This window comes from Lissotriton helveticus, chromosome 5_1 (genome assembly GCF_964261635.1).
Source record: "Lissotriton helveticus chromosome 5_1, aLisHel1.1, whole genome shotgun sequence".
Taxonomy (NCBI): Eukaryota; Metazoa; Chordata; class Amphibia; order Caudata; family Salamandridae; genus Lissotriton; species Lissotriton helveticus.
Genome location: NC_136065.1, coordinates 1,188,451,698 through 1,188,523,786, shown reverse-complemented (window position 1 = coordinate 1,188,523,786; position 72,089 = coordinate 1,188,451,698). Strand labels below are relative to the sequence as shown.

At 45.2% G+C, this 72,089-nt stretch overlaps 1 protein-coding gene across 1 annotated transcript; it reads right to left on the bottom strand.

The window, feature by feature from the left end:
- Window positions 1–19,858: 19,858 nt before the first annotated feature.
- On the bottom strand, window positions 19,859–71,252 carry LOC144753534 (sulfotransferase 1 family member D1-like). The gene is made up of 7 exons (XM_078641189.1): window positions 71,105–71,252; window positions 70,680–70,805; window positions 69,635–69,732; window positions 42,210–42,336; window positions 38,633–38,727; window positions 21,621–21,801; window positions 19,859–20,087 (listed from the first exon to the last, which is right to left on the bottom strand). Exons 1-7 carry the CDS (start codon window positions 71,250–71,252, stop codon window positions 19,975–19,977), a joined length of 888 nt encoding a protein of 295 aa, XP_078497315.1. The 3' UTR covers window positions 19,859–19,974.
- Window positions 71,253–72,089: the final 837 nt, after the last annotated feature.

The following is a 72,089-nucleotide window of genomic DNA, read 5'->3' as shown; positions in this document are numbered from 1 at the left end:
CCATCAGCTCCTCGCTCCTGCAGAAGCCGGCATTGCTTTTGGGCAAGGGGTGCTGCTAACATGCACCTCCACTTCCCCAAAAGCATCCTGCTTTGCTTTTTGGAAACAAGAGCAGGTTTCCTGATCTCGCTTCCAAAAAGCATAGCAGGGTTTGCTGTGACAGGTCAGGAGCCTTGCTCCTGCCCCGCCATATCAAATAGCAATGTCCCGGTGGTGGGCACCCCGGGACATTGCAGGAGCCTGTCCTGGGGGGTGGCGGTCCACAGGGCCATCAAGGGCTCCAGTAGAGGGCTATGTTGCCCCCCTCCCTTCATTTGAATAGCCCCAGGGAGGTGGTGATCCCCGTGACTGGGACAGACCCCCATATTAGCATATTTAAAGGCCCAAGCAGGTTGTGGTTCCTGGGGCAGAAGCCCCTCCCCACACTTTTTTTAATTGAATTGTAACCCCAGAGAGGTGGCGTTCCCGGGGGCTGCGGGGGGCCCACTTAAAACAAAGCCCTGGGGAGTTAGTGGTTGGAAATAAACCCCGGGAAGGTGACGGTCCCCAGGGCTGTAGGGGGCTGCGTGCCCCCGCACATTATGAGGAAAGCCTCGGGGAGGTGGCAGTCCCTGGGGCTTGGGGTGGCCATGAGGCCCCCCGCCTGCATTGAAACAAAGCCCCTTGGAGGTTGTGGTGCCTGGGGCAGTGGGGGGCTGACAGCCTCCGCACATTATGAAGAAAGCCCCGGGGAAGTGGCGGTCCCCAGGTTGTGGGGGCCCCCATGGTCCCCCATGGATCCCACACCATAATATTAAATTGTCCCCGGGACCTGGCCCACCCGGGGGCTTAAAATAAATGAAACATGTGAACCCGCGCTTAGTTTTTAAATTTTTTTCATTCGGATTTGCAAACCCATTGAGAATTTGTCCGTTTAAAAAAAAAAATGTTTTGGCCCTGTGGCTCCTTGTGGGACCCCCTTTGCAGGCCTAGGGGGTCAGGGTATTTGTACCCTGCCCCCTTTTCTTATTTTTCATCTTTTTTTTCTGATTTCTTGTGACTGAGTCACAAGGTGGCTGCCAACATTTAGTTGCTTCCCTGTGAAATTGATCCACAAAAAAAAAACACTCTTGCGGGAAATGCCTTGGGATGGAGAGAACTAAAAATGTTAAATATGAAAAATAAATGCATAACGCAAGACAGAGTGGTTGCAAAGGGGCCAGATTGGTTTTATTCACATCTAGACACACCAGCCTCACTTTACAGACTTTGCAGAGAAGCGCTACTTTTGTTTTCTCATCTTTCTTTGAACAGCATTGTTGTTCCCAGGTGGGGACGTGCACCATTCCTGGATGTATTGCAATGCCTGGTTGATGGGTGGATTGGAAAACAAAATGTGTACCATGGCTCTGTGTTTATGGATGTGGTCTTTTTAAACCATACTGCTTACGTTTTGTAAGGATATAAAGCAATGGACATTGAAACGGTTCCCTTCAGGGCACTGTAGTCATGTCCTTAACTTTTCAGGTAAAACCACTTGCTGATTTCTGAATAGTGACTGAGAGATCGTTAAGGTAACCATGTTGTTTCTGCTTACATTTTACATGCTTTACTTAATCTTGCATTCCCTATGAGTGTTTGCTTTTACTTTTTTTTTAAGGCAGCATATTACTCTTATCAAGTGCATAATATGAATTGAGCCACATTCAAGTGACTATAGTGGGCACAATTAGGTTGTGGCTGAAGACAGTGCGAGGTTCTCTCAATGGGGCAGTATGGTGTTCAGTGGGGGAGCACTATGGCCAGAGCTGTCAAATTTGGAAATGGGGAACCGGGTTCAGGCTTCACGACTAGTCCACCAGACCACTCTACTGAGGGAGCATATTCCCATGCTAGACCTTAGAAGGCCCCACTAGACCTTAGAAGGCCTGCAGTCTTAGCACAAGAAGGTGTACCCTAGTGGTGTCAAATTTGGGTTAACCTTGAAGGCCTGTCCACCACAAACCATACTGAAGTTCATCCCCAGTCTTGTGGACAGACATACGAAGTAGCACACCCTAGAGCAACAGTGATCCAGTCACTGTGACTTTGTCACTGAGTTCACATGAACCTTTAGCAGGTTAGAGTGGTGCGAACTGTGTGACTGCACTGGGTACCTATTTCGGGTGGGTGTGTAGTGTTTGCAAGTATATTATTGTTTTTAAAAAAACTTGCTGCCTCCTTCCTGGCCTCCAGCAATTTTCAGCAACAATATATATGTCATGATAACTTCTGTGATTAATGTTCTTCCTAGAGAGAGATCAGAGTTTTGTCTAGTGGAATGGTTAAGTCCTGGAAAGGTAGCACAGAGGGTTAATGTGCCTGTTGCAAAGAACATGTACCATTTAGATCACAAAGTGCACATAATGTTAACTAGGTTAGTAGGTTACTGCTTTTGTCAGAGAGATCCTTTTGTTACTTGCAGTTCATAAGTTAAATTCCTAACATAGAACAGTGAGCTACTAAACTATACTGCATACTAGTATGGTTGTCATGTGGCTTCTACACCTTGTTGTCCTTTGTCTTATGTAATATTCCCTGTACAGTGTTTTCCACACATATAAATGATTGTCTCTGTGTAGTGTGTGTGATGAAAAGTGCTCTGACACCATACAATAGTATGAGTGGGGCTGTAATTCATATTAAATGCATCTGAGAAAGAGTGTGGTTATGGAGACGTGAGGGGGACTGTTAGAGGGAGGGAACCAACAAACATTGTTGCACAAGCCGCCACCAGCACCAAAGCCGGTCCTGCCATAGAGGCCAGTCCGCCTCACCCATTGGTACCTCCATTGGCCTTGTTTCAGCAGCGGTAGCTGCAACTTAACAAGGACCGGCAATGCAGGATTGGCAAGCACAGCAAACTAAGCTTGCAAACTTCACAGTCTCTCTGCTTCATGCAAAAGCACATTTAACATGTGCTACCTGCTCTGGAGCCACTGGAATTATGCAGCAATGGGGGACAAAATGATGCCGCAGTGTTGACTAAATTATGTAACAAAAAAAAGGCTGCCGCTAACGCAATATATTTTCTTATACTTTATTATTTAGACATTTCTACACATGTTAAGTCTCTGCAAAGATTCTGCCTCATTAGAATCAGTATAACATACAAATGCAGCAGTGAGAAAGGTGATCAGTCAACCTCTGCAAAGGGCCGTCCACTTTGCATCAAATCAAGCCACGTTTTTTAGTAACGTTTTATCCGTTTGAGCTACAAAAATGCTTAGTTAAAACTGTAAGATTTTATGCAGTGGATGATGTATTTTGTGGCAAATATGGCAGAGCCATAATTATATAGGAAACATTTGCAAACTAGGATATTTTGCCATTCATGTTTGAACTGCTCTTGTGGAAGAAGGGAGGAGAAGTGCTAATGAGAGAACCTGCATGGCTTGGAGACAAATGGCTTGTGATTCCACTTTTAAGCATATTTGGGACATTGTGTGATTGGAAATATATCCCACTTTGTAAAAGTATTTAAATAACAATAACTCCTATTAAACCTCAAATAATCAAGTGCATCCATTGGTTGAATTAAATAACTCAATAAGCTGTAACTGGTCGGTAAATTGCCAAACAAATACTAAAAATTAGGATGTTTGGCACATTCGGGTCACACCTCTGACTCTGCCCACTGATCCAATCCTTGGGTTATCCTGGCCCTCTGAGTCTCCGCCCATAGTTCCCCTACTTTTTCCCCCCACTTCGACCACTGGTCGCAGCAGATCTAGTGCTCAATGCAAACAGCATTGTAGTGAATTCGAATGAGGCTTCGCAAAAAGGGTGACGAGAATACAATTTTTTATTGTGCTGTACGCCAACCATGGCTATTCACTATCATCGACTTCCTATTGATGGTCAGGATCCTGTGGCTGCTGGAGGAGTGGGACGGGAGGCTCTCCGGTGCTGCTCCGTGTAATCCAGGTCTGGGAAAGATATGGCTGTTGTAGTTCGGACTGGACTGTTCCCATGGGGCAACAGGGTCAGAGCTGATTTGCATAAAGCCATTATCTGACCCAGGGTGGTGTGGAGTGCAAAAAAACGATGGATTTGGGCCCAGATCTTTTGACTGGGGGAGTGTGTGACATTGATCCACATTCAGTCCATCACTTGTTGTTTTTTGCAATTGCCGCTCCGTGTAATCCAAGCAGCGCTGCAGCTCACAATACCAAAAGGGGGGCACAGTGTGAAACTCGACTTATGCACAGAAGCAGCCTCCACTGGAACAAACCTAAATTATGGCTAAAATGTGTTTTTTGCAAGGATGAACAATGACAATGGTACATAGCCCATACAAAACCGTTTTGCCAAAGTTATTTTTTTTATTTTTATTTTTTACAAACAACTTTAGAAAGGAATGCTTTGCAATAGCGAAGAAACAGAAGGGGTCGGAGGGGTTCAAGAGAAAAGCACTGCTACCGATAAGAGAGAGGGCCTGAAAAACAATACATTTAAGCTGCCACAAGGAATCCAAAACATGAGCAACACGCTTTCGGAGAGAAGTTCTGAGGATAGGACCAGCAAACCTTCTGCCTCTGTCCGTGATGTGTGCAGGGGCTCCAGGGATGTCGGCGCTACCTACATCAAGGCAACCCAACAGCCATGGACACATGGGCAAAGTGGGCAACGGCGAACTGCTGACAATAGGTGCAGGGTGTCGATGTTAAATAAAGTTAAAGCATACTTAAACAAAAAAACATGCCCGTTCCCTCCATAGCAGCACTCTTGAGCTGATATACATGAAGCATGGGGTGCAGAGATATAAAAGTAAAAGCAAGACGTCCATGAATTGGGCGCCGTGCTCAGCTACGAAAACACTGCACAGTGAAACCAAACAAGGAGCGATGGGCAGGTGGCACTGGGAGGGGGGGAGACACTCAGAGGGCTGGTGGTGATGTGGGGGGGACAACGACGGAGGGGAGGACGACACAGACGTGCATCGAGCACTGCCACAAGCATGAAGCAATGCAAAAAACACAAAAAAGAGTTCCCTCAAATAGCAGTTACGCTGTCTAAGCGTAACAAACATGTACTTGGTCAGTGCTGCACGGGAGAAAGATGAAAGTGATGTTGGCTGCCTAAACCAATTACACGCAGCAGCAAAGAAGACCAACACTGCCCGGAACAAATGGAAAGCAGCAGGCGGGAGCTACCTCAGTTTACTGAATACTTCAGGTCTTGCAACTGCGCATGCGCTTTCTAGGCTCGACCTAAAAACAAATATTTTATTCCACGAGGTCCGCCTTTCTTATTTTTATAAATTGAGGCACTCTGCATTTGGATATTTCCTAGTTATACAAACATGAGAAAAATGTGAAAATTTTGCGTTGCTGCCTTTTCTTGTTGCCGGATTCAAAATCATAATATCAAATTCACTGACAAAACATCGAGAAAGCTTCATCCACACATGCAGCAACCTTGCCATAAAAGGGTTACACGTTTTGTGCATGTGCAATGTTTACATTAGCTTGCATCAAGAAAGCAATATGATACGTTATTTTTTAATTTAATTTAACAATAAATAGACCTGTTTAGGACGAGCCTAGCAGCAGTGTGCCTGCTCCGCTTGCTCTGCGAGGCATCCTGTAGAAGGGTATGCTGTGAAAGCCATGTCCACTCGCCGCCCACATTTCTCATTGGCTTTTTTGTCATTGTCCTTCTTAAATGCTGGCTTCAGATTGGTAAATACGCTTTTTAGTCCCTCCTTGGTACCGCCTTGTCTCCATTTGTTACCGCCCATAAGGACTGGACCTTTTACTGGTCATGCTACACAGTCTGCTTTATCATGGCTAAGAGCACTATTTTGTTTATTTTATTTTTATTTGCAGCGCGGTCCGCTTTCAGTTTAGCAGCCGTGCATGTTTATTTAATTAATTTGCAGCGTGGGTCCTTTCACTTTTGCGGCTGCGCTTGTTTATTTAATTAATTTGCTGCGCTGTCCGCTCACTTTAGCGACCGCGCTTGGTTATTTAATTAATTTGCTGTTTTCTTCTGCGTGAGGGGAACAGGCGGGTCTAGAGCCAGGCACGTCACGCGAGGCTTTGTTCTGTTCTGGTGAAAGGCAGGCACTTTTACCTAAACAAGCATTTGCAATGCAATAGGTTTTGCATTTACCCGAGTTTGAGCTATTGACATTGCAAATGACAATGCCTTTTATTTTTGTATTTAAAACATAATTAAAATGCATTGTCATTTACAATGCCACTAGCTTAAACTTGTGTAAATGCGAGACGTATTGCATTGCAAATGCTTGTTATATAGGCTACTATGGATTTCAAAATCTACCCTAAGTCTTATGTCCTATAAAAATTTGGGCATAGGTTTTCTGGAAGATTTAGTAGGTTTGGCCCCTATTCTGCTGTGGATCAAAATTTGGTCTACACCTGAATTGTGTTTTACACTGAAAATAGTGGAGGACTGTCTGAGTCAAAGTTATATGTTAGTGATCCCATGGATAATATATGTATAAAACATCTTTCAAGACATGGGATTGAACAGCCTCTTTGAAAGCACGGATAATATCAGCTGACTTTCTAAGGAGCTGGGCAAGAAAAGGTTTTATGTACATAAAGAAAAGGGCAAGTTTATGAAAGCAATTGACGTGGTTAAGGTTCCATCTTATGTGCCACTCTCACCCACCCATAGCACATATATAATTTGGTTAAAGGCACCCAAACTCAGAATTTATCCTACACAGCTAAGAGTTAACATCAAACATTGTCTAAGGGCCTTTCCTGTTACAGGCACCTGGTTTCCTTCACTACCGTGTTGCCCATGCAATGGGGTATCTTGCCAGTCAACTAAGCACTGTATGCTATTTTACACACTGTACTCCTCTTTTAGATTATGGTTCCATCACCACATTCTAAGCAGAGGATTATTTAAGACACATAAAGAGGGTTTGGTATTCCTTCAATGCCTTGAGTCCCCAGCGACTTCCACTTTCACTAGTAGTGTGAAATAAAATTTCAGGGTAAAAGAAACAATGTGGTGAAAGGAGACTTACCCAGCTCCCATTATTTCGTCTTGGACAGCAGCATGCCAGATGCCAACCTTTTGGCTGCTCTCAATGTGTTAAATATTAGCCCAGTTCGTCTCTGAGCTCCACGAATCTCAGGGAAATATTTTCCAAAACAAGTTATTTTTTAAAGCTATACCACATTTGCGTTTCTTTAGAAGGGCTGGTGCAAGTATTGTACAGGACCACATGCGTGTGATATAGCTGCTATTTACCTATTGTACTTGGACACAAAATGGCACCGAGTATCCATCCCCAATATGCGTATTTCGACCTCGCTTGTTTGCTGCCGCTTTAGTGTTTTGATGCTGGTTGAATGTGTATTATTAGTGACTATAATTTTGTTTTTAGACTACACTGTTCATTCATGGCAGCTCAAGTCGGCGGGAGGATCCTGTTTCCTGCTCTGGGCTCAAAGCCTGGCCTTAAATAATAGGTGCAATCAGCACACGGATTGTTGTATTCAAGCCTTGCAATTCTAGGTAACCGGTGACTGTCAGGTGCTCTCACTTCGCTGACACACACACATGCACCCCCCACTACAAAACTGAACGATTTGAGGATGTGCTGAACCATGGCTTCCATGAAGGTGTACACAAGCACACACTACCAACGGAGTCGGACAAATGATTTATAAAAACACTTCTAGTTGTGAGGTTTGGGAGAACTTTTTTTTTTCCAGAAAGGTGAAATATTGTGTCATTTAGAACGGTGTGAACACTGACTATCGATTCCAAGAAATCGAGGCATGCTGCTTCGAGGTAAGGAATAGTAAATATATAATTATTTGTATGCACTTAGCTTTCGATATTTTGTCCCTCGATATTCTGGCCACGATATTCTTATATGTCAATATATTCTTGGGCTCGATTTTCAGTATTACAACTATTTAGATCACTGAAGTACCAGTACATTGGCAAAAACAAATTCATTTTAGTTACATTTGTTTGCACTGTTTGATTGGCAGCAGCATTCCCTCCTAACCACCCTTCTACTCTTTCTGATCCCAATTCCCTCCCAGGTTCTGGTTAAAATTGTACGAAACCAACCACAATAAGAAGGCCCTGGGGGAGTCGACCAGGGGAACTATAAACTAACCAACACAAAACACAATTCCGCTCTCCCCGCACTCCTTTTACAAATGTTCATAGACCTCAAAAATAAATATATCCAACTACGTCCATGTTGACCCAAAAACATCACATACTGTCCTGTTACTTATACAAAAACTGATTTTTATTGATTATCATCAACATATTGTCTTTTAACTGGTTTATTTTCTTTAAGATATGATTTTTACATTGTTCTGGACATCATTGTAAAGCATTCACCCATTGATCTGACCCCTCCTTTATTTATTTGCTCGCAACATTCGAGGTACTGAAACCACCAATCCTATCTCTCATTCATACTCATAATCCATAATCAGTCTCCCTCAATCACATATTGAAAACATTGCAAAGATATCTGGCCTAGTGAATCACCCAAAGTAAACTAATTTTAAATACAAATTTCAAAAGATGACCTATTTCGACGTATGAGCACACACTTTGCTATGACAAGTGGACCCCTTCACAATTCATGTAACTAATTAAGTACCATGGTTCTCATTCTTGGCAGGAGACACAGAGCCAGGCTTGGTCTGCACCAGAGGGCACATATGCAGGGGTGTAACAAAGGACCCTGCAGCCCCTGCGGCGTAGGGGGGCCAACCAAGAGGCTCACACAATAACTATCTGCGAGATATAGGATACTGCGGAGGCCCCTCCTCACATTCTGCAGGTGGGCCCCACCATTTTCCGTTATGGCACTGCACATATAGCACACAAGAAAACATTTGGCTTACACTGCGAACACTCTGCACTTCTAACTATGAATGGCTTTTATATACTATGCTTTCCAATGCAAATAATGTTGTCATGCACTGTAGTCTTTGATCAATATTTTCAGGAGTTTTGTTTTAAATAAACAATACTTCGAATTGTACAGGCAGGCAGTAGACATGTAATGATAAAGAATGACAAGCATTAGCAATAGTTCTGGCTTGCATTTTGAGTCCTGACTAATTCATTTTAAAACGCCTACAGCAATGAAAAAAAACATAACAAAACCAAAAATGAATGTTTTCCGTATACAGTACATCTAGGAACTAAACAATGTAATGTGTTATGATTCAGTGTGTTTTGCAGTGAGAATGGTCCCTCACGCATTGCAAAGCAAGAACTCCAACATGATGAGGTAGGAGGGAAATACTCCTGTTGTGGTTCTGAAAATCTGGACCCTATTGTTATCCCAATATCGAGGTCCAATACCCGTGTCACAAAATATCAACGTACCATGACGAATTTAGTGTCCGTGAACCGATAATGATTAGGACATCATTCCTATGTATTTGCGTGACAATCGAGGGTAGCCAACACCCCTAAATCGTAGTTTCCGTCCCAATCCCTTAGACTCCATTTTGTGAACGGCATCCATCTTACGTCTTGCCCTCATGTTAAGTCAATTAAAGGTCGAGCTTGATCCAAAAGGACACGTCCACCTTCCCTGACTTCCCCCTGACCTGTCCAAACTGACTCCATTGCCTTAAGCCAAACCTGTCTGGGCGGCTCCCCGCCCAGTGGCCGAATACGATACTATCGACACATAACATTCCACAAACCATTCACCCCATACAGAACATGCTTTCTACAAACATGCACCTGCCCATACTTCTTCTTTATGGCCAGTTTTATGACTGGGTGGTACCTGCCTTTATTGGTGTTTCATCGATATCTGATGGGAGTCCCTGATCTTGCTGGGTAATCTGTCACGAACTGGACATCTAAAATGTGGGTTTGCTTACGTGACGCCGCACTTTGTATTATTACAGAAATATGTTTACAGCCATATCATAAACTCAAGAATTCTAGTATGAAGCCATTGTTTCTGTATAAAAGGAGAAGACTGGTTCTGTAAAAACGAACACGTACAGTCTCCTGAGAATACATGACCCGTGTTTGTCATGCTTCTAGGACACGTGTTACTTGGTAGCTACCAATAAAACTTGATCTCTGACTGTGACTAGAAGACTCATTGTTTCTGTGGTCCGGAACAAGGGAGAACTCAGAGGTCATCGGGTGTTATCCCCTGGCACCACCGGGTTCCTAAAAACCCGGCACCTCAATTGGCGCCCAACTAGGGGCGATATCAAGCGGCGACGGTCCAAGCCAGATGTTCGTGAGGAGCTTCGTGTGAAAATTCCGGAGGACGGCCAGCCACTTCAACGACCCCTGTATGTCGACGTGGTTCCGAAGGTCTTTGCTGCGAGGTTCCCCGCGTCCCGACGGCTACAAAGGACTGCTGCCCTGACTATCGCCTTGTTTTGGACCCAGTGATCCTTGGTAGAGCGAAACGATAGACGAGTCTTCTAGCGACGTCACCGATCTTCAAATACTTCAGTTAAGTATAAGTGGAGCGTCTCCCAGTCCTTAGTTTGTCCTTAGTTTTTGGTATCCTGGAGATACGACTTGATTTGGCACTTGCAAGCCCCAAAGCCGAAGGACTCGTGTTTTCACGAGAAATATCATAATAGATAAACCTTTGAAGTTTGAAGCTAGACTAGTGAGCGAAGATGCCTGGTTTTAGCAGACTTGGAAACTTGTTTTGTCTTGGTTATAATAGGGGCTCCCGATTAGAGGATTCGTGTCCGGTTCCTCCAATTGGAACTCCAACGTATGAGCTCTATGTAAAACATGGCGTAGGTCCTATCACATATAATGAAGTGTGGATAAAATACACCCGTAAAGATGGTGTTTTAAAATGGCCCCAATATGGTAGTTTCGACTCAGAAATTCTAGATAACCTAGAGGTCAAACTGTTCAAAAAGAAAGCCCGACCGGCGATGTTTGACTCTTTCCGCTTATGGCGTAAAGAGGCCAAACAAAAGGCAATTAAACTAGAAAAGAAGAATAAGAGGGAAAGGGGTATTTCAGAAATACAAGCCGCGATAAAATTTAAAGACAACGAAGAGGATCGAATAAGTGAGCAGTTGCACAGGCAACGTAAAATGGCAATAGATAAATGCTATCCTGTTTTACCATCTCTTCAGCAAGAGACAGTAAAAGAGCGTGAGAAAGATCCATTAATGGCGCATTTGCTGAGTTCGCCACCACCCTATGTGCAAAATGCCACAGCACCTCCGCAAGCTTTAGTTGCACCTCTGGTAGCTGTTATACCAGCTCCTCTACAGCACTCACCAGCTACTCTTCAGCTGGCTTCTATTTCTCTAGTGCAGCCTCCTCAAGGCTCACCAGTCACATCTACTTCTCCTACTGTTCCTTCTACAACTTCGCCTAGCGCACCTTCTATTTCTTCCGATACTAGTTCTGCGAACACTTCTGTTTCTGCTTTGCGTGACTCTGTTCTGACACCAGTTATTCCTCCACTTTCACCTTCCGTCTGGCATAAAACGGCCAGCATTATTACTAACATTCCTTCACCACTTTTTCGGTCGCCTACAACGACCCCTAATACGGGACTAAGACAGTTACGAAGCCAAATGCCTGATTATCGAGAGAGGGAATGCCTGAATAAGTTAGCACGGAATTGGGCTCTGGATACAGCCAGATATGATGTAGAGTCCGTCATGAACGTTTTCCGTCAATGGGATGAACCGACGCAAAGATATGTTTTTGAACAGATGTGTGTTTTTCTGTGTGAGGATTTGGAAGATAATGGTCAAGAGAGCAACTCTCGAGAGTTGTGTAGTATACGATTTAAATTCGGGGAAGGCATGATTGTAGGTCCCGATGTCGACAAAGCAGTTGAGGTATTATTATCATATCGAAGCACAGGTGGTAACTCTGGGTCTTCGTCTGAATGTGGTACGTCTAGTAGGAAAAGAGCGAGACAGTACCCCATGAGAGAGGTTCCTCCTGTTTGGAGGGAAAGTGATGCGAATGCTAATCCACCAATTCTGCCCCATTTCCAGCGTGTATGGGTACATGTCCCATGGAAAGGATCGGAAGTATTAGCACTCAAACAGTCACTACTTGACCCTCGTAAGAACCCAACTGGGTATTATAAGGAGTTATCGCAAACTGCAAGCTCATGTATAATGAATTTAGCAGATGTAGACATGTTATTTGGGAACGTTGTTCCACATCCTTTATGGAGCAAGATACGTCATACGGATCACGATCAGGAACTAGGTGACTCATGGGCGAACATTGCGACTACAGATGCTAGACAAGTCGGTGGTTTTAAACCTGAGCCGTTAAGAGCTGAACTTCCCGGTAGAATTATAGCGTACATGAAGACAATAATGCCTGAAGTACGCGTAAATTGGGACAAGCTATCAGCATGTAAACAAAAGAAAGATGAGAATGTGTCTGACTTTTTCACGAGATTTGAGGAAACATTCACCGACCAGAGTGGCCAAGATATGGCTACCGAGGGTGGCCAAAGATTGTTTGTGGACAAGTTCGTACATAATTTGCTCCCTGAACTATGTAATAAACTAAAAGACTCTGAGAGTGCTTGGGCTGTCTCTACGTCAGCACAGATTTTAGCTACAGCCCAGTTCTATGAGAATAGGCGTAAAGACGAGCTAGACAAGGCAGATAAAAAGACGAAAGATTTGAAAACTAAGGTTCTCCTCCAGCAGGCCTATCCGCCTCGCACGACTAGTCAGCCCGACTATCAACCACAACAGCAGTACTCGAGGAACGCGCAAGGTAACGAGTTTTCCCATCAGCGTCCTACATATGGCCCGAATCAATGTGCGTATTGCAAGGAAGAGGGTCATTTTAAGGATAATTGTCCGGCTCTTGCGCGACGTTTAAACGGTGGTCAAGGTGTAAGGGGGAGAGGTGTTCAACATGCCCCTAGAGGTAGAGGCCGTGGAAATTTCACTCAGAATACAACTTCTTTTCCGCCTCAGAAGTCCATGAATAGCTTTGACCAACAGAATAATTCATCGTCTAAATCAGCTCAGTACTATGCTGACGACTATTACGCTGAACACGAAAATGAGGGTAACAATTGCTAGGACAGCCATGGACAAAGAGAGGGAGTTGTCTCAGTTCCGGTAGATCAGAATGGACCTTATGTCGAGGTAATAGCCTCAGGAGTGTCAGAGCCATTTCTGCTGGATAGTGGTGCCACAAAAAGTTCTATCATGCACTCGAAACTTCCTGGCGCACCTTTGTCTGGCGAAATGAATGTCTCAGTAGGTTTCTCAGGCGCCCCTGTTAGAAACCCGGTCTCTAGTCCTATGTCTCTTTCTGTTGGCCCATGCAAATTAGAAGCACCCCTCATTTTGACAACAGGTTGTGGTGAAAATTTGTTAGGTTTGGATTTACTAAAAAGGTTATATGCGACCTTGTACTGTTCTCCCTCGGGAGTACAACTTACTCTAGGCAAGAAGGTCATTTCTTCGATGTATTTATCAAAGGAAAATATTCCAACTGAATTATTGTCACTTCCTGATATACTCTGGGCTAATGGTTCTAATGATGTAGGTCGTTTGGAGATAACACCATATGTCATAACGTTGAAAGCCGACGTTAGGTTGCCACGTATTCCCCAATACAAAATATCTAGCGAATGCGAAAAAGCGTTGTTGAAAATTGTTCATGATTTGATTGATAAAGACGTCATCGAAGAAACGACAGGAAATGTCTGTAACAGTCCGGTTTTGCCCGTCTTAAAACGTACTGATCCTTCACAACCCCCTGTGTATAGGTTCGTGATCGACCTCAGAGAAGTAAACAAGATAGTTATCCCACAGTTTCCAGTCGTCCCCGACATTACTGCTTTATTGACAATGGTTCCAGCTTCAGCAAATTGGTTCTCGGTGATTGACCTGAAGAACGCTTTCTTCAGTATCCCGATTGCCGAGGAGAGTAGAGATATTTTCGGATTTAATTTAGGAGGACGAAGCTTCCGCTTCAAGTGCGCTCCTCAAGGCTACTGCGAAAGCCCATCCATATTCAGTCAGGCCCTGAAAACACAACTAGACACGATTGTTCTACAAAGTGGTTCAACTCTGATTCAGTACGTAGACGATCTGCTGATCGCTGCAGACACAGAAGAAATTTGCAAGAAAGCTACGTTATCATTATTGCATCACTTATGTGACATGAAGCACAAAGTCTCCCTTTCCAAACTACAATTTTGCCGACAAGAAGTAACCTACTTAGGTCACATCTTGTCGAAGGAGGGAAGGAGACTGACACCAGAAAGAATACAGGCAATTGCAGAACTAAGTGCCCCAAGGACACAGAGAGGAGTTCGAGCTTTTTTGGGCATTACATCGTACTGTAGACAATGGATACCGAATTTCTCACTGCTAGCTAAACCCTTGCTGGCACTACTCCGTAAAGATACGCCCAATCCTATGCCCTGGTCTGAAGATTGTCAGACGAGTTTTCACAAGTTGCGTGATGCATTGTGTTCAGCCCCTGTGTTAGGAAACCCCAACTACAGTAAGCCTTTCACATTATATGTCCATGAGAAGGAAGGCTGTGCATTATCAGTCTTAACACAACATTTTGGGAACAGACAGCGCCCATGCGCGTATTTTTCGGCAACTGTGGATCCTGTGGCTAAGGCACTACCAAGTTGTCTGAGGGCTACCGCCGCAGCAGCTGTCTGCATTCCACAATCCGCTGGATTAGTCATGAATAATACTCTGATCGTTATGGTTCCGCACGCAGTAGACATTTTACTAAACAGGACGAAGACACAACACCTTACTAGCGCTCGACTATCCAGTTACGAACTGACGTTGCTAGCAAGCCACATCCACATAAAGAGGTGTGATACGCTAAATCCCGCAACGTTATTACCCATTCCGACAGGAACAGACAAGAGTGATAAACATGACTGCTGCTTTAGGACAGAAGAAGAGACAAAAGGGAGAGTAGACTTACAGGACACTCCCCTTCCTGAATGCAATGATACTTTATGGGTTGACGGTTCATGTTTCAAGTTAAAGAATGGTGATACGACTGCCGCATATGCTGTAACAACATTACACACCATTATAGAGACCGCACGTATTTCCCACAACTCTGCACAAGCTGCGGAAATTATTGCACTTACCAGAGCATGCGTGCTAGCGAGTGAATGTGTACACAGACAGCCAATACGCCTTTGGCGTGGCTCACAGTTTTGGGAGATTATGGCGTGAACGTGGTTTCCTTACCTCACATGGTGCAAAGATACAACATGGTCAGCTAGTCAATGAGCTCCTTGAGTCACTGACCATGCCACTACAAGTTGCCATTATGAAATGCAGTGCACACAAGAAAATTCAAGACGATATTGGCCGCGGGAATGCATTTGCAGACGAGGTTGCGAAAGAGACCGCAAGGGACACGATGAGTCGAATGTATGTTGCAGGTCCCGCTAGATGTATTGCTGATGTGGGAATGTGTGAGGACACCATTGAAAGCATAAAATGCATACAAGCTGAGGCAACTGAGAATGAGTTGAATGAATGGAGAGAAAGTAAGGGTAGATTGGATGCGAATGGTTGTTGGGTCGCATTATCGGAACACCAGCGATGGCTACTACCTAATGCATACGTACTTGCAGTAGTAACAATGGCTCACGGCATGGCACACATCAGTTCAAAAGGAATATGTAAGCTATTGGCCCCAGTATGGCAGAATAGCAATATCCCAAAATATGCAGAAAATGTGGTCAGAAACTGTATGATATGCCTAAAACACAATCCCGGTAAAGGAACTCCAACTCCAGCTGGTCACTTTGCGCCTCCTACGTATCCGTTCGAGGTTTTGCAGCTCGATTTCATTCACATGGAAAGGTGCAACAATCTAAAGTATGTGCTCGTTGTTGTTTGCGCTTTTTCAAGGTGGGTGGAAGCGTACCCCCTTAAAGACAATACTGCTATGACAACTGCCAAAGCCCTTGTCAAAGAGTTCTTCCCGAGATTCGGTATGCCTAGAATTGTCTGGAGTGATAATGGAAGCGAATTCATAGGACGAGTGATGAAGAGAGTGTGTGAGTGTCTAGGCATACACCAGAAATTCCACGCTGCAAATCATCCCCAATCAGCTGGATTAGTAGAGTGCTACAATGGCACTTTGCAACTCAAGCTAGCCAAGATCCAAGCCAGTACAGGTCTTAAATGGCCTGACGCCTTGCCCCTAGCACTCTTGTCAACTAGGATGACTGTCCATTCCAGATTAGGTCTTAGCCCCCACGAGATAGTGTTTGGCCGCCCAGCCAACGTCTGGGGCGTGTCAAGACCAAAGAAACTCCGTGAAATAGAACACCCCGTACTGCTTGATTATTTGTGCGAATTGACAGCTAAATTGCGTGTTTTACACCAACAGGTTCACAGTTCCTCTCCGCCAGCCTCTGACGATCCAGGTCATACCATCGAACCCGGCTCGTGGGTCCTGGTGCGGAATTTCCAGCGCACCAGCAACGGACAGCCGAGGTGGACCAGACCATACCTGGTACTTCTTTCCACGAGATCAGCGGTTCGGGTGGACGGCAAAAAGAACTGGGTGCATGGGACCCATTGCAAACGGGTCCCTCTGCCCCTTCCATACGACCGGTGGGTCGATAAAGGACTTGCCGACTCTAAGACTGAATCCGTACCTCGTTTCATCCCTTTCAGCGATGCACGTTTAAATGAGACTGGTACCGAAAAGGAGAGTGATCGTATTTTGCAAGGACGTGTGTCACCATCTATGCAATTGGACACTACCGAACCTGAGACATTGTTTAAAGACCACACCTTACCTGAGAAGCGACGATACCACCTGAGATCCAGCCCCAGGGACTAATAAAACCTTGATCTAATGTGATTTCCCTTTTTCCCCCAAGAACTATTTTTTATCTTTCAGCTCTCTCGTCCCAGGGAACTAGCTCATTTTTGATTTTCGAACCGCCATCCGGTTCCGCTGCTAGGGTCGCGGTTGAAGTGTAGGGAGTGCAACCAAGGAAGTTTTAGGTCCACGGTTCTGGTTGGTCCGAGGGAATCACCCCGGACCGAACAGAGCGCGCTCCCTGGCAGAATCAACCTACCACCGCGGGCAGCAAGTAGAGGATGGAGTTTCCAAGGGTAGAGAGACCTGTCAAGCTTACGAACTTTGAAAAACAATTATGTACTATACTGTCCAAGAAAAGATTTTTAATAATATGTGTTCTAATGCTGTGTAGCACTGTGATGCTTTTGATTGGTTATGCTCTATTCGTATTTCAAGTTTCCCTACTCTCAAATGACACTCTGCCGACGCCTTCTCCCACTCTCTCCCCACATTCTTTTCACCCTCTACCTGAACACGAGTCTGCCAGAAGGCTGGAATTTGTAAATAACTCTTTCATCCAACTCCTACACCAACACCAGTCTATAATGAACACATCAAACTGTTGGATATGCGGACTCATGCCGCACACGACGGATAAGGGTATCCCATACTTCATCCTGCCATTTAGTTATTATGGTTCTCTGTGGGCTTTTCAGACCATGTTCCTATTCGCCCTAGAACCATACCCGACCCGTTCCACTGAAAGCGATTCCAGTAACAAGGCACTAATAGCAGGGATAAGAAATATGAGTAGAGAGTTCGACACATATCTGACTATCCCCAAAGATGAACTGACTCCATACACTCGTTGGAACGTAACCAAACATGGCGTTTACCTGATCAAGAGCCAGGCAGCAAAGAAATCCCGCCCAGTTTGGATAGTGCCCCACCGAGGTCACCTATGTTTACAAGGTATTGGTAGAGATCCCACTGCACAGTTAGGAAAGAGCATTTGCACAGAAACATATGTGCTCGCCTCCCGAACTTCCCCTATACTCTTAGCAGCCAAAGGCACGTATTTCGTCTGCCACGACCAAGCCTATACATGGTTACCCCCTGACTTCTCAGGCACGTGCTTCATCTCATTTCTGCTGCCTCCTACCTACACGGCCCGAGCAGATTACCATCGGACAAGGACAGCTAGAGGTGTCGTGAGTAAAGACGACACCGCAGGTCAGGAATTCGCTGACTTCGCAAAAGGTTTTCTGCCATTTTGGGGGCCTATGGTGAACAGCAGGAATATTCGCCAGTTAGCAAGGATAGTTGAATCCGCCGTGACTACAACGGCCGGAGCACTTGGCAATTTGACAACCGAGCTTCAGTCGGATCGACTTATGACCCTTCAGAACCGAATTGCCCTTGATATCATACTCGCCGATCGTGGTGGTGTGTGTAGGGTCATCCAATCCAGTTGTTGCATATTCATCCCTGATAATGCACCAACAGTATACCAGGCCATCTCTAAACTACATGAAATATCTGGTTCCCTTCACATTGAGAAAGGGGATTGGTCCTTGCTAGGGTGGTTCTGGGGACTGATCGCTGCCTGGGGATGGAAAACGCTAATCTTCATTGGGATGATCTTAACACTTCTGTTTATGTTCTGCCTATGTGTCCAGTGCGCTCCTGCACTCTGTGGCCTCTGTGCTACTTAATGTGTACGGAAGCCTGCGTCAAGGGACGAACTAAGCAACAGGATGATGTTACAGCAGCATCTCCACGAATTCCTTCATACAGATTTGGACTCGGATTAACATGAGTTATTGCCTTACATAAGGGCAAAAGGAGGGTCTGTGGTTCTGAAAATCTGGACCCTATTGTTATCCCAATATCGAGGTCCAATACCCGTGTCACAAAATATCAACGTACCATGACGAATTTAGTGTCCGTGAACCGATAATGATTAGGACATCATTCCTATGTATTTGCGTGACAATCGAGGGTAGCCAACACCCCTAAATCGTAGTTTCCGTCCCAATCCCTTAGACTCCATTTTGTGAACGGCATCCATCTTACGTCTTGCCCTCATGTTAAGTCAATTAAAGGTCGAGCTTGATCCAAAAGGACACGTCCACCTTCCCTGACTTCCCCCTGACCTGTCCAAACTGACTCCATTGCCTTAAGCCAAACCTGTCTGGGCGGCTCCCCGCCCAGTGGCCGAATACGATACTATCGACACATAACATTCCACAAACCATTCACCCCATACAGAACATGCTTTCTACAAACATGCACCTGCCCATACTTCTTCTTTATGGCCAGTTTTATGACTGGGTGGTACCTGCCTTTATGGTGTTTCATCGATATCTGATGGGAGTCCCGGATCTTGCTGGGTAATCTGTCACGAACTGGACATCTTAAAATGTGGGTTTGCTTACGTGACGCCGCACTTTGTATTATTACAGAAATATGTTTACAGCCATATCATAAACTCAAGAATTCTTGCTTGAAGCCATTATTTCTGTATAAAAGGAGAAGACTGGTTCTGTAAAAACGAACACGTACAGTCTCCTGAGAATACATGACCCGTGTTTGTCATGGTTCTAGGACACGTGTTACTTGGTAGCTACCAATAAAACTTGATCTCTGACTGCGACTAGAAGACTCATTGTTTCTGTGGTCCGGAACAAGGGAAAACTCAGAGGTCATCGGGTGTTATCCCCTGGCACCACCGGGTTCCTAAAAACCCGGCACCTCACTGTGGCTGGAGCTAAAACCTACTCTATGTATGTTTAAAAAAATGAGAACAGAAAAAAAGGTAGACAACTTCACTGTCAGTGCAGATGTAAAAAGGAAATTAAAATATTACTATTTGGTAATTTTCTACAGCAGTGAATCGGAGACCTAGCATCCTTAACTCAAAAATGAAATGTATCTACGAATGGTTTTCTTATGCGAAAAGAAAATGTAATTTGCCATAATGTTGATAAATACCCGGGGAAAGGTGAAGAGATGTATAAGAGGTAAACAGGAGCAACTAGGAGGGAGATTAGACATTTCGTTTGATAAATGTATTATTCTTCTTTCGGATTTCAACTAAAAATATTACAAGTCACTGAATCAATATCTAGTCAAAAGATGGTTGGGGAGAGCCGCATGTGGCCCTCATATCTCTGTCCGGAATCGCAGCGTGCTCCCTGCCATTTTTCTCTCATAATCTTCATCAAACGTCTCATTCTGGGCAACTGTGAACATGTTCTTCCAGTCTCCGGCAACCCCTGTGTGGAAAGACAGAGTCAATGGACCATACAATGTTACTTAATAAGCCCTGTTCCAAAGGCTTTTGCAGTATTTTTGCAGTGCTCTAAAACAGGGCAGGACTGGGACAGAAAATAGGCTCAGGCACCAAAATAAAAGTGACATCTATTAGAGAATCAGATAGGTAAAAGAATGGCCCACATTTACATTTCAGGGCAGTTCAGGATTTATACAGATGGGTTGCATAGGTCTGTTGCTAGGTATGGGAGAGTGCATGCATTTGACCTTGCAGCAGGCAATGTTTGTGGTAATATCAGGGAAATCAACAGCAAACACCAGTCCACTGGAGCATAAACCAGGCTCACAAACAGCAAAGAAAACTAAACTGTCTGCACTCTAACTCATTAGATCAGCCCTTAAGGCACTGCCGGATCATTTTATAGGCCAGTCCAATCATCCTCTAAGAGTGACTATAAACTCGCAATAAGTGTTGTGGTGGTGTAGATTCACTCCATAAGCAGAAGCAGTTCTCTACCTAAACATGGGATACCTAGAGAACCTTTTATATTATGAAAGTAAATTCCCACAAGCCTTCTGTAACACAGCCCACGCCTACTTTCCCTTTTGTTTGTATGCATTGCATCCATCTTATGCACCAGTACATCACACATATGGTCTTAGTGGTGCATGAATGCCAGGTATGCGTTCAATTAAGTTATTTGACAGAGCTTCCTTATGTACTTAGTGACAGGAGAGGCAATTAAGTCATACTCATAAGTTATTCTAGGACAATGGGGATTCACTAGAATAACCACTTTTTGGCCATTCTTCTGGGTAGGCTACCAGAATTACCTGATGTAAATATTGCATAGTAAATATCTTTTGCAGAAATATAATCATATTGAGTTTAGATTTTCTAATATTATCTATCTCCAATGGGGCTATATTTTTGTAAACGATATTTAGGACACAATTTTACATCATTAAATAATATTGACAATGATATTCTGACATATAACCTCTTTCTGTGTTCCAGATAATTCAAATAAAAGGAGTTATGGGCTGAATTGGGAAATACTAGGTTTCTGAGAAATCACAAATCCCATTTTTGTCATAGACTTATCAACTGCTAGAAACAGGTGGAATGGGCAGGAATGAGCAAAAACAGATTAGAACAAGCTTGGAAACACTTGTTGTTATTCAGCATTTCGGTCAGAATGGCCCGGTATGGCCATATCCCAGGATTACTGATAACCGTGGACCCGTACATCTGGGTGCAAATATACCAATGCAAGGCTTTAGCAAAACTAATATTTGGGCCCTAAAAGATCTCTGCCATTTGGGTAGTAATGACTTAACTGGCAGGCAATAGAAGCCTAAATTACTCTTTTCATGAGGATTCATTTTCCGATAGTTTAGTAGCACCAAGGAAAAAGAATCATAGCCACAGAGACTAGAAAGTCAAACGGAAGAAGTCTATTTTGTGTACCATTTGTTCTCCATCTATTTTGTCCTGCTGCTTTGAGGTTAGGTTAGGCTTTGAATCGTCTTACCTTTTCTCATGAAAGGAGACACATTGTGGTCCAAGAGAAAGTCCGGTAAGGCTCTATAGTTTGCCATGGGGTTGCTCTTCATCTCTTGAAAGGATGTGTGGTGCAAAATCTTCTCCAGAACTTCATCTGAGACTTCACGCTCCAGGAAGTGCAGCACTTTCAGGACCTCACGTCTAGGATCCTGAGAAGCCGACATTGAAAATTTGTTATTCAGCAAAGCAGGATATAATATTACTGGGAGATTAATCACCAGAAATTATCTGGAGAAAAAAATCATGGTCGTTAGTAAATACAGTCATCCATTTTTAGGTGTAATCTGGGAAAATTGCATTCTATTTTGCTTGTTCTGATCCAGCATTTTTCCTATTCAGCTTAAGTCGAAAACAAAACAGACTACTGTTTTGATATGACATAATATCGAGGTACACTAAAATAATACACCACAGATTTCTATTTTTACGTGCATACATCATTTTTATCTCTTATTGCTCATTTAAAGTTTTCTATATGTACATTGTTTGCTAATTATTATAGTGCTTGTACAGTATTTAAAAAACACTTCTCCTAATGAAATCCACTAACGTAGCCAGATGTTTAATCCGTTGGCTGCTTCCGCTTTTTTGCGGCAGTTTTAAAAAACGGGCGCGGTCGCGTCGGCCATTTGCCAAAGGCAGCACCAGCGAGGTAGTACTGCAGTCGGCCAATGGCCGACGGCAGCAGCCTACGGGTTAATCTTAGTGAGATCACAACGACAAACAGTGTTATTTACACATAATTATGAATGGATGGCCCAGTCAACATAAGTTTGACACATGGTTCATAACATTTACACGGGCGATTGGCAGGGACATCTTAAGGATTTGGGGGCCCGGGCCAAACATATTTTGGAGGCCCCTGTTGGAAACATCTTAAATTTATGATCCAATTTTATCTCTTTTATGACCTCTTTGGCCAGGTCACTGACAGTGGCCAGGCACATTAGTCCAAATACTGAATGTGTTTACATCTAATATTCAGAGATAGTGACCTGTGTTTTCAATATTGTAGCACAGCAGCAGCTAATTTATATTACTGCAAATAATCTCTGCAACACCCATTTCTCATTTGTGAGGTTCTGTTTTGATCTATAAGAACCTTTTTTATGGATGTTGCATGGAACATGAAGACATTTCTCTGCAAAATGGTTGTCAGAGACTCTCACACATTACCCACATTAAAAATAAATTAAAGGAAAACAGTATTTAAAACTCACTTTTTAAAGAATTATTCAAGGTCATTAGGGCAAGACTCTGCAGAATAGTTGGCTTTGTAAGAGAGACCTCTCAAAGGCAGTTGACCTGGGCCAGAGCCCACTTTGTCTTAGCAAAAAAAAGGCGGACTATAGGGGGGCTTACTAAAGAGGTCCAGGCTCCGTGCCCGCCTGAGTCATGCTCTACCAAAAGAAGTTGGGGCTGTTCCTCTGTGATCGATGCCACCTACCAGCTGATTAGTGGTGGTGAGATAGGAGAGGGGTAAAGGAGGTAGTGGGATGGGGGGATTCCGCTTGGGTGGAACTAAGGTCCTCACACACCCAGCAAGCTAGGTGTCATGCTTCATCATATGGATGTATGACGGTACAATACGTACTTTTACAACGCGTACCGTTACCATGCAACTTTTACAGCGCAAGTCGTTACAACGACTTGCGTTGGGGGGCGCTGGATAGTAAATTTTTTTATTTACTATTCCAACTCCAGTCCCCGTGGATAGTAGGGAAGGAGTTTGATAGTAAATTAAATTATTTACTATCCTGGAGCGCCCCCCAGCGCAAGTCATTGTAACGACTTTCGTTGTAATAGTTGCGTGGTAACAGTACCGCGTTGTAAAAGATTCGTTGTAAAGGATGTTCACCCATCATATGGACCTGCTCCTCATTGAGCCGGCGCTGCAATGCTCAACGGGCACCCGTGAAGGGGCTCTTTGTCGGAGATCTTTTGTTCCTTTGCCGTATGATGAAGTGTGGGTGTGTGGCCCATGTGCGTGTAGATCATTAGTGGTGCAGTGAGTGCGTATTATTTAAGCATGACACCTAGCTTGCTGGGTGTGTGAGGACCCTAGTCCGCCCAAGCGGGATCACCCCATCCCACTACCTCCTTTACCCCTCTCCTATTTCACCACCACTAATCAGCTGGTAGGTGGCATTGATCACAGAGGAACAGCCCCAACTTCTTTTGGTAGACCAGAGCCCCCTTTGCCCATGCCTTAAAACAAACGTCTCTGGCGATTGGTGGGGAACAGCTGCAGCGGAAAAGGTGTAATGTACAGTACAGCCTTAGAAACATGTTTTTCTTTAGTGATGCTAATAGGAGGAATGTTATTACACACAATAAAGCAGCCTATCTGACGGTCAACTGTACAGTCAGCTGGTAATTGCCAATTCACCCAATGGGAACAACAAGTCCCACATTACAAAGTTTAAAGACAGACGATCAAAAGTTTCATTCACAAAGACACATCCACTAGCCAGCTTAATCATGTGTTTATATGCAGCCTCTTCTGCCCCTCCCAAACACAGACATATTCGTACAAAGGGAGTAAATGACCTGAATTATGCACGAAGATTGAATGGTGTTCCCCCATCCTTTTAGCTAATCTTTTGAAATTGGAAAACTGTGTCTCCTGTGAAATGAATGTTGCCCTCATATAAGGATCTAAGGATTCGTCAGAACTTGTACAACCCACTTGTACTGCAGGAAGTTGAAAATCAATATTCGCTGCTCGTGAAACAGTGTTAGGTCATGACAATGCAGATGAACTGCCATCCAGCAACGCTGGCAAGTCACCTTAATGGGTGGAGCTATCAGCTGGTACTGGCTTTTTAGCCAACAGCAACTTGGCATTCTGGGGGATTATAGTTTACTTGTAGGACCTTGCCTTTGAGGAATTTGGCTAAAAAGCAAGAAATAGATTAAAGTGTCGGTCTTCCTGCTAAATCTTTCCCCTTACCTCAAGAAGAAGTGGGAAGGGAAGCCTTGGAATAACATATTTACTACAACTTAAAAAATTACTAGCTGGGAAATTATCAGTAACCGTAAATTTAGTCCATTCTAGGCGTGGGTAACTGCTGCTCACTTTGTGCGCAAACCTCGACAACGATGTAAATGTGCAGCCAGGCATGCAGCTAGTCTTTTTGACACCCTATTTGCATGCAAGCGTACCTTGCTGGCATTCATAACCAAAATATTTATTGATCACAAAATGAGCTGAAAAGGAAGCACGCCACTACTCTAGTTCAGTAGTCTGAGAGAGTTTGGGCCTTGGTCATCAGTCGGCGCACTTGGTGTGTAGAACACACACAGCATCCATTTTAGGACATCCTCATTACTCACTCCTCATCCCTATTTTGTATCCATCGTTCCTTCTTTTCTTCCATTATCCCTGCTTTTTATCCCTGCTTCTCGTCAATACTTCTCATACATCATCCCTGCTTGTCAATCCAATCCAAATCAAATCTTTATTCAACACTTAAAAATGTCATAAAAGTTTACAATGATAAAATACGTTCATACATAGGACAAATCCAATAAAATGTCAAAATATTTTAAAACTGCATCTCAATAATATCTTAAAAAACAAAGCAATAGAAACTGGTGAATAAAGCTAAAAGGATCTGTTTCAAAAGTTTGCTGTTCACTACGGTTTCTTATTTTCAAGGCACCCTTAATAAAATTCAATATTTCAGTGCATATCTCGAAAGAGGATAGCCTTTGTAAAAATGTCATAGCGGGCAAATAATTTTTAAAACCAGCTTGGTGCAGTAAATGTTTTAGGAAAACAGATTCTGGGCTTAGATACAGGGGACAAAACAGGATAACGTGAAATGTGCATTGTTTGGATACATAATTCGAAAGACATGGTGGCAAATCGAGGTTCCAGGTATATTGAATGGGAAAGGCCAATATAAAATGTATAAGATTAAGTCTAAAAAGGGTTAAAAGCAAATTATTAAAAGGGATTTCAATCCAGCACAAGTATGGTTCAAGGCTTTTAACTGTCACAATGGGGATATAAGCTTTCACAGTCTTCATATTCCACATCTTACATAATCTTTTGTTGACATAAAAAATTCCTGAAAGCTCAACTTCACTGTGTCTTTTGCATGGCCGTTAGTTGATGATGATTCAGTGAACATTTCCTGGAGGTCTAAAGTATCAAAGCATGTTTTTAAATATGTCAGCCATGGTATCTTGGACATGTTTTGGAGATACAAACCATCAGATATACACTGTCTTATCAAACCTTCCCCATGATTTAGCCAGCATTTCAACCGAAGCAAAAGTGGCAACACTTTCATTTCATCCTCTGAAAATGAAAGGTCCACTTCTTCATGACAGAAATGTGCTACATTTTGTGGGACTGCCAGCAGCCTGTGTATGACACTGTTTTCAATACACCCATATTCCTGACCCATAAATAGCAGCTGAGATGCATTTTGTTTTAAATAAAGTAATCATCTCTAGCAATGGTTTTGTATCTTTGAAAAACGGAAAATGGATTCTATATTTCTTCCCATTTGTTGGGGGTTTATTTGAATATGTACCTTCCAGCTACAGTTAGAACCAAAAGTAATCCCCAGATAATTAAAAACTTTGGCCTTACTGGGCCTGGTCCCCCCATGCTACAAAATCTGAATTACATTTTTGACGGTCCACATGTCTTTGTATAGGATTTGGTCTGGTTTATTTTAAGACCCTGCCCCTCCATAAACTCAGTAAAATAACCAAGCAGTTTTTGAAAGCTTTCGGGTGTGTGGGCAAGCAGAACCGCATCATCAGCACATAGGAGTATGGGTAGAGAACGGTCACCTACCCTTGGTACATCTGCTGCAGCTCTTGATAGATGCTCTGCTATATCATTTATGTTAAACAAGAATAAAAATGGGGCGTAAAAGCAGCCTTGTTGTAAACCTCTATGAGATTCCATTAATTGGGTTAGTTCTCAATGGGGGCCAAAGAGCATCCCTACTTCTTACCATCATCCCTACTTCTCTTCCATTATCCCTGCTTCTCATCCCTACTTCTCTGCCATCATCCCTAATTCTCAGCCATGATCCCTACCTCTCACCCATCATTCTTACTTCCCATCCCTACTTCTTATCCATCACCCCTCCTTCTCATCCATAGTCCATACTTCCCATCAATCGTACCTCATCCCTACATCTCATCCATCATTCCTACCTCTCATCTCTATTTCCCATCTATCTTCCTTACTTTACATGCATCATCCATTATCCCATCTTCTCACCAATCATTCATGATCCCTACTTCTCATTCATCATCCCTACCTATCATACATCTTCCTTACTTCTCATCCATCATTCATACTTTTCATCCATCACTCATCATCCCAATCACTTATCCCTACCTTTCATGGATCATACATCATCCCTACGTGTCATCCCTACTTCTCGTACATCATCCTCCATCCCTACTTCTGAGTCCTCATCATCATCTGATGGTTTGGAAAAGAAAAGGGGCCTAGCTTGGGCCATATTTCAACACTTGGAGATCGGCATATAGGTCATGATAACATTTGTCTGGTTTCTGTTTGATATTGTAACAAAGAAAATGTTTAAATTCAACTCTTGGAGATTGTAATACAGTTTATCACAAACCCTTTTAGTTTCAGATTTATTTGTAACAAAGAAAATGTTTTCGTCTTAGGCTGTCTTTAGCTCCGAGAGCTGTGTTTTTTCTTTCCTTGCAGTTTGCAGATATTATGGGCTGGACTTCAGTTGTGTAGGAAACCAGGAAGAGCAAGGCCTGGACCGAGTTGTTATATATAAAACTGTAACCAGAAATCTTTTCCCAATGCCCTTTATAGCCTTCTCTCCAAGAGCAGATGTATGGCCCAGGTAGAGGGACCTTTGTCTTCCCCAAACCATTAGAGCTTTCCACAGAGGCCTGTGTAAACAGTAAGGGCCATATGTAGGAAGCCTAATTGCGCTCGCAAATGCTGAAATTCGCAGAATTTCAGCATTTGCGATCGCAATTAGGGCAGTGTGCTATGTAGCACACAAAAACCCACATGCAAAATAAGGACATGCTAAATTTGTGATTCCTTATTTTGCTATTGCATTTAAGGAATTGCAAATTGCGATTCCTTAAATGCAATGTAGGAAGCACCCAAGTTGTGCGAAAATTGGCTTAAGGAATCGCAAAATACCACCAACTTCTGGTTGGTGGTATTTTACAATTTCTTTGAAAAATGCACTTTTTGGCATTTTTCAAAGTGCCATGTGGGTCACATACATACCCTTAGGGCATGTATGTGGGCCACATGTGCACACATGTTATTTTCAGGGCTGCAAAAGTGTGTCCTATTGACACCCTTACAACCCTGAAATTGCATTCTCAATTTGAGATTCTCTAATTGAGAATCGCAAATTGAGAATGTCTTCCCATTCAGTCCTATAGGCCTTCTAGCCCATAGGAATGAATGAGAAGGTATTCCTTATTTGTGAATCTCAATTTGCGATTCGCAAATAAGGAATAAGTGAGATTCGCAAAAAAAATGTGCTAATCCTACCTACATTTCGTTTTGCGATTCTCTAATTGCGATTCCCTACAAATCGCAATTTGAGAATCGCAAAACGAAAATTACCTACATATGCCCCAAAATCACTTACTTAAGTACAATGAAAAGCTTTACAACTTTGGATTCACTGGAAGCAAAGACCATTTGTGTTTCACCTCCTCTGTCCTCAACAGACATGTGCAATGAGAAGGTAGTTTTTTTCCACAGCTAGACCAATAGAATGCAGCCCTCTCTTAAGTCTGAGTTGCACAACATTGAAAGTGTGATGGTATGACTGAGGGACGGGGAGCCCGTCATTGCTGCCAGCACTTTGCACTTTCTTGGGGGGACCACAGTCCCCACCAGGCATCGCGGCATGTGCCGCCCACGTCTTTCCTTTGCGCTAGGAGGCGCTCAAAAACTGCTCGGAGCTCCCGCGGTGCGGGACATTTGCGGCGTGCCAGGGCAGCACCCAGGCAAATCCGGGCCAGGGGCTGGCCCGTCTGGCCCCCGTCAGCGAAGGGCAGAGTCTGGGCTGGGCCACCCCTCTTTCGTCCATCCTATAACCACCATGGGTAAGCTTAAACAACCCTGCAGTTATGATCTGGGCAATTCCAAAGCTAAACTTCCCCAGAATTCTGCCTTTATGATTTCACACCTAACTACAGCTGTAGGAGCATTAAAACAAGAAAGCCAATTAGCGTAGGAACAGTTGGGACTGAGGGCTGAACATTTAGTGTTGAGTTTACCACCAGCTGATCCTTCTATGATCATAACCCCATGTGAGGCTCACCGAACACCACCAACCGGGTTGTCTTGGCACAGGGTTCGCAGGATTCTCTACGGGGGTCCCAGACAGTAGAGCGAGAAAATCTGGCCATGGCTGCTTCACCTCCACCGTATTTGATTGTGGCCTCAGTAAAAAAGGAAGGGAAGCAGAGAGGCACAAAATCCAACTCTGTGCCGGCCGAACCCCTTCTGTGCCGTGACTGGGGATGGAGCTCAGAGCCACTATTCTCTACACTTATTGAGGATATCTCCAAACTTTTTAAAACAACAGTAGAAGGGTTGGTGGGGAAAATTACACAAATAGAGACTCTATTGAGGGAGATGATCATGTGATCATTAACACGCCTGATGCACCTTCTTTGCTAAATATGGCCTCAAGCAGTAAGGGGGGGGAGAAGACGAGACCCAAAGGTCAGAGCACCCTACAAATCAACGTAGGTATCCAACGAAAAGCTAAGCCGAGTAACATTTTAGGTGTAAGCGCGGCTGATAAGAATGGCAAGTACATGGGAGAACGTATCTCCCCAGATAATCAACTCCTTGCTGGTTAGAACAAGATAACCACAATCAGTAGTGTAAATGGGATTGTAAATAGCTGCAGCCTACATTTGCCCCCTGAAGCCACCCCCCTGGTAGCAGTATTAACAGGAGTACCCCCGCTCAAAGACAAAGTTACTGAATCAACTGAGGAGCTTATACTCAAAACTAAAGTCTGATGTAAACAACTGTCCGGTAATGGGGCCTTAGCGTCCGCTCATATTATCATGACTAGACGGATGGGTCTGGTAGAAGGCCAAAACAAGAAGAGGGCGATTGTATTATCATCAATTTTGACCATATCGGTATAGCAGGGAAGCTGTTTTAGGGAGGTCCAAACCAGGGCCATGGGGGTATTAAGGCTTTGCCGCTTGGCTTTTGTTACCCACTACTAGTGGGCCCTCAGGGTCATAGCCTGAACAAATTGGGGAGCTTTGCACCGGAACCAGTAAGGGCCCGACCGATGCATACATCAAGAACCAGGGATGGCCGCCCTCTCCTGCCCAATCTGCCTATTGCTCATATTCCACCCCCTAATATAAGAGATTTAATTCGGAAGGATGTAGAGGAGATCAATCTATTGTCCACAAACAGATTCCTCCCTCTGAGCCAGCTGGACAAAAATGACTCACTGGCGTCCCCCCCCTGCCCCCACCCCCCACAGCCAAATCATAGGTCGGTTGATCCACGTTTTGCCATTTACCATTCGATTTATAGGAAAGGCGAGGGAGATAAATCACACCAAAGGGTTCTTAGTTGGAATATAGCTGACCTGAGAAACAAAATAAATGACCCTAGGTGGTCTGATAACCTGAGGGAGTATGATGTAGTGGGCTTACAAGAAACTTGGAATGGGGATAACAACTTTTGGCTGGACGGGTGTAAGAGCAGCTGAGAACCTGCATGGCCTGCCCCGGCTGGTAGAGCTATGGGGGGATTAATAACTCTTATTTCTATTAAACTGCTAGGAACACATTCTATTATAGATTCTGGTGCCTATAACTGTTTAGCAATAGAAATAATGCCTGCCCGTGTGCCGAAATTATGAATTGTTAATTTTTCCAACTCCCCTGAAAGTTTCATGAATGAACATTTATGTAATTTAAAACGTGTTTTAGAAGTTCTAGGGAGAAGCAAACCACTTTTTATTCGAAATTAATCTTAGGCGATTTTAACATACATCTATGCACAATGAATTGTCACGTCACAGATTTTATGGGTTCTGAAAACTGTTTTAGCTTGCAGTTTGAGCACATGCAGCAAGGGGGGTTCCTCGAGGACCTACCGGCTGAATTTGATCTCGTACACACATGCATAAACCCTGGAGATCTCAGGATCCTCACAATTAGCAGGAGAGGCCTGAACGCCATAATTGACTACATCTTCATTTCCCCAGGTCTGCTAACTCAGGTGGTTTTTTATAATGCGCTGTGGTCACACTTTAGTGATCACAACCGTATCCACCTTATATTGGGTGGGGGTAAGGGACTAGTGGGTAAACCTGGAGAAATCTCCATTGGTAAATGTCTAAAGCTAACAGACCAGGGTCACAGGCTGAAATGGAGCAAGGTAGTCCCGGGCCTTTTTCTCCAAGATCTATGGGATACAATTAATGAGGATATTGGGGTTTGTCTTGACTATACCAAGATGGGGGTAGAAACCCTCTTAGCCTTTGAAGGGTTTGTGAAAGGGTGGCTAGAGGTCTCTTACACCCAATAAGAAACCGCAAGGAAATAGGCGAAAGGTGGTTCGATTGCAAATGCACCGAAGCCCACCAAAAGCTTTTATTTGCCTTAAAACAAGTACATCAAGATAAACACCAAATAGCGGCACTTAGAAAGACATATAAGCATGTCTTAGAAATCCGCAAAAACAAAATGAAACAAGAAGCCTGGAATTATTTACTTTCAGTGGATGTGCTTAAAAACAGATCACCGCCAGAACCCCATCCGTCCTGCCATCGAGCAAGACACCATAGAAATTGTGCACGCCGGAGCACCGTGCTGCCATGCAAGTGACCCTGGAATCCGCAGTATTAATCATCCACTTTACCTAACGCGCCGCGCGCCTGGAACTGTCGGTTAATAACCACTGCAATTAAGAGCAGAATAACAGACCATTACCCCACACCATTATTTGGATAGTCGCGTGGTCCCCACGTAGAGGCTGTGTTACTATGAATATGTTCTCAAGACAAACATGATTTATTCTTTGTCCTGATGATGATGCTTGCATTTCTAATTGCATCGAAACGTCGTCGACCTGAAAGCACCATATGTGTCTTACAAAGCCACAAAACGTCTTTTACAATGGTTTGCTAAAATGAATTCTAGTCTGTAATACTGAATACTAGTACAGACCGCCTTGTGCTCCCTTACATAATTTGCTTTTACTTGTTTTGTCTTGTTTTCTGTGGGTCACAGGTTGTGCCCACTTGTATATAAATGTTCACTACATGAATCAGTATAAAATATTCAAGTGAATAAAATTCCTGTCCGGCTGGACAAAGGACATACAAACTATTAAGTGTATGTCTATCTTTTACATGATCCTAAATTACTAGGGTCCTCTGTTTTGTGAAATATAATGTGCTTATAAACAGAGCCAGGTTCTGGGAGATTGTAAATGGAATTCGTAACTCCCCGTTGGAATGTAATATAACTGAGGATCAATGGTTCACTCATTTTAAACTCACATATGATGACCAGGAAGACGTGGGAACCCCTAGTGCCCCTTCACCAAGTATGGGTACATACATTCTTGTTTTTAACGAAGAGGAAGTAGGGTTTGCCATCATGCAGATGTCTAGTAATAAGGCCCCGGTGCCAGATGGTGCTCCGACTGATCTATATAAAATGAATGAGACACTCTGGGCAAAAATTTTAACCAATGTTTTTAATGCGGTAAGTCAACATGGTTTCCCAAAGTCTTGGTCCCAATCTATTATTATGCTGGTATTTAAAAAGGGCCAGAGAGATGATCTGCGGTGTTACAGGCCCATATCCCTAACTGATTCTGCAGCGAAAGTATTAGGGAGAGTAAATCTCAGCAAACTAACAGAATGGTTGGAAGTGTGTGGTGTTTTGTCAAATCTGCAGTATGGTTTTAGGAAGGGAGGGAGCACAATCAATCAGTGCTTAAACCTGCAGTGGTTAGTTGGGAAATACACAGTGACCAAGCCCGGGACATTACATCTGGCCTTTATGGACCTGTCCTTGACATTCGATTGAGTCAATAGATCAAAATTATGGGTTTTACTTATTGACATGGGAATGGACCATTGTATAGTTAATTTTTGACAGACCTGCATAGGGATCTCTCTGCGAGGGTGAGATTAAACCAGAGGGGTAACTGTACTGAACATTTTCATTACGGAAGAGGTGTAATACAGTGCTGCATTTTAGCTCCCCTTCTTTTTACCTTATACATAAACAACCTTGACACCTCGCTGTGCTCAGCCAGCAAAGATATCCCTCGAGCGGGGGTTCGGTCAATCCCCTCTCTTTTATACGCAGATGATGAAGTTCTACTGGCACGCACAGCAGTGGGGCTCCAGAGTATTCTGGACTCATTTGTGGATTTCATGAGATCCCTGAATGTAAGTGTTAATATTTCTAAATCACAGACTATGGTCACGGGCCAGAGACCCAAAAAGTAAAAAATATTCTACTGCAAAGGAACTGTATTAACAAGGGTGACTTCATTTACATACATAGGGGTACTGTTTGATAAGAGGGGATCTTGGGTACCGCAAAAGAAAGCAAAAAACATGCCATGGTAAGATCAACAGTAGCTCTCCTTGGTTTTGCACAGAGACTCGGGGTTAAGCCAATTGAAGCTATGCTCAATATTTACAGTTCTAAATGTATTGCCATCGCTAAGTATGGGTCTGAAATGTGGTGCTACAAGGCGGTAGAGGAATTACAAATAGTGGAAAACAAGTTTTTCAGGAACTTACTCTCGGTCCAGCAATCCACTCCCTCATATATTATTCACCAAGAATTATGCACTGCCGTTATTTCTGACCTGATAGGACTGTCTCCACTTGTAAATTGGTTAATGATCTGGATGAATCCAGAATTGACGATGAATTGAAAGATTGCCCAAGATTGTCTATCCTTGGATAGAGCCAGTTACATACCGTGGTTACAGTATGTAAAGACCGTAACAAAGAAATTAGGGCGTCCCGATCTCTTTAATTCTCCAAACAATATCAGGGAAGAGGATCTATACTTGGTTAAAAAACATTTTTTAAACATGATGTACACTGAGAGAGAGGCAAATGAGATAATGAAACCCATGGTACGAGCCTATCTTTTGCTGCAAACACCTCCATTGATAGAACCATATTTGAAAGTTGTAACAAAGCCATATCACCGCTTTCTATTAACCAGATTCAGATTTCATCTTTTGCACCATATATGGCCGAACCGCAGGGTTGGAGAAATGTGAAAGATTTAGGACCTTGCACATGTGATAACTTCTCCACCCAAGACACCATGCACTTTATCAAGTTTTGTGACGACTTTCAGGAAATTCGCAGAAGGTTTTAAGTGCCTATTTTAAAGGGAAAAGGTTTTATTCAGGTACGGCTGAGTAACACATGGGAGGTTTTTTATATTGCCAGTTTTTTAGGTGCTGCTGTTAGGGAAAGGAAAAGAAGGCCCATCATGCCAAGTCATGTTGCAGCTCTTTAATAATCATGACGATCTGTGTTTTAAATGAATGCCACTTAACCAGTTTGGTGCTCATGACGAGCTCAGCTCGTCATGAGGCACAGTGGCACTATCCTCATGACGAGATGAGCTCGTCATAAACCGCCGCGGCGCGCCGACGAGGGGAAAATTCCCCTGCTGTGCTGGGCGTTCCATTAAACAGGCGTGGTCATGACGAGCTCAGCTCGTCATGAGCACAGCGCCACCGTACAGCATGACGAACCGAGCTCCTCACAAGCACCGCGGCGCCACGCACGGCCTCCCTCCCCCCATGTCTTGGGGGAATTAGCCCAGCGGCGAAGGGGTTAAAATGAAGTTTGAATGTTTGATTGTCCCTTGTGCCCTAGAGAAATCTCAAAGACATCTTGCATTGACTGTTTTATTGATTAAATCTAAAGGCTGAGGTCTGTCTTTAATGAACTCTATGAAGCTGGAGACTAAATGTTTTTATGGTGCCTAAGATTATTTTAATATGTCTTTTGTATATGTTTTTAATGTTGATGTATCTGAGGATTGTTGTGTACTTTTATGGGTTTTATTAACTGAATAAAGTGAATTTGACTGACTGAGGGGCGATTAATGACAAGAAGGGATGATGGATGAGAAGTAGGGATGATGGATGAGAAGGAGAGATGAGAAGGATGTAATAATAATAATAATAATAATATCTTTATTTAGATATAACACAGATATCTTTAAAAGAAGAATACAAAATTCACATTGTGTACCAAATGTTAAAATAAGAACAGAAAAACAATCGGTTATTAACGATCGTAATAAAAATAGAGATCATCCACATTTTGAGCCTCCTTGTACCATAACATTTTAAAATAAGATATAAAAACACACGTACGTATTGAACCTAAGGGAGGGTGGGTTAACACATAATATACAAAACTCTTCGCCCCTTTTATGTTACTCTCGCAGTCAGTGGTATCATACATATATAAACAACCCAATATTCTTAGGGATACAGCTCATGCTCTTTTCATTTTGTCCTCCTTAGAGGTTGGGATATGTTATAATGTGTATTAAATGGTTGGTAAGGATAAGGGGGGAGCTTTATGGGACCTCTTTTGCTTAAAATTACGGTATGCTTGCTGAATGAAATTTGCTAGTCTCATATTTAAGACTGTATTTTCGGGGTTCAAAGCCACAATAATGGCTTGCCTACAGGTCCGGGCACCCAGCCTATTCCATTCAGCTTTAAGTTTGCACCTGTGTTGGGAGTTAAAGAGTGGGCAAAGGCAGACCACATGCAACAGAGTTTCAGCCGTTTTACCACACCCTCTACAAGTTGGGTCTTCCACCATGCATCGCCAGGAGGGCAGGTCTTGCAGAAATCGCCAGTCACCCATTCTAATGGCTATAAGGCTATGTTTTAGCTACAGTGAGTATGTACAAGACAGGTAAGTGGCGGGGGCTAGCCGTCTGTACGAATTTATGACAGCCCAAGCGTGGCTACGCTTTGCAAAAAGTGCTTTGTCCATGGTAAGTGATCTCATTCTCACCCATTTTTTAATGGCCGTTTTGAATGCTATCTGACTGGGATTGAGGGCCCATAGGTCGCTCGCTGACATTTGATGAATGGCATCCTTAAAGAGATGAGAAGGATGTGTCTTAGAAGAGAGGTAGGGTTGAGAACTAAGGATGATGGCTGAGGAGCACAGATGATGGGTGGGAAGTAGGGATTATGGAAGAGAAGTAGGGATGATGCATGAGAAGTAGGAATGAGAAGCAGGGATGATGGATGAGAAGCAGGGATGAGAAGTATGGATGGTGGCTGAGACACAGGGATGGTGGATGAGAAGTAGAGGTAAGAAGCAGGGGTGAGGGATGATAAGTAGGGATGATGAAAGAGAAGTAGGGATGATGGATAACAAGTAGGCATGATGGATGAGAAGTAGGCATGAGAATCAAGGATGAGGGATGAAAAGTAGAGATGGTGGAAGAGATGTAGGGATAATTTATGCGATGTAGGGATGAGAAGTAAGGATGAAGGATGAGAAGTAGTGATGATGGATGAGAAGTAGGGATGATGGGAGAGAAGTAGAAATTGTGGATGTGAAATATGGATGATGGATGAGAAAAAGGGAGAAGAAGTAGGGATGAGAAGTGAGGAATGATGATGTTCTGAAATGGATGCTGTAAGAACAGCAGCTGTCCTGCCTTCCCCCTCTTAATCTTCTCAGCCCTGAATCATCAGCTCCAGCTGTTGGATGCAGAACACTGTGATCTGCACCTTAGCACCACCAGCATCAGGAGAGAGTTTACCATCCAGCAGGGGCCAGGACCTATAACAGGTCCTACTGAGGAAATTATTCAACACGTTTCATCAGGTGCTACAGGTAGCACTTTTGCTTCATGCATCCGATTGAGGCAGACAGACCGGACTTTAGTGGGAGGAAGTGTTTGTAGGTAGAGAGAGAACAGCTACAACAATGCTAATTTACAAGACAATTTCCAAAGGTATGTTCCATGTGGCAGGCTGAGAAGGTTAGCTTTCAATAAGAATCAAAAGGAGAGGGACGAAAGGTACTGGAGCCAGTTCACTTTCCCTGATATATATGTTTTATCAAAGAGAACTAGCTCTGGAGTGGGTGCTCCTAGCGTATGTTTGTTTTGGAACAGAAACACGTTATGTTTATAATAAGGCCCTCACTCACCAACCTAGTTGTGACATGCTTCATCATAGGGCCCCACCCAAGGCACCGAGGGCACCGTGGGTGTGCTACGACACCTGGATTTAGTGGAGCTGGTATTGTGCCATGAGAGTGCAGTGAAAGGAAGTGAGTGACTGTTAAAAAAGCTGTCCTAAGGGTCCCTGGGATAAAACATCACCATTTTAATGAGTGGGCCCTTGGCAGTTAATAAAAACGAGAGTCGGATATTTAAGGAGGGCTTAAGGTAACTTCAATATCCTAGTCGGTCAACATGTTTCAGCCATGCTCTCTTAGTGATATGGCTTTCTTCAGGACCTATGTGTAGTGCAAAGTGAGTGGTCTAAAAACGTGTTATTGAAAGACCATATATGTGACACACGCGCTAAGGTGTGATATGTGGTAGAGGAGAATTTTCTCTAGTGGCGCTTTCCTGTAAGGAAGGAAAAGACGAACAAACATACAGAGAAACATTTAACATACTAATATAGTTGTTTCAGCGGAGTGTCATTGCTCCTATGTGGTCAAAGGCACAGTGAGGACGGCGTGTGAAGTAATTAGTTATAATAGATGCCTGATAATTTATGCAGTACGGAGTGGTAATCTAGATGCGCATAACGAAGGTTAGCTTTCGAACAGGTGGGGGGGTCATACACTAAAGACATTTAAAACAAAATTACAATTAAGTTGATTTAAAAATTTCAAGGCATAATATACGTTAGTTGGGAGGTCCTTTTGTGCCCTTCTGTTTTCCAGCTGGGGCGAGAGACAGTCCTTTGTGTGATTTTGACTGGCCCTTAACCACAGTGGGTACTTATGTTTGGCCACATGCAGTGAGCAATGATATACCGTCTCGAATGCAGAGAAGTGAATAAATAAACATTTAAGATTCTGCTGTCAGAGTTCTACATTAGCTGATTCATTATTTTAGGTAATATGGGTCTTCAGACGAAATGCATTATATGTGTGACTTTTGGCAGGGCTGAGTGTACTTTTCAGATGTCAAATAGACCCTTTGGAATACATTAGAAGCACTTCCTAGGAGGTGCAATGATACACCAAACAGCCAATACCCTTAGGTGATAGGTGTACACTATTTCAGATGATGGCTACGGGGCTGACCTAAAGCCTGCTCTCTGCACATTGGGTTCAATTCATCTTTTAGACATCCATGCTGTCAGACACACCTAATTAGAAGTGAAGAGAACTAGTGTGTAAAGGAAGATAGCACAGAAGACGTAGACAGCAGGATGCAAGTGGGCATGCAAATATGTAAAAGATTCTAGGAGGGGGAGTGAAAGACTTAATAGCAGATTTCAGTTAGGAGCATGCATGGAACCAAGCTCTGAATTGCTGCCAGAGAGGATGAAAGTTGACTTGGTGGGCATTTATTTTTTCCTATGGGTTGGAATTGATGGTCATGTCATGCTGGCTCGTGTATTCATCATAAGTAGAGTGGGAGTGACCCGCTGGACAATTGAGATTGAGTTCCATAAATGACTGGAGCAAGATCTGTCAGATGCCAAGCTCTCTCCATTTTTCAGTGGCACTAGGGCTGTTGTTGGGAAGTATCACAATTTCTAGTAGACAAGACATTCACTCTTCACAATTGTCTTTCATGGCACTAAAACTATGCTCTGATATACTGAAATAGTCTCCCGTATTTCCTTGAATGAGTCACAAAACCTCTGCATTAAAATCTCACTGGTGTCATAAGTAGGATTCAAGATGGCAGCTTCTATCCTGCAGCACTCACCTCCTTCATATCCTCATAGAACAGGTAGAGTATAGGGTGGTCGCGGGCCTTCTTCCACCAGCCTTTTACATGGTCGTACCAGGAGCCACATACCACTAGTTTTTAAGGGGAGGTGGAAGTTAGAAAATTAACAATACAATCACTAGCACAAAAAAGCATACAATAAGAAAACACGACAGTGACAACATCTCATAATTACATTTGGGGTGAAGATGAAACCCAATAAAAAATGTAAAAAAGGCAGGCCAGGGTTTAGGGAATTTGGCAAAACACCCAACTGGAAAGCACTTCCAATAGCCTTGCAGGACTGAGTCCTACTTTTACTCATACTAATGTTAGACCGTAAGTGGTATAGTAGAGAATCTGATCTAATTCCGCACACCTTTTCGTAAGTTTCAGGCGGTTGTAAATACACCTTCTAGGCAATGCCCTCTGTAAAGCGGCCCCAGGAGTAACTCGCCATTCAGGATACAGATCATAAGGGGCAGGAAGAGACAAACTGGAACTATTATGGCAAAGTGGCAGAACAAATTAGGCCAGTCTGTGGTCAGGCACAACACACTTTGGAGCACTCAGCCAGTACGTGGCCATTTCCCATGTGGCTCTTGTAGTGCCTGTCCACAGACTTATAAAACAGATCAAGTCGATATAGGCACTGGGAAACCTTGGTTACTCCGCAAACACACCAATTGTAACACGGAAGGGGTGATATATTTGATCACCTGTCCATGTTCTCTTCAGTGCATTGGACACACAACAAGAAAAATGAAAGTCCGCATTAGCGAACATAAAAGCACAATCCGGTGCCATAAGCAATCTACCTGCCTTACTAATCACTTTCTGGAGAAGAAACATCGAGTGGAAGACCTAAAGTGGGTAATCTTAGAACACCCCTATATCCCACCCCATATCAGTGACAAATCAAAGTTCCTGTTTGTCAAAGAGCAGAAATGGGTGTTCAGGCTCCGTAGTGATAGTAGAGGGTTAAACGACTCCATTCCCTGGATTTCAATTTAACCTACACATGGTTTTGGCTCTACTGTATACACATACAAGTGATCCATTGATAAATACCTAATCAATAATCATTGATTTTGATTACAACCTTTCATCCCTTCGGAGGTTGGTTAATTGGTACAGCTGGGGCTGAAAGTTTGCTGTTTACCCTGTCTCTAATACACAAGATCAGTCTGTGGCAGATAAACATTCAGCATCTGAATCATGACTATTTCTAGCGTGTACTTTAACTATTTACATGCAATCTAACGTCAGCAGCGTCTTATTATTATTTTTATGTTTTATTTTTATTTATTTTTTGAGATTAAGTCGACCGCTCTCATTATAATTCATACTTACGAAAGGGCTGTCAATTTATAAACAAGGATTCGATCACAGTGCTTGTCACACGGCTGCGCTAGTGATTAGTGTTGTGACGGCTTTGACGTGGCACGCGTTGGAACACAATGCGCATGCGCGCCCAAGAAGTGATCACCCGAATGCGCATGCGCGCTCGAGTAGTGATCGTCCCGAGGTGCCAGGAACAGCGCAAGACCTCTCTGCAAACAACGTAGAAGGTTTGTTGTGCACATGCGCATTTGGAGTACGAACGCGGTGCCGACGGGCAATTTACCAATTTACAACTTTAATGAGCAGCTAAACACTAATTGGTTGGGCTATTTAAAGGAGGGGCCCTGATCCGGTCGGTACCTCCACTTCCTCTCGGACGCCTGAGAGAGGTACCGACGGACAGGTAAGGCCACCTCCGTGTGATGCGATTACACTGGCAGCTTAGATTTTGAAGCTCTATACTTACTGCAGGTAGTCACTGCATGTCCTTTTTAAACTTTGTTTGGGGCATATCATTATCAGAACGCCCAGCTCCTAGTAGGTTGTTTCATGGTCTCTGTTATTCAAGTCTACAGCCAATAGGTTCGATAGAAATTGTTGTAACTAGTAGCAGAAGGCATTTAATTCTCACAGATATTTGCTTTCTTATGTACCTTAGAGCGGGGCCTCATATTCCCGAGCGGTTGCCGGGCGAGGTCAGGTCTATTTCCTCGCAATGCGTGGTGAGTATTCACAGGTATTGAAAATGTTCTGTGAATGAGTAAATTGACTCAATTGATAAACAGGGTATTATTGACCTTGTTTGTTGTGTGGTTTGCACAGTTCCTTGTGAGCACGTGGTATATACTTTAATGTACATTGTCTTGTTTACTTTTTCAGGATTGTAAAAGAATATTCATCTTACACATGGTCATTGGGGCTCCAAGTTCATGGTAGATATTTGCATTTCTAATTATATTATTCTCTTTTTCACTTCTTGCTTTGTTATTTATGCACTTTAGTGGCAGTAGCTTACCATCTAGGTCCTGACGAAAGCCTGATAAGTTGTCCTAGAGGCTGAAACATGTTGACCACCTGCACAGCGCCATAGTGTAGTCATTAGTTTCCACTACCCGGCGTGTTTTTAACATTAACACTCAGACTTTCCCAAATAAAATGTTTTTGTCTGAGTCACTAATTTTAATTTTTTCACCACAGCACTGCACACACACTTCCATCACTACCCTATGAGCAGCAGTTTGGCAAGAGTGTATCATTTTCATCCACTCCCGCACCATCAGCTGATGGTCTGGGCGGTTGAGTCGGGTGTTTCTATAAGTATCCCATATGATGAGATTCCGCCAACAAAGGGTGGTTTGATGGGAATATCTCAGCCTACTGCTACTCTATTACTTACCTGTCCTCACAGCTATTTGTGCCACCACACACCACAGACCTTTCATTCTCTTTGGTATTTAAGTGTTGGTTTAGGAGATGGGATGACAGGTCTTTAAACATATCTCCTTTGACCCTTCTCATATTCTTGTTTTGCAGGTTTTCTTCTATGGCATATAAGGCCATATTATCAAGAAACGGCGATACCTTATCGCCGCTTTTATCGGCAGGAAACTGCTGCTAAAGCGGCGATAATGGCCTTGATAATATGCCCTTGTGAATTCCCATAGAAGCCCAGGTTAAAACCAGAACCTGGGCTTCTATGGGAATTCACAAGGGCATGTTATCAAGGCCATTATCGCCGCTTTAGCGGCAGTTTCCTGCCGATAAAAGCGGCGATAAGGTATCGCCCTTTCTTGATAATATGGCCCATAGTTATTACAAGGGTGGCACGATGGGAGGCGGCAGTTTATCACACACGGGCAGTATCTGTGTGTGAATTAATGGGCTCAGGCTGCTATAGTATATTGGCATGTTGGCAACAGTGTCAGCTGGTAGTGCATGGGTGGTACATGAGCTGGTGAGGGTAGAGGCAGCCAGAAGCACGATTAGTAAATGGCAGAAGTGATGGGGAAGATCTGTAATACATAAGCAGTCATGGAAGGCTTACATTACATGTTCAGTCCTTTCACATACGTGAAGAGGGATGTTAGGCTATAGCAAGTGTTCATTTTACGACTACATAGTCAAAATGTGCTTCCTTACTATACTGCTGGTGACAGTAAATGCTAACATCAATAGATTCTATGTGCAAAAGCTAAGATCCTTCTACACAGTCCCCTGCTTAGCTTCTCACCATCTCCAGATATAAACTTTTCCAAGTACTCAGGCCATGTGCCAGGCTCTGGATACCGCTTCGCCATCTTGTAGAAATGGAAGTAGGACACAGCTGAATCCTTAGCGTTGCGTGCCACATAGATTATCTGTGGTATTTTGAGAGAGAAGAACATAAAGTTAGGAGCACTCTGAAAAATTCTTCAGTACATTAGTAGAAGCCAAAAAATTACAAACCAATACATTTCTTCCTAAATTCTGAAGCTGCACTAGGTCGACATTAAAGACTCCCTCTGACCTACCTCCCCCTCGTTAGTAGATAGCTTTCTTTGGCCCGTTTTTACTTCGATTGCAGGTCTTCGTGGGTTAATTATATAAGGAAAAATTATCAGATGGGCGAGCAGGGTCCCTCTCCTTTAGATAAATCCATATTTAAAGTAATATTTGTCTAATTTGACTTATCTTTGTCCTCCCGCTAGTGTAATATGTGGCACATTTTTCCCATTGTTTGATAAGGTTACAGGTCACAGACTTTGATGCATGTTACCATGGTCCTTACGTGTGCTCTCAATGGATCCGAGTGCATGACAGAAGTAGTAGGGCTACAAAATTCTAGCGTTCAAACAATGTGGGATTTTTAGCTTTAATTCTTGGTAACAGAAATTGTATATTCTAAATTATCGCATATTTTTGCTGCTCATGTAATAATAGCTAGAGATGAATTTTACCAATCTCTCCAGCATCCCACAGCACCCAGAGATCTACTTTTCAGTTTCGGCAGTGACGTGAGGCGATCATAAGAGCGCGGGGAAAAGATGGGCGTTTGAAGAATGGATTTCGGCTATGCATGGACGCTGAATAAAAGTTTACCGCGCGATGGAAACGTATCATGACTCCACAACAAGGGTGATTTCAGAGTACTAGGAATTGACACAAGACGTGCACAATTTGGTGTGGAGATTAAAATGAAATCTTACATTAAGTATCTTGAACATTGGATAATTTACTTTCGAAACTCATACCTTCAGAGATAAATAGGGTGTGAATTATATCGCCAGTGAGCCTTGAGGAAGCTCTTATAGGGCGAAACGCGCGTCGGCTGTGGAACATTGTGCTATACAGAGGAATAAAATCTGATTGATCTACACTACATGATTTTAATTGATTGGGAACTCTATATTACAGGAACATTCATTGAAGAAGAGTGCTGATTGCATGGAGGATGAGAGTATGGGGATTTGGGGGGGCAGCCGACCAAGGGGAGGCTTGCCCACCCGGGGAAATTTGGGGCAGTAGGGGGGGGATAGGTGAGCACTGTGGGCGCCCGTAGCTTGGGCTGGTTGGGCTGGTTGGGCTCCTTTTGGGCGGTTTTTGGGCTGGCCAGGATAAATACGGCCATTTTGTAGAGCCCGGCACCATTTCAGGTGCAGTGACACGGCAGCCGGGGGTTGTTGACCGAGAATTGTTGTACCTTGGGGTGTAGTAGGCCGGAGGCGTGTGCGGAGGCGTTGGCCAGCGGGTGTCAGGCGGCGCGATCGGGAGCTGTTCGGCTCGGCGGCTGTTTCTGCGGGACTGAGGCGGCGTGGTAGAGGATGGCGGAGCGGGACCCCAGGGTGGCCGAAGCGTTGCGGCTGTTGGGGGAGGCAGGCCGGCTGGACGTCCTGCGGCCAGACTTGCAGGTGAGGCCTCCGCCGCGGCACGCTGCCAACGGCGCCGCGGCGGCCGTGTGGGCCTGTGAGCCGCCGCGGTCGCAACCGCGGCCGGCTCCGGTTGCAACAAGAGGGGGCGGGGCCGGGGGCAGTGGCGCGAAGGCCGCGAAGCAGCGTGGAGCGGCAGTGCCGCGGAAGGCGGCAAAGAAAGGGGCAACGAGGGCCGGTCAGCGAGGCGCGAGGAGGAAGGCCCTGGAGTTTGTGGGTGGGGGGGAGGACAGGCTACGGTGGCGGAGGAAGGGGAAGGGGCGGAGGGGGGCGGGCAGCCAAGGTTTGTGACGCGGGGGTGGGAGACCAGGGGGGTGGGGGGGAGGGGGCCACTGAGGTGCCGGCTGGGTCGACTGCTGGGGGGCGGGGGGGTCGGGGGAGGAGAGTGCCGGGGGGGACTCCCCAGGGGGTGCAGGGAGGCGGGCAAGGGGGAGGGGGTGAGGGGGGGCGGTATCCCCCATGTTAATTGAAGAAACGGAGGTTGAGGAGCTGGGTGGGGGGGTGGATACGGACCTGGATTGGAGCTCTTCGGGGTCGGAGGGGGGTGGGGGCGTGGGGGGCCAGGAGAGAGTGATGTCCCCGGAGCGGGGGAGGGGGGGGCCACGGGTGCCATGGGGAGGGGTGGCGTGGAGAGCGGGAGAGACGGGGGTGCCTGGGTGAGTGGGGGGGTGGTGGGGGGGTCGGGGGGGTGGGGTGGTATGGGGGTGATGGGGGGGTGGGGAGCGGAGGGGGAGTGTGGGGCGCGGTGGGGGGCTGGGAGGGGGGGCATGGAGGGGGGGTGGGGCCCAGTTGGGGGTCGGCCGGGTGGGGTGGCCCGAGGGGCTGGGATGGAGTGAGTGGGTGGGGCATGGGAGGCGGAGGGGTTCCCTCGCGTCGCGGCGGTCACTCGGCGGGGTGGGGACGGGGGGCGCCGCTGTGGTGGGAGTGTGGGGGGGGTGCGTGGGGAGGGGATGGCGGGTTTTTTCACCCCGGTATGCTGGACTCCACCTTCTTTCCTTGGCAGGAGCTGTTTGCGAGGCGCTCGGGTGAGCAGCATGCGGCTCCACTCCACCGAGAGGATGGGCCGGCTCTGTCTGGTGCGGGCGGCCGAGCTCCAACAAGGGACCTGGCAATAGAGCGTGGTGGCTGGCGGCGGGGGTCATCCCCGCCGGCCCCCCCCGAAGGGTTGTTACGGCCGCCGGGGGCAGGGGAGTGAGGTTGGATGCACAAACTGTTGAGCCGGGTGTGAGTGGAGTGGAACGGCGTGGGAGTGTGGATTTGGGTGACTTGATGAGAGTGTGTTGGGAGAGAGCGGGCTTGAGCCGGGTGGACCCCCCGGGGGGGTCGGACTGTGTGGATGTGGCGGATGGGGAGTCCGCGGAAGAAGGGGAGATTCGGGCGGAAGGGGGGGAGAGTAATGTTGTTGGCAGTATTTTACAGGTGCCGGCGAGGCGGGAAGTGCCGAGAGTGACGGCCCCCTCAGCTCCACTGGTTAGGCGGCGGGATCCCGTTCGGACGCCGACGTTGACGCCAGGTAAGATGGGAGACGGAGCAGGGAGTGGCAAGTGGCGATGTGTACAGGTCTCAGTGGGGACTGGGGGTGAGGGGGAGGAGGGATGGAGGCTGGTGCGGGGACGGTACGTGCAGGACACAGGAGTGGGCACGGATGGCGCGGCGGCTGGGGAGGCTGGCGCGCGGCAGGGGTCGGACGCTGTCGCCGGGAAGAATGCTGCGAGTGGGGGGACGGAGAGCTGCGTGGTGCCGGTGCATAAGTTACCGTATATGGGTTTTACAAAGCCACTGGGAGCGCACCTGTCATTGGCAACGAAAGAAAAGATATGGAAGGGGGAGTACATAGACATACTGAAGCTTCTCCACAGGGAGTTGACGTCTAAGGAGGGGTCAAAGGCAGAGGAGCAGGAGTTGGCCAGGCGTCCGAAAGTGCCGTTGACACTGGACAATTGGTCAGCGGCTTTCCTTATCTACGCAAGTGTATACTGCGAGAAGTTTCCCGACCGTTCCGTGGCGCTCTTTAAGTACATGGATGTGGTGCGGAGGGCCCAGGTGACGTACGGCGGGTTCGCGTGGTCGCACTATGACGAGGAGTTTCGGGCGCGCATGGCGGCTGACCCGGAAGGCTCTGTGGGGGGAGCTGGACGCGGACTTGTACCAACAGACGATGGGCTGGGCCAAGTTCGGCCACACCATTTACACGGCCAGCGGTTTGCCAGTGGGACCACCCCCCTTTGCCGCGCGCCCCACCCGGGGGGTGGGGCGGGGAGAGTCCAGCGGACAGGCCATGGTTGGGGCCTGTTGGGACTTCAATAAAGGGTCGTGCGGGCGGGCAGCTTGCCGTTTTAGGCATGAGTGCTCGAACTGTGGAAAGCGGCACCCGGCGCTGCGGTGCTGGGGGCTCGGGGGCCAGCCGTGCCAACAGCCTGGGCATGGTGGTCCCCAGGGAGGGGGGGGGCAGAGCTTTGGGCAAAGGCTCGTACGCCGGTTAGGCTGGAGCGGATGGAGCCCTGGTTGGCGGCGTATCCGCGGGCGGAGGACGCTGCAGTGCTGCGTCAGGGTTTTCGGGAGGGGTTCCGACTGGGCTATGAGGGCCCCTGGATTGCTCGCTGGGCGGACAATCTGAAGTCGGTGAATGCGCACAAAGGTATCGTGCGGGAGAAGTTGTTCAAGGAGGTCAGGGAGGGGAGGATGGCGGGCCCGTTCTCGGAGCCGCCGATGCCTGACTTGATCATCTCCCCCATTGGGGTGGTGCCCAAGAGGGAAGAGGGGCAGTTCCGGTTGATCCAACATCTGTCGAGGCCGGAAGGGGAGTCGGTGAACGCGTACATCTCGGCGGACTTGGCGTCGGTGACTTACTCGTCGGTGGACGTGGCGCAGAGGCTCGTCACGGCGGCAGGGAGGGGCGCATTGATGGCGAAATGCGATGTCAAGTCGGCCTTTCGGCTTCTCCCGGTCCACCCGGCAGATCACTAGCTGCTGGGGAATCAATTTGAAGGGCTCATCTTTGTGGATAAGGCACTGCCGATGGGGTGTTCCATCTCGTGCTCGCTCTTTGAGCGTTTCAGTTCGTTCCTGCAGTGGGTTTTTTCCAGGCGCACAGGCCCGGAGTCAGTGACGCACTACCTGGATGACTTTTTCCTGGTGGGGCGACCCGGTGCGACGGACTGCCAGCGGCAGCTGGACGGTTTGACCGGGTTGATGCGGGATTTTGGTGTTCCCCTGGCGCCAGAGAAGACGTACGGTCCCAGTACGGTGTTGTCCTTTCTCGGTATCGAGCTCGACTCGGTCGCCATGGAAGCACGCCTACCGGACGATAAGAAATCGGCTATGTTAGGGCTGGTGGCAGGCATGCTGGCTTGCAGGAAGGTGATGGTGCGGGAGGTGCAGGTGCTGTTGGGGCACTTGAACTTTGCGTGTCGCGTGGTGCGGGCGGGTCGGACTTTCTGCAGGCGGTTGGGATTGGCGTTGTCCGGTTTGTCTCTGCCTCACCACCATGTACGATTGTCGGCGGGAATGAAGGAGGACCTGCGCATGTGGCGGGCGTTTTTGGAACGGAGTCAACAGAGTGCCCATGGCGCCGGCAGAAGATTGGGAGTGGGACGTCACCATGTACTCGGACGCGGCAGGTGTTGGCGGTTTCGGTCTGTACTGGGACGGACGGTGGTGCGCGGAGCAGTGGCCGGCGCACTGGCAGGCTGGCGGCCGGAGCATAGCGTTCTTGGAATTGTTCCCATTGGTGGTGGCAGTCACGGTGTGGGCCAGGGAGCTGGCGCACAAGCGCGTGTTGTTTCGAGTGGACAACATGGCGGTAGTACAGGTGGTGAATAGGCAGTCGGCCAGAGACCCGCAGGTGTTGAAGTTGATGAGGGTGTTTGTGTTGCGCTGCTTGGAGAATGACATCCTCTCTCAGGCACGACACGTTCCAGGTGTGGACAATGACATTGCGGATGCTTTGTCTCGTTCACAGTGGGAGAGGTTCCATGGGCTAGCCACGGCGGCAGAGGAGGTGAAGACGCAGGTGCCGGGAGAGATGTGGTCGGTGGGCGAGCCCGGGTCTTCCAGCTGGTAAAGAGGTCCGTAGCGGCGTCAACGTGGAGGTCTTACGAGCAAACATGGGAGGAATTCTTGCGGTCTGGCGCGGTAAGGCGGGGGATCGGTGGCAGCGCGAGGAGCAGGTGGTGCGTTACATGTTGGGGCTCATGGACAAGGGTTTGTCACGGGTCACTATCGCGGGCAAGTTGTCAGCTGTGGCGTTCATGGGTAAGCTGTGGTGGGGTTACGTCCCGTCGGCGGGGGAGCTGGGGGCCCGGTTGCTGGAGGGTTGGGCGAGAGAGAAGGGCGCTGCGGTTCGCTTGAGGCGTCCAGTTACGGTGGCTTTGTTGGGCAAACTCATTGGCGCGCTGCCGGCGGTGTGCAGGGATGAGGGCGAGGTGGTGCGCTTCTCTGCGTTAATGTCCTGGCTTTTTTATGGAGCGTTCCGAGTGTCAGAATTGTTGGGGACGAAGGGGGCGCCAGGGGTGGTGTGGGAGGATGTGGACTTGCGAGCTCGTGAAGTGGTGGTGCGGCTGCGGCGCTCAAAAACTGACCGGAGGGGGGTTGGAACCTGGGTGGTTCTGGGCCCGGGGGTGCAGGAGGGAGTTTGTCCCGCGGCGTGGGGTAGGCGGCTGATGGCGAACCGGAGCCGGGAAGCGGGGGAGGTGTTTGGCCGGGGTAGTGGGGGCGGAGTGACGGCGGCGCAGGCGTTGTGGGTTCTGCGACGCGCCCTGCGGGGCTTGGGTGAGGACCCCTTGGCTTTTGGGACTCACTCGTTCAGGATCGGGGCGGCGACAGAGGCGGCGCGTAGGGGTTGGGGGAAGGAGGAGATACAGAGGCTGGGTCGGTGGAAGTCGGATTGTTACCGGACGTATGTGAGGCTGCGGGAGGTAGAAGGGGTGACGTCTTTGTGATTTAGAAGCCTGATATGTGTTTCTTTGCAGGTGCTGTGGCAGGGCCGGAGGTGGCAGTTTTGAATTTGTATTTGGTGGGACACTCATTTGTCAAGCGAGCTGAGCAGGCGGAGTGGGACAAGCATCGTGCATTGAATTTGGGATTGGATACTGGACTGTATCGGTGTCACTGGAGGGGCAAAGGGGGTATGCGGTGGCATGATTTGTTGCCTCTGTTGAATACGGTGGTCAAAGGGGGTGTGTGTCCGGATGTGGTAGTGATTCATTTAGGGGAGAACGACTTGGTGCAGTGCAAGACGCTGGCGGTGGTTAAACAAATGAAGAGGGACCTGAGGGAGATCAAACAACGATGGGCGGGGTGCCATGTGATCTGGTCCGAATTGATCCCCAGGCGGGTGTGGAGGGGAGCTGAGCGCCCAGGTGCGATAGACAGGGCCCGGCGGAAGATTAACCGGGTGATGGGGGATTTCTGTGCCAAAGAAGGGGTGGGAAGAATGGTTCATCCTGACTTGCGTTATGGAGCGGTGTATTTTTTCAGGGAGGATGGGGTACACCTTTCCAGATATGGCATGGAACTGTACATAGTGCAGTTGAAGGAGGCACTGGATAGAGCGCTGGGGGTACTCAGGTATCCTAGGAGGCAGGAGTCCTAGGGGGGGGTCGGAAGTAGTAAACGACTTCCGAGTGGCGTTTCCCTATGAGAAAAGGGGGGATTCACAGGAGGCCTGGGGCTGTAGGGGCAGTTGGGGAGCGGAGGTCAGTAAGGTCACTAAGGTCATTTGCAGTTGGGGGTAGGTTGCTGAGCGGATGTGGACACTTTGTTGCACTGTTGGGGATACAATTAGGGGTGGGGGTGGAGGGGGGCTGTTAGGCAGTTATTATTTAGAGAGCACTAGTTTTGTTCGGCACAGGCCAGGTGGGTGTTTGTTGTGTAGGTGCACCTGATTCCAAATAAAGCGGCCTTTAACACACTAAGTTGGTGTCTGTGTCAGTGCTTCCCCCCCCACCTACTGGTGTGCCCCAATGGGGATTTGGGGGGGCAGCCGACCAAGGGGAGGCTTGCCCACCCGGGGAAATTTGGGGCAGTAGGGGGGGGGGATAGGTGAGCACTGTGGGCGCCCGTAGCTTGGGCTGGTTGGGCTGGTTGGGCTCCTTTTGGGCGGTTTTTGGGCTAGCCAGGATAAATACGGCCATTTTGTAGAGCCCGGCACCATTTCAGGTGCAGTGACACGGCAGCCGGGGGTTGTTGACCGAGAATTGTTGTCCCGCCCTCCCTCCCTGTGTCCCGTGGGGTGGATCCGGCCAGAGTGGGCCTCTGGGGGTTGCGAGGGGCTTTATTGGTTGATGGTGCACTTGAGGTAGGGGACAAGAGTGGTTTGTCGCAGGAACAGGTGCCGGGATGGGTGGCGTTTCCCTATGAGAAAAGGGGGGATTCACAGGAGGCCTGGGGCTGTAGGGGCAGTTGGGGAGCGGAGGTCAGTAAGGTCACTAAGGTCATTTGCAGTTGGGGGTAGGTTGCTGAGCGGATGTGGACACTTTGTTGCACTGTTGGGGATACAATTAGGGGTGGGGGTGGAGGGGGGCTGTTAGGCAGTTATTATTTAGAGAGCACTAGTTTTGTTCGGCACAGGCCAGGTGGGTGTTTGTTGTGTAGGTGCACCTGATTACAAATAAAGCGGCCTTTAACACACTAAGTTGGTGTCTGTGTCAGTGCTTCCCCCCCCCCACCTACTGGTGTGCCCCAAACTAAAACATGATGTGCTCTGGTGTTTTTTGTTAATCTACTTGCAAGTTGACCTTGTGGAAGTTCCATGCTGGTGGCATTAAAAAGATACAATGCAGTAGTGCATGTATGCTTCTTAATCAACTAAAACTAGTATTTTCTTTTGTCCTACGAAGCAACAGGAGGGCAGACGTGTGAGAACTCCCCCTTGCTTAACAGACTCTAGTGCATTAAAGTGGAATAAAACACCCTAAAATTGGTATGGGCAAGCAGGCTGATTGATTGCTGGTGAGAGATACTGAAAACGGCGGATCTGTTTTCAGGCCTATGGTATGCAAGTACGTGGAGGCGGGGCTTTATATGAAACATTTTCAAAACAAAAATATGTAGCTGCAAACCAGTCTGGCGCGGTGCGTCCACTGGGGCGTGCAGGCGTACCTCCCTGCCCACAGATGCTACCTCGGCGTCTCTGAACTTAAGTAAACTCTTAGTTTACTTAAGTTCAGAGACGCCGAGGGAGAACTGACAATCATGTCAGTCAGCATGACGTTGGACCGCCCACCCCTTCAGAGTCTGAAGGGGGTGGGCGGTCTGGCGTCATGTTGACTGACATGATTGTCAGACCAGGAGAAACAGGCAGCACCACAAGTGCGCATGAGTGTGGACGGAGGGCGAATTTTTGCGCCGTGCCCACTCATGCACACTAGTGTCTGCTCTGCTGGTGCATGCTCATTAGGAGAGTGAGGGTTGAGCAAAGGCTCAAACCTCGCTCTCCTAATGGGCAGGCGGGCGAGTAGTAACCGTGCCCTAAGCCATTCCTGGCGCTGCTGGCAGCGCCAGGATTGTCTGAGAGGGGTTGCCACCCACTTGCCAGCAGTGATGAGGCTGTTCCTGAGTGTAGGCGCCAATGGACCCGGCAAGGCAGCGCGGACCTGTTCAGATAGGAATTAATTTTTATTTTATTTCAAAACTCCCCTGCACCTACGCGAGACACCCCCCTCCCTCCCGCGTCCTCGCGACACCCGACGACTGCCACGAGCACCAGCATCCTGATTTGACTAAATATTATTTGGCTCTGGGCTGTATTGCGCGCTCTGCTTACCTGAGAGGCTTTCCCGCGGCAACTAGGAGAAATCTGGTCCCCCTGTCACGGGCAGGTGTGGCAATTGCAAAGATGCCTTTTTGTCCAAAAGAGATTCTGATTGTCGGCCTATTTGCCTCGAAGTGATATTCCTGGCCCTTGGAGCCAGTAGAATGTAGAAAGCGTTATAATAGCTATAAAATTCAGGTTACTCTTTTGTTTAGCAGACAATCCAAATACTCTCCAGTTAAATGAGCAAAAGGCAATGCTTAACAAATAAAAAAAAATGAATAGGTGAAGGATCCCAAGTATGGCAAAGTGATTTCTTCACCTTCCTTCATTTAAATGCGTGTGAACATCGGCGCTCTTCAGTCTTTGCGGAAGAGTACACAATGCCTGCGTGTTTTGATAAAGGCTAGAGTCGCCGATAATAATCTGCTGCAAAGGACTTGAGGGTGAGGCAAAATAAACTCCTAAGCGGACGGTGACATTCATTGAAATGCATAAATGCTGCAGTTAACAGGAAGGTTCAAATGATTACATTGTACCATTTGCAGGATCCCCGGATTTCTTTTCCTTAGTGACGATATCAGCAATTCTGTTCTAGGATGTTCATGGAATACAATCATTTAATAAAGAAGTGAGTTTGATTTTTATTGAAGGACTGCACAGCACTGCCCACTGGAAAGAAAGCAAAATAAAAAAAGCCATGGGGCAGTTTAACTCTATATGTGTGTGCATCTAAAAGACTCGGTTGAGTTTGTGTGTACATATACACACTCATGCACGTATACCGACGAGTCTTTCTTTGCCTCCCTTTCTCTCTCTCTTCAGTTGTTCTTTCTCTTTTCTCTCTCCCTTTGACCCAGTAATTTTGTCAACAAGGACCGCTGCAGCTACCTTTCCTGATAAGGACAGATACATTTCACTACGTTTTTCTGTTCCTCATTTTTGTATTGTTAATTGGCTTAGTAGGCATTGGTGTTTGGGTGCATGAATCAGTAATGTGTGCTTATTTGTGGTCTGTTTCTAAGTGTGCATTTGCAAACGTACTCTTTATTTTTTGGGACTATTGTTTTGGTTACGTAATCTCAGGATTTGCTTTCCTGGTGCGTATAATACTGCACATATATTCATAATTGGAGAATTTAGTGGCTCATTGTGTGCAGGTCGACACACTGCAGGTGTGTTGGAAGCTCATGGAGACATTGGAGATGCCACTATTTCTTGGGTGGGGTCTTTTGTCGTGCGTAGGTTACACAAACATGAAATGTAGCTCCCTATGATCTGAGAGATGCATTAATTTCCCGTTGTGTCTTTTGAGGTTACCAGGGAAAAACATAACCTACAGATTATGGAGACCTGAAAGTACCATAATTTCAAGAAGGGGTGATGTGAGCAATTGTCACCAATTTAGACTATTGAGTGGAGGAGTATTCGGGTACCTCATTAAACTAACATGCCTTGAAACTCATGGAAACCTCGAAGTTTCACAATTTCCTGAGGGGTTCTTTGTTGCTACCAAGTTACACAAACATCAGAAGAAGCTGATGCTCCTTAGGTGTCTTTATCTCCTGAGTGATATGGGAAACCTTCTCTCCCACACTACACAAACACACCATGAAGAGCATGGAGATCTTGACATGCCTTAATTTTCTGGGCAATATGGAGTACCCTTGCTCCCACATTACACACGCATGGCATAAGGTTGATGGAAATCAGGAGATGGGCCCATTCCCTGAATGTTATGGGGGACCGCTGCACCCACATTACACACACACACACAAACACATACTTTCACTCACACTGAAGGTCACAGAGATCTTGGAATGACTCATTGAAACTCTTTATTGATGTTATAACTACAATTCTTGCTTTCCCAAATTTGCTTGAAAATACACCATTTGCCCACTCTTTTTTAAATCCGAACCCCCCTTTTGACGATTGGGCTCGCTCTCTACGCCTGCTCTCCACAGGGCGCTTGTCCTGAACATTTACGCCTCACCACTTTTAAATGTCACCAGCCACCACTGAGCCAGTTAAATGAAATACAATCAGGAATTTTTATTAAAGGTTAGGGATGTTCTATGAACAATGTTTGGAGCGTATTTGCTCCAAACATTGCGATGCTGAGGTGCTTACTATTTTGATGATAATTCTTACACATCTACTTTACTTGAGAATAACCCATACCAATTCTAACTCAATATAAAATGTCTAATATGAGTGTCTACTGATTGTGGCGTTGAGGGCGTGGCTTTGTGACATTACCTTCATATGTAAGAGTTTCTCCCCTAATCCACAAGAGCATAACTCGTGGGAAAGGTGAGACAGGGCAGTAGTCATAAAAATAAAATACCCCCCACTTTGAACCATGTCTCAAGTATCTCTTAGTGAGCGATTGAGGCACATGATTTAAGCAGTCCTTCAGTGAGTTGCTCCTTCTGATGTAATTCTGACATTGTAAAATTCCCTTCTTTCCTTCTCCCTAACTTTCTTTCTGTCTTGTTCCATTTTGCTTGAGTTCCTTTTTTTATTTTTCCATACTGTCCATTCATTAACTCATCCATCCATATATCTATCCATCTTTTCTTCCTTCTGTCTTTTCATCCATGCATCCTTTCTTATCTCCGTCTTTATTGTATCCGCCCTTCCTTCTCTCCATCTTTCTGTCTTTTTCCTTCTTCCCTTTTTCATCCACCCATCTATTCCATCCATCCATCTTATCTTCCTCTCTTCCAACCATCACTTTATTTTCTTTACATCCATTCATGCTTCTCTCCATCCATCATCATCCTTCTCTCTTCTAACCCTCCATCCACTTCTCCATCCTTCTCTGCTTCCATTCCCACATTCTCTCTCCATCCATCTCTCCATCTCTTCTACCACTGAAAAAGGTTGTTTTAATGAGCTTTTTGGAGACCAGTGCTTGCTATCAAATTTCAACAGCCTTTAAAACAGCCTTTAAAACAAAGTAAATGTTTCATATAGCGTAAAATTTGCAGTTTTATTTCTTAATGAATCTTTCAATACTTAATTATTCCAATCTCCTTCGTAAGAAAAGATCTACATTTAACGGTTCATAGCCCAGCAACATGGGATATGGGAATGCCTCACTTTTTTCATGAATACAGGGATCTCTGACATAATATCGATCTTACAAATATTGATTTACGTATCTATCGAAATTTTAGTATTGATTATAAAAATATCGCCTCCCTATACTTAACTAGTAAAATCACCAATATTGAACACACAAATATCGTTTACAATAATATCGATTTTTACATATAACGATCACAAAAAAAATCGGAAACACTAATATTGTTGCCCATAAAAAAAACATATAACATATCAAAAATATCAATTACCACAATATTGCTCACAATATTATTGCTAATATAACTGATAAGTCTTAAATACACAGAAAAAAAAACAAATTTATCTTAAAACAATTATTTGAAATAAACCTAAAACTTATAAAAATCAAAAAGTAAACAAACACCCCAACAAATCATAAACCCAAACCAAATATGTTTAAAAATATCAAACCAATTATTATCAATTATAAACATATGAAAACATTTATTTATACGTACAATATAATTCATATATAAATAAAACAAACTATATATTATATTACAAAAATAAAACATAAATTAACATTTACCAAACAAGGACTCAACTTATCAAAAAATTAAAACTTTACTAAACCATTCAATAATATGACACTATATACATCTTTAACCAATAAAATCAAACACTCGAGACAACAATATAAAATGCACACTAATTAAACAACTAAATACTCCAAAAATGATAAATGCTGCAAGAGGAGGAAACTGTGCCAGATTCTTACAAGAAACTATTAATTCAGAAATATATCATCTCAACAACTACAATTTCAAGTAAGTATTACATATATTTAATCCAGATATTAACTGTTATTAAACTAAAATGTACAATAATTTTTTTATTTATAAAGTTTTATCGAAACTTAATTACGTGACAAATGTGGGTATGCATCATACATTTGAAATCTTACAAACAGCTAAACAGTTCGTGGATAGCAAGGTACAATAGTGTAGACAGTACAGTGATCTTTACATACAATGCAGGGCAACAAGCTATGGCGAACACACATTAAGTCTGTACATCAGAGGCAGATGGCATCTCGTCAACATTCGCTTGGAGATACTGCAAAAGAGGAGCCCAATTGTCCCTGGGCCTAGTGGTTGCCGGGAGTTCTTTGGCGTACAGAGCCAGGGTTTTACGACAGTAGATCATATCTTTCAACCATAGTTTAGAGGAGGGGTTCACCCGACTCTCCCAGGACATAGCCACCCTGCACCTTGCCAATATTAGAGCGATAGTTATAACTCTCCTCTCAACCCCCTTCAAGGTTGGTGTCAGTCCCAGCAAACATATATGTGGGGTACAGTCCAATACAAGACCACTCATCTTTTGTAATGTGGTATTGACAGTAACCCAGAAAGCTCTAACATTCACACACTCCCATGCCAGATCCGTTCCAGGGGCACCACACCTCTTACAGACATCCGTGTCTTTAAGGGCATACCTAAGGAGCCTGTGTGGTGTGTAATACATTTGGTGGAAATATTTAAAATGGAGAATGCGAAGATTACCGTTGGATGTACGCACACTGATTAGTTTACAACAGTATTCCCAGCCAGCCTGCGTGAGTTGCAGGTCCAGTCTTGCGGTCCATTTCTCGAGACTCCTGCTGTGGGGTAGTGGGGTGTCCTCCCTAGCAACCCAGTAGAGTTTAGTAACCAGTTTATGTTGCGTCAGGCTAGCAAGTAGAGTTTGCAATGCCAGCAGCGTATGGGGCTCTAACGGGAACGTTGGATAATGTGCCTGAAGTGCCTTCTTCAGTCTATAAATGGTGAACATAAGGCATCTGATTTTGGACTTTGCTGAGATTGTCTTGCGTTAAAAAACTACCATTAGGAAAGAGGTCCTTCATCTAATCGATGCCAACAGACCTTTGAGTGTGGATACCGCCCAAGTCATGTATGGCCGATATGTCTGCATGATGTGCCACCGGCAGCACCAGAGTGCGGAGCATATAACGGCAACTTGTCTGCACGCCGACCCAGCACCTGCCAGGCTGCAATTGTGTTATCTATAGAGTTAATTTCAGAGCTCGGCGTGCCGCTCCGTGTGTGGGTCAGCATGGAGCTTAAGGGGATAGGATTGGCGTCTCCATCCACCACAGCCACATGCGGTATGAAAGCGTGAGCGTTGTACAAGTAGTAGGCAAATTGGGCTTGAGCGCAAAGATAGTAGAGATATATATTGGGCACACCAAAGCCCGCCTGCAGTAATCCAGGGTGAGGGTTTCTAGACTCACCAGTGCCTGTTTGCCCCCCCCCCCCCATATCAGCCTGGTTATCAATGTCCGGAACGTTTTGAAGGGCGGGGAGTTATATCGGAATGGTTTTTAAAAAATACAGTAATTTAGGATAGACAACAATTTTTACAAGGCTATATGGTCCGCTAGTGACAGAGGTAACCGTATCCATCTGTCCACCTGCTGTTCTAGTTTCGTACAGGTCATACCATAATTGTCACGAACAACGATATCCGGGTCATGGTGCACCCACACCCCTAGATATTTTACAGGTTCTTCAGACCATATCAATGGGAACTCCAGTGCATGGGGGGTGGTGGCCACAGTGAGGGGGCCCACCACTCATTTGGACCAGTTAATAGTAAGGCCCGAATACCGCCCAAACCGTATGTATTCCCGTAACATTGGTGTGAGAAATGTATGTGGTTCCCTTATGAACAGTGCAAAAAGTCTGCATACAGGGAGATCCTCACAGGATGATGGGAAAATTGCAAGGCCGCCGCTCTGTGCCGCTGCCGGATAATGTATGCCAAGGGCTCCAACATAATTGCGAACAGGAGCGTCAAGACACCTCAGGGTATACGCGCGCTTTATAAGTTTCACTAACATTAACATTAACATAGAAGGCTCCCCTGCCGGGTGCCCCTACAGATTGGGATGGGGTCAGATGTGACACCAGCCACACTGACCCGTGCAGTTGGGGCTGTGTACAGCAGACAGATCCAATTTATGTAAATGGGAGGGAATCCCATACGCCGAAGAATATTAAAGAGGTAGTTACATTCGATCAAATCGAAGGCCTTAGCTGCATCCAGCATGACCGCCGCTGCCTGCAAGCTAGGGTCCAGGAAATGGTACAAAGGGAACAACGTCTGCAAATTATGAGATGTAGAGCGTTCTGGAATGAATCCAGATTGATCCGGCAGGACTAATAATGGCATAAGAGGAGTCAGCCAAGTAGCCAATATCACTCCAGTATTTTCACATCTTTGTTCATAAGTGATAACGGCCGGTACGAGTCACAGCTATATGGTGATTTGCCCTTTTTGAGGAGCGTGATAACTAGGGCCTCTCATAGTGTAGGGGGCAATGTACCGATCTCAAAGGCCTCGGCATACATTTCAATTAGGTGGGGAGTCAGTTCCTCTTCGAACTCCTTATAAAACTCACAGGTTAGACCATCGGGGCCCCGAGATTTTTTGTTCGGAATTGTCTCAATTGCCTCCCTAATGTCTTCCTCTGTGATCGGTTGGGCAAGATAGTCTCTGTGCGCGTCAGATAGCCAAGCCAGAGCGATATCAGACAGGTAGTATTCAGTTCTGCCGCAGACGTGCTCGTCCTGGACGGGTACATGTCAGAATACGTTGCACGAAATTGCTTGGCAATGTCTGCAGTGGTATAATGATCCCCCCAGGGGGGTCAGTAATTTTTAGAATGGTGTGGTTGCTTTCTCTGTTCTTTTTTTTATTCACTAGGGTGTGTCCTGGCCTGCCCCCCTCACAATAAACGCGGGCCACATGACAAATGGATTTATATTGTAGCTCTGCGTCACCTAATTGAGTAAATTCCAGCAATGACTCTTTTATTTGGGCAAGAAGTGGCTTACCGGGAGCCCTCTTGTATTCCCGTTCTAATCGCTGTAGGGTGCTCTCTAGCTTAAACAATTGACCCTGAAGGTCTTTGAGTATGCCTGCGGTGGTGTTGATGCAGGTTCCGTGGATTTTGGCTTGAAAAGCTTCCCATAATATTGCTGCACTGTCCACCGACCCCTATTTAGTGTGAAATATTGCATGATGGCCTCTCTGATAGTGTGTGTATATAGTGGGTTGAGCAGCGCGCTCAGAGCGAAAGCTCCAAGTGAACTGTCTACCAATTCGTTGTGGGACATGCAATACCAGCCTCACTGGGTTGTGGTCTGACAAGGTGCGTGGGAGACCGACTACATCCGACACTCAGACTGAGCCACTGTCGCTCATTAACCAGTAATCGAGTTGCAACCAACTGCCCCGCGCAGTAGATATATGCATGCCCTCCAGCGTGTCCGAGTGATGCAGGCGCCATACGTCTGGAAGAGCAAGCTCCGCCATCCCATCATTTATGATTCTAGCAGCCTTTGGGGAGTGACCCCCATCCCACTGGAACGATCCTTGGCCAGATCTAGGTGAGTGTTTAGGTCACCTCCCCATATTATTGTGGCAGTCGGCCAGTGTCGCAATATATCAAGGGACTGAAGAGTGACAATCCTCAAGGATGCATTCATAAAAGTCAGGGTCGTCCACATTAGGGCCAGACACATTCACCAAGGTAACCAGTTCCCCTGCCAGCTTACCGTGTATCAGGACATACCGCCTGCATCATCTGTGCAATGCTGAATAACAGTGAAGGGCAGATTTATTTTAATAAGTGTGATTACCCCCGCCTGTCTAAAACCTGCCCATTTTGTGCCTGTTTGAGCTTCGGTGTGTTTGGTTAAATGCATTTCCTGTATTAGGGCGACATGTACCTCATGTCTGTCGATATAAGCCATCACTTGACGTATCTTTTTCGGCTAATTGAGCCCCCTTACATTCCAAATTAGACAAACAATTTTTTCATGCTTCATTTGTGGGGCCAAGACAGCGCACCCTGCATGCACAATAATATTCCAATCCTGCACCGCTATGCTTATCACTAGGAGACGTCACATAGAACTGTAGCCATATTAACAACCCCCCCTAACCACCCCACCCCCACCCACTTTAGCAACCCCAACCTGCTAAAGCCATCCCGTACTAACCCAACCAACATCCAGTAGAACATGAATGCTGCCAGAACAGCTGTGGGGAATACCCATAGGGGAGCGGTGGAGCACAAGCACTCTCCCAACTCGAAAAGGGAGGTGGCCAGAGTATTACATAAACAATTCCTACCTGGTTTGTGACATGTAGCAAAATTGCAACTAAGTTCTTACACAGGCACAGTGACGATTTTCACAAACAAAAAGAAGAATACCTGATCTGCACATTCAGAGCTCAGGGCTGTAAACCAGCAAACCTCCATATTCGATGTATAGAAAACAGCAACGCCAGAGCAACATATGTTCAGTTTAGAGGCAGATAACAGTGTTGAAGGCCCACATGCATATGTATGCAAATTTCCTGTCACTCTTCGGTCCCTTGTGAGGAATTATCCTGATCCATGCTGTCCCGATTAGAGGAGTCACAGCTCCTCCACTTGAGTGACTTCGCATAGTCTAGGGAAGATTTGGGGCTTTCTAATGCTTGGGAAAAGGGGCACATCTCCGCTCCCCCATAATTAAGATATGTCTCTAGAGGAGGGGTCCCCGGGACCCATTTTGGTTACGGAAGGGGAGCAGTGCACCCCCTTCCCTAATAAAATGATTTTGGCCCTGGGAAACGGAGTCCCCTGAGCCAATAGTGGCTTGGGAATGGGAGCTACGTTACCACCTCTCAAGGCAGGGCGGGTCAGGGCCTGCAGCCAATCGGACACAGCGCACTGCTTTCCTGCGAGGAGTTCTTCAGCCATGCACGGTGGAGGATTGGCTTTATGTATGGTTATATATTACTTGACATTAAAAAAAATCTAGGCAGTCATTTAAAAAAAAAACACTTTAGAAATTCACTGAAAAAAACCAAAGGTTAACATGATGTTACAGTTTGGTAAAATCTTCAGTGCCAACGTAACATTTTGAACTAAAAAAACACAGAAATTCACCAGTTAGAGTAAGCAGAGCTAACTATAAATTGTGCCACTGCCATGCACTGCTTATGACCTTACATATTACATCACTGATGACAGGTTCTGTGACATAATTTATGACATGCCTAACAAGAAGAGTGTACTGTTCCCCAAGTAAGAAAGAGAAGAAAGAGAATAGTCACAGAGGCAGAAGGAGGGAATTCTCTTTTTCAGAACTAGAGTCCTCACACACCCAGCAATCTAGGTCTCATGCTTCATCACATGGACTTTCTCCTTGTCGGGTCGGCGCTGCAATACCCGACGGGCACCCATAAAGGGTCTCTTTAGCGGAGATCTTTTGTTCCTGCTGTATGGTGCTGTGGGTGTGAGGGCCCTAGAGGGAAGTGTAGTTGTGAAAAAAGGTTGGAAAATCCAAAACAGCTAATTTATTGGTATGGTTCTCCACCTTGTTAAAAAGAAAATGGAGTGGCTGCTCCCTGGCTTAATGGTCCAGTAGAGCGACGCTCAACTCGTGTGATATGGTCAACATGTTTCATGCTTTCCGGCCAATACTAGGCCATAGCATTTCATCAGGACCTAAGTGCAAAACTATCTACACAACGGTGGTGGGTGGAAAAAGTCCTACCTACCATTCCTCATGGGAGTGGGCACAGTGTCCCGCTGATCCTAGGAGTAACCTATCTAGAAGGAGAAACTTTCTCCCACGGTCGTGCCGGCTCCGGACACCCAAGGTGTGGTGTCCTGTCCAAGTGTGGACGTTCTCGGAAGACCTACCCCGAGGCGAGCCGCGCAACCGGATGATAATTTTTAAAATAAATTATCTGACACCTCAATGATAGAACTTCAATCGATAGAACTGGATTTATGAGCTTTTAAAGTTTAAAGTGAAAAGTAACATCTAAAAGATCAAACAGACATTTAGTCGCACGAGACCAGGGCAAAGTCGAATGTTATGGCCGACCGTGATGTAGCGCAATATCAAAATACACAAAGTGGACGGGGCTTGGTCTCCATTTGCTTTTAGACTTAATAGAAGGTAAAGTTCAGCGGGTCAAGACAGCTGCCAGTGTCCAAGGAGGGATTGCCGTGGGGGAGCTGCAGGAAGACATTGCAGTGAAGAAGTCTAGGTTAAGAATTAGGGGCATATTTATGAGTGGGGTTGTGTTGTGCTTGCCCCACGCAATGTGGGGCATCAAAACGCAAGCTCAAAATGCGATATATGAAGCCATGCAAGGCCAACTTGCATGGCCCTGAGAGGCTTTATAAATCCATAGTGATGCAATGCAGCACACATCGCTGCATATCATTACTCTGTGCCAGGGAGGCACTTCCTGGCTGTTGCGAGTGTGTTCTCACACAACATCCATGGAGTTTGACACATTCACAGACTTGCCAACAGTGATAGACATGGGAATGTGCCAAAATACTACACCTTCTCAGGTGAGGCGTAACAAGGAGAAATATCTTTATTTCTGCTTGTTACTTCCTCTATGTGTGCTGCATTCTAGAAAATGCCTCAGGGGATTGTTTTTGTGAAAGAAGGTGCCTCTTCCTGCACAAAAACAATCCTCCTAACAACGCAGGAACCCTTGCACTGTTCTTCAATTGTGTCTGCGTTGGCGCTAGGCAGCAAAAATAGTGCCAGAGCAAGGACAAAGGCAGGAATGCGCTGTATTCCTTTAAATATGGCACAATCCTGCCCTTTCTCTGTCATTCAGCGCAGCATTGCAAGGTGACTTGCTGCGCTGCATGACTTGCTCATAAAGGCCCCTACATCTTGTTTTTCTTTTATGGAAGTCGAAAATCTCCAATAAGACACAACTGCAGGCTCTGGACAATGAGGGCTCCAAGCGACAATATCCCCTTTCTGTAAGGAACCGCGGAACTGGATTTGCTGCTGTGCAGAAGAACATAGCGGGAGCTACCAAGATGTCATGCCAACCAGCGATGCACCTTGGGTGGATTGGCAAACAGGTAGGGTCCCTGTCTCCTCTCAGTTCTCATAAAACTTTTTGGCTGAACATTTTTTAAATTTCAAGTTTTGGATTTAGGTTATCTCGGCATCGTTAGCACCACGTTCAAGGGTCCAGGACTGGAGGGGACGTCTTGGTCAATTGCAGGTTTAAAGATTTGGGTCCTTTTCCGTCTTTGAGGCTCTGATCAGGAAGTTAGTCAACTACCCCTTAGAATCACTCTAGAAGTCTTGGGTTTAAGCAGGAAAACAGGTTTCAAGCAGCAGGTCATGCCTCTGAGGGCCTAGACCAGGCTTCAGGCCACAGAGCAGTTCTCTTGGTGCAGCAGGTCAGTTCTATGACATACACAACAAGCCAGAGGCAGAAGTGCAGTCCCCTGAGAGTCCTTCCAAATGTCCAGAAGGGTACTGAAGATTGGGTCAGAGGGTCCTAATTTTATACCTGATGCCAGCGTTGAAGTAACAGAAACTTCTGGAGTTTTTGCCCCGCAGAAGTGCGTGGTATGTCCTGCCTCCATGCCCTGGTTACAGACTGTCTGCAGTCACAATAGGATAATATAAAGTTCTTTGTGTATGAGGTTAGGCAGTGTATTTGAAGCGGGGCTGTGCACAGCTCCACCCTTCATTCTGCATGGATAGCTCATCCTGTCTACACATAGTCCATTTGTTGTGTGACTGTCTGGGAGGCATACCAAAATGCCAATTGCTTCTACACCTAGTTATATACCACAGGAAACAGACTGCAGGCACTCAATGGTTAGGACAAGAAATTGTCAACTCTCTAAAAGTAGCGTTTTCAAGAATTGTAACTTAAAATCTGACTTTACCATTAAAGAGGATTTAAAATAACAATTGCATGGACACCAAACATGATATTTCCACCTGCTTCCAAACAAAGATTATCACTTATTAAATGTAATAAGACAACCCATTGTTCTCCTATACAAGATGTAGGCCTCACAGCAGTAAAAAACTAATTTGAGAATTTTTCACTAACTGGACATATAAACCTTAAAAGTACATGTTCAACTTTTTTAAATCAAAAAAAGGAGAATTCCTTTCTGAGTATTTTCACTTTATATTTAACAAAACAATTTTTTTAGGCTTCAATACAACAGCAATTACCCCAAGTAATATAGTTCAACCAACACTAACAACTGTATGTATCAAAATATAGTTTTTATTTTGATATTATCAAAGCAAAGAAAGTACCATCATAAAATGTGCTTAACACATTAAAATCATAATGACATCATCATAGTTATATAGACTCATAAAAAATCCTTTCATATACAATACATTTTGGACAATACATTCAATTCTTAGAAAACCATAATTTTCAAATATACAAAAAAATCAATTACTAATACATATTCATTAAAAAGTTTGTCGACGCGTTTCGGTGATGTATTCTTTAGAACACCTTCTTCAGGACTTTCTAAAGGATCTTCTTAATCTAAAAATAGATACATAACAGTTTGTTAGATATTGAACTATCGGGGAGTTGTACCGCATCACTATTGACGGAGTCCTACTTTATCTTACATTTTCGAGTGGTCCTTGTTATACATTGCCACATAGGGGTACTGGAATATTATAATTGATGATAATGTAATCCCTCGCGTTACGTCAGGGAATCTGTGCATAAAAAAGTACAGATTTTATTTCAGACATGAATATATGCTAATAGTCCCTACGTGCAATTTTGCGATAAATTAATACGGGTAATAACTTGTTCACCTACTTGTCTTTGCATCAATAGGTCAGCTAGTATAAGCAGCTTGTTCACTTCACATTTAGGATCCTTGTATCTCTGTAAATTGATACTCGGGTGATTCTAGACTCTGCACTCCGTGGATCCGTTTGCCTGGCGTATGCACCTTTTTTTTGTGTTAAGGGTGCTGTCACCAACAATCTAGATAGATAACATACATGGTATTTACTATCTAGAATATTTACATAGTTTGTTCATTGCACAGATGGTTCTCACTGACAGAAGCTCATTTCTTTCATTATAAGCGTGGATGCATACAGGTTAGAAGATCTCTACAGGATGTGCCTACATTTTGATATTAGTGTTAGAGATTTCAAACATAGCAGAGACCCTCTATGCTGCAAGTAAATAGTGCAGTGTGTTTGGCCATAACACTGAACTATTGTTTTGGCACTCATTGGGTAGTACAATACCATTTCATCTCGGGTATTGCTCTTCATTTGGTGCTGGATGAAAGGCTATCAATTTACGCCCCTCTTCTACACTTCATATTAATCAAGTCCCTAGGGCTTGGCAGCTACCTAAGCAGTATCATATTTTAATCAGAGTTATTTTACCGCTAAGGCTACACCGGCAATAAGAGGCTCCCGCCCCTGCCTACCGCACCCTCGTGCTTTGGCCCCTGAGATTACCTAACTTAAAAAGAGAGCCCCGACCGTATAAACCTAGTGACGGTCCCTCTTACCTCCTCAATGACGTCCAGTCGTCTTGGCCCTTCCGTGTGGTGTACGAGCCTGTACACAAACAGTGCGTTTATATACACCCACGCGCCCGATGTTACAAGGCTAATTCAAATCACCTGAAACTCGGTAGTTACAGTTTTGGCGGCCATGTTGGTAGTTTCTTGCCGTACCAGCAAAACGTACACATTCGAAGATGGACACAACGACCACAGACACTCCTGTCCACTTCATAATATTATTACGACGCTCACAGCGGTTTTTATAGGAAAATCACGCTGGTGTGCGAACACTATTTCTAATGCGCACTGTTGTGAACATTTTAGCGATGTAAAACGAGTATTTACTCTTATTGTGTTAACCTATTTTAATAAAAGAATCACGTTGGTGTTCAAAACGCTCTTACTAGTGCACATCATTATAGGCTTTTTTAGCGATATCTAAGGAATATTTTGGTGTTTAATGTACATGCGCTAAGCAAAATGTTGTCGGCCATTTTAGTAGTTTTTGGTAAAAAAATTTTTGTCTCGTGACACCAATAACCCATTGTAACAAGGAAGTCCTTACACAAATATGGCATATTATTACATTTGGATTTTACACTTATATATACCTTCTGTATTCTGAGTGTATGCTCAGCAGATAACAATACATAGGTTATAGCCTGCTAACAATTACAGAAGTCTTATTGAATTATCCACAAACCACGTTAACATTTATCCACTCTTAGGCTCTGCACATGTTCACTCAGCAATGGGGGGTAGTGCTTAATCAGCTGGTCACTTCAGGGTCCCCCCACTTCCCAGATGATGAAAAATGGTAAAAACTCATTTTTTTAAAACCTACAGGGCTTTACACGCAGAGTGAAGACGTCCATCCCCTTTACAATTCAGATTCCTATGCCACTTAATTGGTATATACAGTTGATTTTGATCTTAATCTACTGTTCTACTTCACTAGTCTTTCCCATTCCTCTCTATTGTTTAACCCTTCTGTATATGATTTGAATTTTGACATGAAGAACTGCTCTCTTTGTTTGCGTCTTTTGTCAGTATTGCCTCCCCTCACTGATATTTTAATTTTTTCCAGTATGAACCAGCGTAGTTCATCTTCTCTGTGGTTCATATTAGTCCAGTGTTCAACAAGGGGGGCGTTCTTCTTTTTATTTTTTAAGGCTGATCTGTGTTCAGATAGGCGCAAGCGCATTTCTCTGCCTGTCTCGCCAATATAGCATTTCTTGCAGGGGCACATAAGGAGATATACAACATTGGACGTTCTACAATTAACATGTTCATTCATCCAATGCGTTATACCTCCTAGGTCGATTTTATCTGATTTTATTATGGTTTTGCAGTGGGAACAAGTTCCGCACGGCAGATTGCCACGGATTGGTGCATTGTGGTCAATACTTAGTTGTTGGCTCTTATTGGGTTCTCTATACGTTTGTACCAAGCAATTGCGGATAGTTCTGTTCCTTCTATATGCAAAAGTGGGCTTTGGTAGAATAATCTGGCCCTTTTTATTTAAAATCGACCAATTCTTAGTGATTAGATTCCTCAATTTTATACTCATATTGTTGTAGTCTGAGACCATCACTATGCCATCCTTAGGCTGTAGTGATGTTTCTTTTGGTTCAAACAGGGAATCTCTGTTTCGATACTTTGCCCTCTTATAACTTTCCCTGATGAGTCTTTTGGGGTAACCCCTCTCCGCGAGTTTCTTTTTTAGAATTTCAGCATGTTTTTCAAACATGGACCTATCCGTACAATTACGTCTAATTCTTATAAACTGGCTATATGGTATACCGTCCTTTTGACATTTTGGGTGGTAGCTAGTATGGTGGAGCAATGTATTTCTATCCGAGGGTTTGACATATAGTTCCACCCCTAGTTTGCCTTCCTGCGCCTTTATTTTAATATCCAAGAAGTCAACTGCCACTTGACTCTTGTTTGCAGTGAATCTCAGGTTTGCATCTCCACAACTTTTTTAAATACCATGCACCCTGTCCTTTGGGTTGTTTAGGGTCTAAACTAAGGGTGAACACATTTTATCAAAAAGAGAGTTTTCAGCTTGAAAAAGGGGTTATTTTGCTGTGTCTAATTTGCAGATTCAAATTCTAGACAGGTTGCAGTGGGGGGCCTGAGACATGTTTAAACTTAAGTGGGTGTCACAATAACTGCTACAGGCCCACGAGTAGCATTTAATTTGATTTACCGACTCTAGAATACAGAATTTTACCGATTCGGTATTCTAGATTCGGTAAATCAGATGTAGGAAAATAATCGGTAATTTTCACCGAATCTGTATGATTTGGTAATTACCGAATCGGCATTTACCGATTCGGTAATTGCCATTGATTCCTATGGGCCTTGAGGACCATAGGAATCAATGTCAATTACCGAATCGGTAAATACCGATTCGGTAAAATTACCGATTTTACAAGGGGGACAGGGTGTCACTTTGACACCCTGTTGCACCCCTGATTCTGGCTTGTGTGCCATGTGACAAACATACATGCCCTTAGGGCAGGTATGTGTGCCACATGGCACAGGTGTACATGCACAGATGTGCATGTACACAGGAATTCGTTATTTACCATGACATAGTAGGTCATGGTAAATAACGAATTCTTAAGGGCCTGTGGCACTATTTTAAGTGCCACCTACATCTAGATTTACCGATTCGGTAAATGTACCGATTCGGTAAATTTACCGAATCGTTAACATTTGGGCCCCCTACATCTCACAAACCCGTTACCGACCGGTATTTGGTGTCCTACATCTGGCCCGAGATCACAAGGACTTTAGTATGCCAACAATAACAATAACAATAACAAATTCAGTAAAACAGAAGGGATAAAGGCAAAAGGTTTGGGGTGACCCTTTAGAGAATACTGTGAGGCACTGTGAGACAAGGACAGTTAGCAAAATGAAGTTCATTCAAACATGCATGCAGTGTGAGGCACAATCTAAGAAAAATGAAGTTGATTTAAATACGCCCACAATGCTAGGCACAAGTTGTGGGCAAACTGAAGTTAATTCAGATAGGCAGGTCAGTTTTCTGCGCTTGCTCCACAGAGGTGCTGGATTCAGAAGGATTGACAAACCTAATAGCGTTGACGTTTGCACTGTGTGCATATACCTTACAAATACCAAACCCATTAGCTTTTCTAATTTTTTATTTGTTTTATATTGCAGGAGAAAATGAACTTACTCTCGCAGGAAAGAACCTTCATGTTATTTTATCCTTTTTTCTGCTAATCTCTTTTACGGAGCTGATTTTGCGGTGTGCATTTCAGCTTCAGCTCTACCGCAGGTGTGTCAAATAAGGCAAAGTCCCCTGCAATTAGCGCTTAGAGGCGAGCTGATGGTCAGCAGATTCTGTGAGGTACCTTGACAGGTTAATGGACTCTCAGACCAGAGAGGCTCAGGCCCGCTGGGTTACTGAAAGCATCAGTGCCAACATTTAGACACTTTGAGAAAAAAATTGGGGAACTTTATTCAAGCTCATGGTTTAGCTGTACTGTTTTTTGTAGGCTGTATTTATACGAACCCTGTGCGGCCCAGATTCAGGATATGCTATTACCTCCAGCCTGCGGGGAAGGGTTACTTGTGGTAGGGCTGGCAGCTCACTGCACAGAGATAATCTTTTTAATCAAGGAGCACGTGGAGCAGAAGCCGGTATGGGGCCACCTGCTGAAACAAAGCTTGAGCTGCGACGCCTGCAGCTCCTCCCCCCACATTTGTTTTTCGTATTTTATGTACTGCAATCACTACAGCTACCTTAAACGTTTCATACTGATGCGTGGATTTCCTTTTCATGTTCATAAATAAAAAAATTATTGTTTGCAAAATTACTAGACAAATCAGGTCTCCCAATTTCCATCAATAAGAAATTCCAGCCCCCTAGTCATTCTCCTTTAGTAGATGAGAGGGTCAAGAGGAGCTTGTACATAAATTCCATCTCATGGCACGTGACCAACCCTTACATATAGAAAATGATATGCCGAATACGTTGTTTATTTCTTACAAATATTAGTCGCCACAGGGCACTTGCACTCTGCCCATTTACCAATGAGAAGGAAAATGATGAATTCAGTCACCCATGAAAAGGCCATTACATCTGCCCATTATCTAGGAGATAAAATATCCAGGACCGTTCATTCTACCCAATTATTTGCACATAAGGCTACAAGACCGCAACTCAGTCTGCCCATCTTTTCTTTTTTTGCAAATGGCCAGTTTGCACAGTTTTGTACAGATAAGAACACTAGACATATCCACCAGCCTATTCTACTACACATCAATATCAACTAGGTCCATCTAGCCATGCCCATCTCCAACACACTAAATGCCCCCTTGTTTTCCCGCTTTATTGCTGCTCTTTTACTGTAGGTGATGCTAATAGCTAAGTCGCCGCCCAGCCATGTTGCTCTCTTGACCAGCAATGACCCCATCTTGTTGTCTGTTACTCCATCACTCTACCGTTGACCCCTGGCATGGGTTACCTTGCTCTTTTTGTCCCAGAAGGATTTGGGCATGAGCTGGGCTGGAAGGTGAGTCTTCCCCATGCGTGGGGGTTTCATAACATTCAATTGCTGCACCCCTAAAATAAAAATGTGGTCACGTAAGAAAACGTCAGTGCTGAAATACTTGAATTTAAGCAGTATCATGGATTCACTGGCAATGTCCCTAACTTGTCATTAACCCCCACGTCATCCTGAAGTTTTTTTTTTAAGAGTCTGGAAATGCGAAGCAAGGATGGTATGGTGTGGCTCACTGGTTAGAGGTGGCAAACCCGGGAGCAGAGGACAGCCCGGGACCAGGGTTCAATTCCCGACGCGGCAGGGTCTTGGACCAGGGTCAACAGACTCGATAATTCTCACCTCGGTGCCTACTCTAACTAGGGATCACACTCGGCAAATCTGGGCATTAGCTTGCCTCATCTCCACAACGGCCCCCCACATACGCCGGGGATGCCTGGTTTCACCTTGGAGATACCCAGTAGGGACCATCTCACAGGGAAAGCCAGGACGGGTTCCCCAGCGGTCTACAGCGCAGAGATACTCCTTCGGGAGTCGATTCTAGCGCTTTACAAACCCACAATCAATCAATCAATCAATCAATCCCAGGGTTGTACCGAGTTTAATTTTATTTAGGCCTGCCATTGTCAGTCATGTGTGTATGCACTCCAAACTGCAAATGCACACTGACCATCTGATGCTCCACAGTTTATCTCCGCCCCAAGCCCAGCTTGGGTATGTCCATTTTAAAAGTTGTGGAGAAGTCACATCCAGATGCACAAGTAAACCCCAGCTAGAATAAACGAGGCCTGCTCTAATCAAACAGAAGATGGGGCATAATACATTGCAAAACACTGTCAATCGGTGCGACCCACTCCCCTTTAAGTTATGTAAAACAAGTGCTTCTGTACAGCTTTTTATCTGGGACACTTCCACACCTCATCTATTGCCCTCTCTTTGAGACTGTGGGTCTTCCGAGATCCCCCGCCAGCTTCCTTCCGCCAGCTAATCTATACGCGTGCAACCTCACCTGTTGGGAGTCCCGGAAAGGTAAATTCAATAAAGGCAAAATGGACATGGATAGAGTTGCGTTTGCATTTTTCAGGATCGCCATTGTTGTAGATCATGTCCACAATTTCACTGATCCAGGTAGTCCCTAAGGAATAAAAAAAATACCTTCATCAGGACTCACTTCTAATGGGTTATGTTTCAGATCAGTAAGGGCTAGGAATGACCCATGGGATAGCTAACTCGTACCTCTGTATCCCAGAGTTAGTGATTTTGGAATGGATCTGGCGTGTTCTGCTTTGGGAGCTAGAATAATGTTTATTGACTCACTGCAGCATTTATAGCATAACTGTGTAAACTTTAAAGGCACAAGTAAATCTTGCATGCTATGAAATAGGAGATCAATGATGCCCTCCTCTCAGGCTTTAAGACCCAAGAGAGACTCACCTGCTTTGGGGTAGGTGGCGATGATCAGGTCATCAGGCCTTGCTTGGGTTGCTTCTATCTCGGGCCAGTTGTCTGCTATAAATTTAAGCATTGGCACCTCCTGTACTGGCACCAGCTTCAGGCGCAATAAGTGGGTGATGCTCTCCATACTGCAAATCAAGGTGTAAACACAAAATGAACATTAAAGAAACCATGGCAATAGTCAATTCCATCACCTCATAGGTCTCTCAAAAACCTAGAAAAATCGAATACTGAGATCACCTAGAAAAGGTACCATCAGTGGAACCCAGTGGCGCCTGGTGACATTTGAAAGTGGTGCAGTGGAACCCAGTGGCGCCTGGTGACATTTGAAAGTGGTGAGGCGTAAAATTATTGTCGTACTACAATGCAGTGAGCGAGCATAGCTCGGGGGGTGGTTCCCTCCTGAGAACATTTTTAAAAAAGAGTGGACAAATGGTGCATTTTCAAGGAAATTTGAGAAAGTAGGAAGGTTAATGAAGCAATCAAAACAAAGTGATGAGAGGCAATATAGAAGAGTGTATAAATGGAGTCAACAAAATAAAAATTCTCAAACCCTCTTTGTTTGTGTGTTGCAATTCTTTTTATTCTCTGTATTCCTTGTACCAAACTCCACAAAATCCAAAGACCAGTTGCAAGTTGCTTGCAAACGTATCGCTCAAATTCCAATGGAGAATTAAATTGTGCCTCATGTTTCTTCTTGGATGCCGAAAAAATTGCAAGTGGTTCAGACTTGGTTGAGGGAAGAAAGAGTTCATTGTTAAACTTGCCACTGCCTTTACACTATGTGAATGAATTGGATTGCGTTTACGGCTTCTGATCGCCCTGAGGAAGAACCGTTGGGGGGAAACGCGTTGGCTGTACAATTTGGTACAAGGAATACAGAGAATTAAAAGAATAGCAAAACACAAACGAAGAGGATTAGAGAATTGTTGTTTTGTTGACTCCATTTATACACTTCTGTATT

What these genes read in the sequence shown, in the direction of transcription:
- LOC144753534 (XM_078641189.1), bottom strand. Translation starts at nt 71,252, where the DNA reads ATGGAGAGCATCACCCACTTATTGCGCCTGAAGCTGGTGCCAGTACAG. An exon ending in AAAGTTTATATCTGGAGATG is followed by an intron (nt 38,728 to 42,209) that starts GTGAGAAGCTAA and finishes CTTAAAAACTAG; the next exon opens with TGGTATGTGGCTCCTGGTAC. An exon ending in GTCTCCTTTCATGAGAAAAG is followed by an intron (nt 20,088 to 21,620) that starts GTAAGACGATTC and finishes CTTTCCACACAG; the next exon opens with GGGTTGCCGGAGACTGGAAG.